Here is a 72,089-nt window from a genome sequence, read left to right as displayed (position 1 = left end):
AGGGCAGCTCATGACTGGAGGGCAGCCTCATGACTGGAGGGCAGCTCATGACTGGAGGGCAGCTCAGGCTGCTCATGGCTGGCTGAAGGCTCTGGCTGCTCATGGCTGGCTGAAGGCTCTGGCTGCTCATGGCTGGCTGAAGGCTTGCTTGCTGGCGAAGGCTCTGGCTGCTCTGTCTGGCGGAAGGCTCTGGCGGCTGCTGTCTGGCGGAAGGCTCTGGCGGCTCCTGTCTGGCGGAAGCTCTGGCGCTCCTGTCTGGCGGAAGGCTCTGGCGGCTCTGCTGGCGATGGCGGTCTCTGGCGGACGGCTCTGGGCTCCTGTCTGGCGGACGGCTCTAGCGCTCCGTCTGGCGACGGCTCTAGCGGCTCATGACTGACGGACGCTCTGAAGGCTCAGGACAGACGGGCGGCTTTGAAGGCTCAGGACAGACGGGCGGCTTTGAAGCTCAGGACAGACGGGCGGCTTTGAAGGCTCAGGACAGACGGGCGGCTTTGAAGGCTCAGGACAGACGGGCAGTTCAGGCGCCGCTGGGCAGACGGCAGACTCTGGCCGGCTGAGGCGCACTGTAGGCCTGGTCGTGGTGCCGGAACTAGACGGTCCCGGGCTAAGGACACGCACCTTAAGGCTAGTGCGGGGAGCAGCAACAGGGCGCAGAGGACTCTGGAGACGCACAGGAGGCTTGGTGCCGGAACTGGTGGTACCGGGCTGGAGACACGCACCATAGGGCTAGTGCGTGGAGGGAGAAACAGGGCTCTGGAGACGCACAGGAAGCCTGGTGCGTGGTGTTGGCACTGGTGGTACTGGCTGGGGCGGGGAGGTGGCGCCGGATATACCGACCGTGCAGGCGTACTGGCTCCCTTGAGCACTGAGCCTGCCCAACCTTACCTGGTTGTATGCTCCCCGTAGCCCCGACCAGTGCGGGGAGGTGGAATAACCCGCACTGGCTGTGTAGGCGGACCGGGGAACACATGCGTAAGGCTGGTGCCATGTATGCCGGCCCGAGGAGACGCACTGGAGACCAGACGCGTTGAGCCGGCTTCATGGCACCTGGCTCAATGCCCAATCTAGCCCTGCCAGTGGCAGGGAGGTGGAATAACCGCACCGGGCTATGCACACGTACAGGAGACACTGTGCGCTTACCGCATAACACGGTGTCTGCCGTACTCTCGCTCTCCACGGTAAGATCCACACTACCCTTTAGCCCCCCCCCCCCCCCCCCCCAAGACATTTTTGGGCTTGACCTTACAGGCTTCCTACCGCGTCGTCGTGCTGCCTCCATTCGCCGGTATCCCTCCTCACACTGCGCCAGAGAATCCCAGGCGGGCTCCGGCACTCTCCTTGGGTCGATCGCCGCCCTGTCGATCTCCTCCCAGGTAGTATAGCCCAGATCCTTCTCCTGCTTCCGTGCTAGCTCCTCAAAACGCCGCCTCTCTGCTTTCGCTGCCTCCAGCTCAGCTTTTGGGGGGGCGATATTCTCCTGGTTTTCGCTGTCCAGAATTTCCTCCCAATTCCTGTAATCCTGCGTTTGCTGCTGCTGCCTTGAATACGCTGCTTGGTCCTGTTGTGGTGGGTAATTCTGTCAGGATCATCTTGATGAGAAGAGTGGACCAAGGCGCAGCGTGAGAGAAATACTTCTTCTTTAATGAAGAAAACAAAAAACACTTACAAACGAACAAAACACAAAACGATCGTGAAGCTAAACAAACTTACGTGCAACAATGCAACATAGACATAGACAATTACCCACAAATCCCCAACACAAAACAAGCCACCTATATATGATTCTCATTTAGGGACAACGATAGACAGCTGCCTCTGATTGAGAACCATATTAGGCTGAACATAGAAACAGACAAACTAGACACACAACCATGAATTCCACCCAGTTCACGTCCTGACCAACACGAAACAAGCAAACACACAAGAACTATGGTCAGGACGTGACATAGGTTCAGAAATGTTGTGGCTTGCGAAAGTATTCACCCCTTCGCATTTTTCTATTATGTTGCCTTACAACCTGGAATTAAAATAGATTTTTTTGTGGGGTTTGAATCATTTGATTTACACAACATGCCTACCACTTTGAAGATGCAAATATTTTTCATTGTGAAACAGACAAGAAAAAAAAAGAGACTTGAGCATGCATAACTATTCACCACCCCCAAAGTTAATACTTTGTAGAGACACCCTTTGCAGCAATGCAATTTTATCCTTGATGTCCTTACACAGCTCTCTGGTCTTGGCCATTGTGGAGAGGTTGGAGTCTGTTTGATTGAGTGTGTGGACAGGTGTCTTTTATACAGGTAACGAGTTCAAACAGGTGCAGTTAATACAGGTAATGAGTGGAGAACAGGAGGGCTTCTTAAAGAAAAACTAACAGGTCTGTGAGAGCCGGAATTCTTACTGGTTGGTAGGTGATCAAATACTTATGTCTTGCAATAAAATGCTAATTAATTACTTAAAAATCATACAATGTGATTTTCTGGATTTTTGTTTTAGATTCCGTCTCTCACAGTTGAAGTGTACCTATGATAAAAAATTACAGAATTCTACATGCTTTGTAAGTAGGAAAACCTGCAAAATCGGCAGTGTATCAAATACTTGTTCTCCCACTGTATCTATCTATCTCTTAACACCATACATTTTGGATTTTTATTTGCTATATATTTTTCAACTGTGCTGTGATGCTTCACAAAAGTACTGAACCTTTCTATTCTCATAGCTTCTACAGATTATAAATTAAAGATAAACGTTTTTGCTAAAATAATTATTATATTAATGATCAATTGACTATGACTTTTCAAATCACCCAGTATTGCTATCTGCAGCGTTAGTTCTAGGTAAATGTTGCAATTCTTCAGCCATTCCTAAACCTGTGACCAAAAACAAGCTACATATGGACAGAACCAAAATAAATGATCTAATGACTCTGCCCCCTCGCAGCAAAATCTGCACAGTTGGGAAGATATATATATATATATATATATAACATTCTATCGGTTGCAGGAATTTTGTATAATAATTTAAATTGAAAAATTATACGTTTTGAATCCGGCGTCGTTTTGCATGTCAATTAATAAACCATGTGCCATGGAATCGGTACATCAAATCTCTTCCCAACTATTTTGCAATTTAAATGTCAATTTTTTGGTCCTTAAATGAAATTGGTATATATTTTCTTTAACCATTTTTGGTCTTGGGCCGACAGACAAGTTCCTTACTTTTTCCCCCTTTCCACTTTCCTTTTCCATTTTTGTGGTAATGCTGCAATTAGTTGGTTATAATTTTGGGTAGAGCAGACATTTGCATATGTCTGTGTTAGCTGCATGTGTGACATAACTCCACCAGTCCTATTTACGATATAATTTACGGAGATTATACCTTCTTTTTAATTGAAAAATACTTTWAAAAAATTWAAAATAATTGTATATTTGAGTTTAACCACAATATTTGTTGTATTATATGTTCTGTCTTTTCAGGTGGATTAAACTGAAATTGCAACCAACTTTCTAAGGCTTGTTTAAAAAATAACGATATTTTGGAAGTTATTTAGTTTTCAAATAACTGAAAGTAAGCAGTTGTATTCTGAATAAAGGGAAAAAGGCCATTTTTGAACTTGGGGTGAGACATTCTTACTAATTTACTAGAGAACCATTTCAGACTTAAGTATAACTTTTGTATGACTGGTGCATTTAGTGAGAGGTCTCATGCTTTAATATTTAATAATTTCTGCCCTCAGAATTCATATTCATTATAGAAATAGGCCCTTTTAATTTTGTCTGGCTTGCCATTCCCAAAAAATAATGTTTTTTTGTTCATATAATTTAAAAACAGGTCACTAGGTGTTAATCAGGGTGATTTTTCCACAGATAGACAGGTATTTTCTTTTCCATGGTAGCAAGATCTTATCTATTTTTGCTAACTTTCTATAAAAATGTATTGGAGTGAGATCATTTCTTTCTTTTGGGATATGGATCCCGAGTATGTCCACATTCCCGTCAGACCATTTTTTTGGTAAACTTCACGGTAATGTAAAAGTTGAATTTTTTTGTGATCCAATACGTAATATAGTACACTTATCATAATTTGGTTTTAATCCAGAGAGGTTAGAAAAAGTATCTAGATTCTCTATGAGGCTGTGGTGGGATTCTAATTGTGGTTTAAAAAGAAAACATGACTTATCAGCGTACAATGACACCTTTGATTTTAAGCCACGGATTTCTAATCCCTTAATTTTATTGTTGGATCTAATTTTAAAAGCTAACATTTTGATGGCAATAATAAATAGATTTGNCTTTGATTTTAAGCCACGGATTTCTAATCCCTTAATTTTATTGTTGGATCTAATTTTAAAAGCTAACATTTTGATGGCAATAATAAATAGATTTGCCGATAGTGGACCAACCTTGTTTTACTCCTCTTGACAGTTTAAAACTTTTTGAGATGTAGCCATTATTTACTATTTTACACCTAGGGTTACTATACATAACTTGAACCCATTTTATAAGAGATTCTCCAAAATTGAAATATTCCAGGCATTTATATATAAACTCCAGTTGCCTTTTCAAAATCAGCTATGAAAACCAGGCCTGGTTTCCCCGATATTTCATAGTATTCTATTGTTTCCAGTACTTGTCTTATATTATCTCCAATGTATCGTCCATGTAAAAAACTTGTCTGATTCGAATGAATAATATCTGACAATACCTTTTTAATTCTATGTGCCAAGCATTTAGCTGGAATTTCTGCATTACAACATTGAATTGTGAGGCCTCCATTTTTTTTATGGACTGGATCTTTATATATACACACCACTTGGATCCTGTTTCAGTAATAATGAAATCAGACCTTCTTGTTGCGTGTCCAATAATCTACCATTGATATAGCAGTGGTTAAACATGCTAATAATGGTCCTCTGAGTATATGAAAACAAGTTTTGTATACTTCCACTGGTATGCCACTCAGCCCTGGAGTTTTCCCGGACTTAAAGGCTTTAATTGCATCAAGAAGTTCCTCCTCTGTAATTTGGCCTTCACATGAGTCTTTCTGCACAGATGTTAATTTTACATTATTAATCGGAAAAAAATCCATACAATTAGTTTCGGTTAGTGGAGATGGAGGAGACTGAAACAAAAACATATGCTTGAAGCACTTTACTTCCTCCTTAAAAATATTGTTCGGTGAATCATGCCTGACTCCATCATTTGTAACAAGTTTCAATACATTTTTTTGGTAGCATTTCTATGTTGAACATTGAAAAATAATTTGGTGCATTTTTCCCAATATTCCGTCCAGTTCGCTTTATTTTTTATAATATATTACACTGGATCTTTCTTGAATAAGTTCCTCCATTTCTTTTTGTTTTTCCTCTAACTTATTCTGTGCCTCTATGGTACAGTTTTTATTGTTATCTAACTGTACTGTTAGTCCTTCAATTTCCTTTGTTAATATGGACTCTTTTGACCTACATTTCTTTTGTTTTATAGATGAATACTGAATTGCATGGCCTCTAAAGGCACATGTAAAAGTGTCGTATGCAATAAGGGGATCTGCTGTACCTATGTTATGTCGGAAAAAGTATGTAACTAGGACAGAATAATTTATAAACAAGTTATCATCCAGTTGGCTTTGATTAACTTTCCAATATCCTCGCCCACGTGGAAATTCTGTAAGAGTAATATATATTCCAATTATGTGATGATCCGACCGCATTCTGTCCCCTATCAACACTTTTTGTGCCAGAGAGAATGACATAAGAAAGTAATCAAGATGACTAGCTTGATTAAGCCTCTGCCATGTATATCTCACTAGGTCAGGGTATTATATATCCACTAATTCCAATATATCCATGACATTCATGATTTCCTTAAAACTTCTTATGGCTGAAGGGGCAGTATTGAGTAGCTTGGATGAAAGGTGCCCATTTCAAACGGCCTGCTCCTCAGTCATAGTTCCTAATATTTGCATAMTATTATTAGTATTGGATAGAAAACACTCCAAAGTTTCTAAAACTGTTTGAATGATGTCTGTGAGATTAACAGAACTCATATTGGCAGGCAAAATTCTGAGTTGAAATCAAAACAGGAAGTCAGAAATCTGAGCTTGTCTGTATTCACCAGAGTCCCTTAAGAAATCCAATTGAGTTAGGAATGATGTTGCACTGCCTAGGGGRTCCACTAGATGTCAGCAATCAATAGAAATTCCAATGAGACTTCTATGATGTTGTGGGAGAGAATGAGAGCAGAATCAGTCAGGTGTCCATCAAGCAGCCATGCCCTGATCATGCCTTTTCTTCATGCAAGGCACTGACTTTCATCTGCTCTCGCAGACAAAAAGAATACTCCGGTTGGAACTTTATTGAAGCTATATGTTAAAAACATCCTAATGATTGATTCAGTACTTAGTTTGAAATGTTTCTTCTACCGCGTAGTATCACATTTGAAGTTTTTGTCCGATATAACGCTGACCAGAATTAGCATTTGGATATGTAAACCAGACGCGCTAACAAAAGAAGGTATTTGGACATAAATAACGGATTTTTTCGAACAAAACAAACATTTATTGTGGACCTGGGATTCCTGGTGTGCTTTCTGATCTAGATCACAAAGGTAATGGAATATTTATCATGTATTTTATTGTTATAGGGACGCCATCTTTGCAGCTGTGGTATGCTACTATTGAGCGCCGTCTCAGATTATAGCGTGCAATATTTTTCCGTAAAGGTTTTTTGAAATCTGACATAGCGGTTGCATTAAGGAGAGGTATATCTATAATTACATGTGTATAACTTATTATCATCTATATTTATGATGAGTATTTCTGTTGAAACGATGTGGCTATGCAAAGTCTTGATGTTTTTGCAACAGTGAATCTAGTCGTCTCAATGTAAACTCTGATTTTTTGATATAAATATGAATTTAATCAAACAAAACATGCAGTATTGTGTAACATGAAGTCCTATGAGTGTCATCTGATGAAAATAATCGAAGGGTAGTGATTCATTTTATCTCTATTCTTTTTGTGAAGCTATATTTAGCTGGAAAATAGGCTATGATTATTTTGGGTTTGTGGTGACCTAACATAATCGTTTGTAGTGCTTTCGCTGAAAAGCCATTTTGAAATCGGACACTTTGGTGGATTAACAACAAGATTACCTTTAAAATGATATGACACATGAATGTCTGAGGAATTTTAATTATGAGATTTCTGGTTTTTGAATTTGGCGCCCTGCACTTGGACTGGCTGTTGTCATATCAGTCCCGATATCGGACTGCAGCATAAGATTTTTAAGGTGCCTTCGAGGTGATAGTTTGTAGTGAGATTTCCTTCACTGTCCATAGAGGTATTTAAAACCGTATTAAAATCCCCCACCATAATAATAGTCTAGTGTTGCTTGTAGTGCTGATAAATTCTTATATATTTTTTCAAAGCTTCGATCATCATTATTTGGACCATATAAGCCATATCTGTTTATTGTCCAATAACGTATTTAAAATAATCCATCTACTTTGATGATCTGTTTGGACAATTTGCACATTTGGATCAAAATTACTGTTAATTAAGATCATCACCCCTTTTGAATGCCTTTGCCCATGGGAGAAATAGTTATTTTTCCACATAACTTCATCTAAAATTGTTGAATGAGTTTCCTGTTCCTTCTCTTTTAGCCAGGTAAATACGGATCGTCTTTTCTTATTATCTGCTAAGCCATTATAATTATAACTGGCTATACTTATTTCACCAATTATCATAATGAGACAAGTTTCAATTCTATTTATCATAATATATGTTTGTAAATGTATAATTAAAAAGTAACATGATGATTGAGTGTCTATATAGCTGTACCATGATATTTGCATTGCTACTAAGTAAACCTCCATTTGGTCCCTACTATTCCACCCGCTAAAACCCCTCCTCATCCCGAGTTGGGTTGTCATTCTAATGCCTGGCAGACCACCCCTGACCCCCCGGATCCCATGGCCCCGAAATTATCGCAGATTTGACCTTTAGCTCAATTCAGGTAAACATTATTTGCCCGTTGTTCATATTGTGTGTGTGTGCGTAAATTGCTTCTGTGTGTGTTTGTCTGTTCAGAACACTCCATATTGCTACGGCACTGATACTCTCCCGTCTCTGTAATAATATAGGAGATCCAGGAAACCAGAACCTAACATCAAGGAAGAGAGGGGAGCTGTCAGGACAGAGCGAGTACGTAGAGAGAGGGGAGGCCCACACAAGACAAATATCGCATATTCCTCTCAAGCCAGAGGAAGTAGTCCTTGGTAAACATTACCTCTCAAAAAAAGAATGACGCCACTTCTGACATGTCCTGTGTGTATAAATTGTTAGACCCTGATATGTTCACATCACTGAAGGCAATCATACAGGCCACACTGACAATCCCAGTTACCAGATCTTCAGTGCATTAAGACATCTACATACCTGGTTTAGGAGCCCAATGACCCAAGACAGAATGCATCATGACAATTGACAAAGATATACATACTAACACGCTTGGGAAAGAGTGAAGTCATAAACAAGTTTGCACCTACATTTTAATTTTGTTTAATTACTCATCTTTATGGACGGACTAACATCCTAGTTGTGTGTAATATAACTCGCAAACATTGTGAATATTTATCAAAAAGAAAGGAGGACCAAGGCACTCTTCATATAATTAACTAAAATGCCTTTATTTGTATGGCATGTTCAATAGAAACAAGGTTATAAAAATCCGACGCATTTCGGCTGCATGGTCTTCGTCAGAGGGTACAAAGAAATAATACAATGTCCTCTTTTGAACAGCTTTTCCAGTTAGCCCTAATTTGAAGAGGGAGTGGTTACAAAATTGATTGGACACACCTAGTAAGCAATACTATACACATTAAAAAGTGAAATACTGTAGCTATGTTATCATAAAAATACAACTCCAAGCTAGAAGTATCAGAACACTTAGAAAGGTAGTTCTAACCTTAAATATGACTGGGAGAAGTGTCAAGAATAAGAAAGCAATATATTCCATAGTACACTAGAACACAGCCAAACATGAACAACAACAGTCTAAACATAGCTGAGGGCAATTGAGCAAAATGCCCACTAGATGACAGCAAATGGACCTATCACAACCCTACAGGAAGAGTGAAAAATCCATATCTTCATTTAAACCAGGGTATTTAGTGGCCTGTAGTTTGTAAATCCAAAAACGTTCCCTTTGGTTTAACTGTTTAAGACGGTCCCTTTTTCTAATAGAGGCCGGAATATGATCAATACCCATAGCTTGTAGGGACGCAGGGTTGCCATGGAGTTGCCATGCCACATTCCAATCTATAGATGACATGAGTGGTTTTGCAGTTAATGAAATGCTTGACGTAATACTCCATTTTGGAAGCTGTGTCAACAAAATACTTTTTCTGTGCAATATTTCTGCAATGGTTGCACTGGTTACATTTAAAAGAGCCCTTGGGTTTGTGGTCAAGCCAAGTTTTTTGAGAGTCACCCGGAAGGTAACTGTGGACTAATTTGTCATTTAGGGTAGGACATCTCTTAAAGCTTATGACTTGTGGCTCAGGAAAYACTTGGTGTAGTAGCCTATCACTTTGGATGATTCCCCAATTATTTTTAATGATTCTTTTAATGTTCAGTGCTGTATTTTGTAACAAAATACACTCTGATGTATCACGAGGCACTCCCCTTCGCAACAAGTTCTCTCTGTCAAGTAATCCAGTCCTTATACCTGCATCTTTCAGGACCTGAACGCTGTAGCCCCGATTCAAGAAGCGATTCTCCAATTCAGCAGATATTTTCTCATGCAAAACATTAATTTGGCGTTTAGGATGCCACCATTTGGATTATTTTGGAACTGCACAGTGCGTGCAGCATGACTATCTTATATTGGTTATCAGTAATGTGACCAACATCAACAAGAGGCTTTTTTTGGGCGGGGGGGTAAACATTGCAATACGGAACATTTCAAGAAATTTGAAAGTCTCTTCAAGTGCAAAAACCATCAAGCAATATGATAAAAATGGCTCTCATATGGACCGCCACAGGAAAGGAAGACCCAGAGTTACCTCTGCTGCAGAGGATACGTTCATTAGAGTTACCAGCCTCAGAAATTGCAGCCCAAATAAATGCTTCACAGAGTTCAAGTAACAGACACATCTCAACATCAACTGTTCAGAGGATACTTTTTTTGGTTACTACATGATTCTTTGTGTTATTTCATAGTTTTGATGTCTTAACTATTATTCTACAATGTAGAAAATAGTAAAAATAAAGAAAAACCCATTGAATGAGTAGGTGTTCTAAAACTTTTGACCGGTAGTGTACATGTAGGTAGACGTAAAGTGACTATGATAAATGCATAGCATAAGAGTTTATATGATATTGTGACCAACTGTTTGAGATTTTTTTTAAATATGTAAATATGGTCACTGCAGCCAACGTGAGTAAAACATTTAAACGTGTTATCCCTCGCAAGGCGGCAGGCCCAGACGGCATCCCCAGCCGCGTCCTCAGAGCATGCGCAGATCAGCTGGCTGGTGTGTTTACCGACATWTTCAATCAATCCTTATCCCAGTCTGCTGTTCCCACATGCTTCAAGAGGGCCACCATTGTTCTTGTTCCCAAGAAAGCTAATGTAACTGAGCTAAATGACTACCGCCCCGTAGCACTCACTTCTGTCATCATGAAGTGCTTTGAGAGACTAGTCAAGGACCATATCACCTCCACCCTACCTGACACCCTAGACCCACTCCAATTTGCTTACCGCCCCAATAGGTCCACAGACGACGCAATCGCAATCACACTGCCCTAACCCATCTGGACTAGAGGAATACCTATGTAAGAATGCTGTTCATCAACTACAGCTCAGCATTTAACACCATAGTACCCTCCAAACTCGTCATTTAACTCGAGACCCTGGGTCTCGACCCCGCCCTGTGCAACTGGGTCCTGGACTTCCTGACGGGCCGCCCCCAGGTGGTGAGGGTAGGTAACAACATCTCCAACCCGCTGATCCTCAACACTGGGGCCCCACAAGGGTGCGTTCTCAGCCCTCTCCTGTACTCCCTGTTCACCCATGACTGCGTGGCCATGCACGCCTCCAACTCAATCATCAAGTTTGCAGACGACACTACAGTGGTAGGCTTGATTACCAACAACGACGAGCCAGCCTACAGGGAGGAGGTGAGGGCCCTCGGAGTGTGGTGTCAGGAAAATAACCTCACACTCAATGTCAACAAAACAAAGGAGATGATGGTGGACTTCAGGAAACAGCAGAGGGAGCAGCCCCCTATCCACATCGACGGGACAGTAGTGGGGTGGGTGGAAAGTTCTAAGTTCCTCGGCGTACACATCACAGACAAACTGAAATGGTCCACCCACACAGACAGTGTGGTGAAGAAGGTGCAGCAGCACCACTTCATCTCAGGAGGCTGAAGAAATTCGGCTTGTAACCAAAAACACTTACAAACTTTTACAGATGCACAATCGAGAGCATCCTGTCAGGCTGTATCACCCACAACCGTAAGGCTCTCCAGAGGGTAGTGAGATCTGCACAACGCATCACCGGGGGCAAACTACCTGCCCTCCAGGACACCTACACCACCCGATGTCACAGGAAGGCCAAAAAGATCATCAAGGACAACAACCACCCGAGCCACTGCCTGTTCACCCCGCTATCATCCAGAAGGCGAGGTCAGTACAGGTACATCAAAGCGGGAACTGAGAGACTGAAAAACAGCCTCTATCTCAAGGCCATCAGACTGTTAAACAGCCATCACTAACATTGAGTGGCTGCTGCCAACATACTGACTCAACTCTAGCCACTTTAATAATGGAAAAATGTATGTAATAAATGTATCACTAGCCACTTTAAACAATGCCACTTTATATAATGTTTACATACCCTACATTACTCATCTCATATGTATATACTTTACATTAAATGTATTTCAGTCATGTCTCTGTTTGAGCTGTCTTTTATATTGCCTCTTATCTTTTGATAATACAAATGGATTGTGTGTCTATAAAGAAGTTTTGCCTCTGGGAGTGTTCTTATAGTCTCCAGAAATGACCTCATTGGACAGAAAGGGGGACTCCTCCTCAGCAAAATAAATGTATTTCAAATGTCATTTATATAAATAATAGTACAAATAAAATAGTTGGTTTCATTAGGATGTTAGATAAATGACTTCAAATCAAGTCCTTTTAGTAAAAATTATGAAATAAATAGAGGCACCGGCAAATAATATTCTCGTTCATGTTTTAGCGCATCGATTCACTCTGTGTTCTTTGCGATCTGGGCTCTGCTCATGTGACTGTCTGTTTCCTAAACTGGGAAACAGTAGACGGATAGCTAGCACAACGAATTAGCGCCATGCAAGAAATTATGTTGAAATAGCTTTTCCAGAGGATATGAATGTAATCAATCGCAAGTATAATAAGATTGTTATTTGTCAATCATATTGGTAAATGCATGAATGTGTCAAAGCGAAGTGTAGCCAGTACTCCCCGTACATTTTTGCTTGCTAGCGAATCAGCTAGCTTTAGTTGGTCCGCCTACGATGACAAATTTCAACAGAAATACAATAAATAAAGGTAGGCCATGGCCTCTGTAGACTTTTAGCAGATTGTTTGTTAAGTCTCATATATATGTTTAAATGCTTGTATAGCTAGGTAGTTATGCTAATATCCGGGACTGGCACTTAGGATTGCTAGCTACCCCTCCTAGCTAACTTTAGCTAGGTAGCTAACTAGCAGCTTTTTTTGTATTGGCTATTTACCAAGTTTAGCGGGTTAACATTGCTAGTTAGCCGTTTTTCCTGGGTAGCTAGAGTCTGACAAATTAGCTAACGGAAGCTATGAAAAAAACATTTGCAATTCGCTGGGCTTCTGGTTGCTAGCTATCGTTTTGAAAGGATTGGTTGTCTGTTTGTCCACRGAATATGACACGTAGTTGAGTTTTTTATCTAGTTAATGTTTGCTTACTATATTTGTTTTTGACTACCTGGTTGATTAGCTGACCATTTTCTAGCTCGTTGGTTAGCACTAGTTGTTTCATAACCATGTCTTGAGTTAGCTAACATTAGCAAGCTGACCGCAGCGGTTTTTACTTTCGATATTTGGAGTACGGTCGTCAATACCTCTCTGACGGAAGGTCCTAGGATGACGGTAGAGAGTTTATTTGTATATATTTTTTACCGATGGTCCCACTCTTTCCGAGCCAGCAAGGATGACATATGCTACTTTCTGGCGCTCCCGTTGGTTAGGGACCATCGTAAAAGTGCAATACCGGTGATTGCGTGTAAGCACTTTTTGTTTGTTGTTGCAAACATTTCTCTTCAGTGGGGTTTAAACAAAAGTTGGCATCCAATGTTTGTGGTGCATTACCGCCACCAACTGTCCAAGGGTAAACAAACAAACTCCATACAGTGATTGGGGGTGTAATCCAGACAGTTTTGTAAAAAGTGTGTCTCCCATTTCTTCAATAGCTCCCTCCCCAGGCTCTTGGGCATGAGAGGGTAACACTGCTTGCGACAGCATTGATAACTCCTTCCTTGAGAAATCCATTAGTCCCAGGAACCGCTCGGCCACATCCACAATAATGTAAATCTTCCCTCCACTTTAGTCATGCCGTTGATCACCATTGCCATAAAAATCACAAATTCCACCTTCTTTACACGTAATATCTCTGGCTCCCGATCCAACTCCATGGAGTCCTCAGAAGAATCATTCATTCCCTCAACCATTTTGATCATCTCTGCATATGAAATGCTCAGAACGGTACATGTCCAAACATTCTACATTCTACAGTACACCATTTACACTGCAAAGGCCTGGAAATAAAAGCTCTTACCAGGTTAACTCGGGTCGGGAGGGACTCCCCAAAAAAACACAAGAATAGACAAACTATTTTCTTTCTTGCCATCAACTCAAAAATGTATCCTACATGCATCAACCGCTCCATGAATACTCTTCAGCACTTTGATGCCTACTTCCTCCAAGACACCGGAAATGAATGRCTTGACAGGTGCTCTTCTCTGTAGCTCAAAGCATGACACAGCACAGTCATCCATTCGCCCGAGATTCCAAAACAAGCTTCTTCTGTTCAGCAGAAACACAAAAAATCAAGGCCAACCCAATCCTCCTGACCGCCTTTATTTCCACTTCTCTCCACCATCTTGGATACTTCCAACAAATTCGCCAATTTGGGCCCCAACCCTCRCAGAAACCAGACTCCCAACAGATATGAGGTATTCTCAACACTAGGTGTCTTCTTTCCCACCCCAACTTTGTTCCTTTTCCCATTCTTCCTCATTTCCACCTCCTTCTGATTCATGTTCCACATCCTCCTTCATCCTTGTCTGTGCMCTCGTCTTCTCCCCACGTGCTATTGGTTTCAGACATGTTCCTAACTTTTCCATCGGCCATGCTTCTTTTAGAGTTCYCTACTTTCCCTGCATTCCATTCTTGAGGTTTAGCCCTATATGAAGATTATACACACTACATAGGGCCCCCAGTCGCTGAAGGGCCCAGCATTTTTATTAGTTACCGCTAACTACTAAGGGTGATATATTTGAACCATTTACAAGGATACTGTTCAAAAGCTTCCTATCAAGGTGAACTAGAGATGTAAAACCACAATGTGAAGTAACAATAATTTCTCTGGATACAATGATACATGATACGAATATCTCTGAAAGAAATAGAGACCCACACACTGTCGAAAAAAGGAATATATCCAAAATTGAGGCTTGAATGCAAAATAAGGATGTTCYTTGAAACATGGTGCCCKAAAAAACACATTGTTTTCACTTTTTATTTATGCACCTTCTTGCACTATGATACATTTTTTGGGGTACCATGTTTCAATGAACATCCTTATTTTGCATTCAAGCCTCAATTTTGGATCTATTCTTTTTTTAGACAGTGTGTGGGTCTCTCTTTCTTCCAGTATTCTTATTTTGACTCCTACGCATCTGGAACATACACTTTTCAGTAGATCATACAAGACTATTCCTGGAAAATTTGGGGTAGGTGCAACATAAGACAAAAAAATGACAAGGGTTTGAGTGAGAGGACTATCTGGTGTCTCCAAGTGGCCACACACCAAGTGTGCCCAGTTCCCAATTCATTTCAATGCACTTTTATGACTCAAAGAAGAGTCTTCAACTATAAGGTGCTTTTATTTGTAATTTTAATTCTTTTTTTGTTCTCCTAGCTGTGCCACTGAGGAACTAGAGCAAGCACACTTGTAGTTTTGTTTGGAACACAAACCTGCATCCCCGCAATCACACAATTACTGTTGTTGTTAACGTAATCCAACGGCCTATTATAAATCACAATCTGGGTCAGGTGGGCATCATTTGAAATCTTGTTCTATTGCCAACATGACTATCTAAATGATAGAATATGATCTTAGTATTGGGCTTTCACAAGGCAATTCAGAGAAACAGATTGTAACTTTGGTGCGTGTAGAAAGGAGTCATGAATGGGTTCAGGAGCGTGTTCCGCTACAAATGTTCTTAACAATAGACAAACAGGCTCATTCTGTTCAGAACAACTCAGGGTATGACGCCATGTCATCTTGTTACGAATCATCAAACATAGTGACCATAAATGTTCACACCGTGTATGACATGTTTTATGATATGGGAATGTGAAGTGCACATTTGGGTTCCCAGGTGTTTGGCTTGCTGGTATGACATCAAAGCGGTATTTATTATAATCATCAACATCTCATCTTTCAAAATACATAGAGTCCTCTTCATTTACAGTATTTCCCTCACTTAGACAACAAAACKTTTGCAAAATGTGCCCAATTTGCGGGATGGGGGCAACTTCTTGTCTCGTGCAGTGCTTAAGTTTGGAACGGCTGTCAGTCAAAACCCATACAGCGCTGTGAAGCCTGAGCTCTGACGTTAATGTTACTGTATAGCCATTGCGTTGCATTATAGGTGCTTATCAGTGCCATTTTCAACCCCTTTATGGGTACAAGTGTAAAGGGTTAATTCACYTACWGATCAKATTTTAAATAGCTTCCAGTACAATTGACATATACACCTAAAACCACTTGATGTTGGGTCACTGACCTTCCCTGCCCATAGCCCATTAGAAATGCAATTTTTTATTTAACTGATTTTGCATGAATATATCCTGTGATGGGTCTAATATTCAATAACTCACGATCCATATAAGCTACAGATCAACTTGATCTCTTATCAAAGTACATGTTTTTATTTTATTTTATCCTCCCGTTTGAATCGCCAGAAATATTTTTCATAWTAGTGTTTTGGTTACTAATGCACATGCAGATCTTATTTTCTATAGTTAATATCCAGATGGTTTTGAAATCCAACACTGAACATACTTTCCAATATTGCACATATTTATCATGTACAGTCACCTCAAATTTTTGCCACCCTTGATAAAAAGGAGTAAAAAATACTATAACATTAATCATTTAAATACGGAACTATATTGTATGTTAAAAGAAATTGGTGACGTTATACTAAACAAAAACATAAACGCAACAATTTCAAGATTTTGCTGAGTTACAGTTAATGTAAAGAAATCGGTCAGTTGAAATAAATTCATTAGGCCCTAATCTATGGATTTCACKTGACTGGGCAGGGGTGAAGCCATGGGTGGGCCTGGGAGAGCATAGGCCCACCCACTTGGGAGCCAAGCCCAGCCAAAAAAGGGATTTATTACAGACWGAAATACTCCCTCCCTCTGACGATCCCACAGGTGAAGAAGCCGGATGTAGAGGTCCTGGGTTGGCGTGGTCTGCGGTTGTGAGGCTGGTTGGACGTACTGCCAAATWCTCTAAAAATAAGTTTGAGGTGTCTTATGGTAGAGAAATTTACATTCAATTCTTTGGGAACTTCTCTGGTGGAAATTACTGCAGTCAGCATGTCAATTGCATGCCCCCTCAACTTGAGACATCTGTGGCATTGTGTTGCGTGACAAAACTGCACATTTTAGTGGCCTTTTATTTTTCCCCAGCACAAGATGCACCTGTGTAATGATCATGCTGTTTAATCAGCTTCTTGATATGCCACACCTATCAGGTGGATTTATTATCTTGACAAACTTGTGCACAACATTTTGAGAGATATAAGCTTTTTGTGCGTATGAAAAATCTCTGTGATCTTTTACTTCAACTCATAAAACATGGAACCAGCACTTTACATATTGCGTTTATATTTTTGTTCAGTGTATATTGTTTTAAACTAGATAAAATGTCTAAATATAATTGTTGTGAGAAAAATATAACCTTGGTTTAAGATCTCTAGATCATTTAATTGAGACAAAATGTAGGTTTTCAGTAAATGCCAGGTTAAGACAGGCCCTTAGCCATGGGTGCATAATATTCCCCCATTGAAACCAATGTAAAGTCACTTTTTTAAGACTGAATGGAATGGTGTGAAAAAACGCTGTAGCTATGTTGATCTCTGTCATCTGATTATACATGTATCACTCTATTCATCCTAGCTAAGATCTTCTTTCGAAGAGGTATTGAGAGAAAACTCTGAATGTCAAACCAATATCCAAATTGAAAACAAATTTACGGCGGTACCATGCTGTTTTCTTAAATATTTGCTAGATAGCTAGCTAGCTAGCTAATTTCTTGTTTGTTGTTAATAAGCTAGATATATTCATCATTTTACCAATACTTCTTATTTGAAGTTAGCCTAGCTACATGGTTAACAATGTAAGCTAAAGCTGACCTCCCAAGGTAGTCGGCTACTATTTTGAAAATATACTGTAGGTGCTTGTTTAGACCTTTTACAGTGGTTTAATATTTTGTTTGTTAGTTGAGCATTTCAGTAATCAGAATGATCATTCTTATGTGATTTGAAATGTAGTATTTCACCTGTTTTCATCTGTTTTCTCGACAACCATGAACTATTTGACAGCTTGAGAGCAGACATTTTCCTTGAAAACCCGCAGTTGTCTATTTAATAACGACATGTACCTAGGCACCAGGCCTATGTTTAGTCAGTGTCAGTACAGATGAAATATCAGCATTCCTTGAATACGGACATATAGACTAAGTGTTTAGTATCAGCTTGTAAAGGTTTGTATCATCTTGATAAAAATGCCTTAGGGTTTCGACCCTAAGGTCGATGTCCACGCCCACCCGGAAATCTAATTAGCATAATAATAAAATATTCCTTAAAAATTCTTCATTTTAAGCTAGAAAGATCTTTTTTTTTTTTTTGGCATTGGATGCGTCTCAATCCACTGCGTCCGCCTATGTAACACTTCTGTATTTGCAGTGACAGAGCTAGAGTGGTGTTTGTCAGACCATGAGACATCCCGAAAATCGGTCTTCTCACAAAATCGTCTTTAGCGTCCGAATAGTTTGGCCTACAAAACTATGACCCTTCTATGGAAAGATGACTCTCACAAACACAGTGGTGTTCTCCGTTTTGCTCCATGACCCCACAAGCGTCTTGGGACTCGTCTGAAGTTTGTACAGCCGATCTGCCAACTTCTGTCTGTAGCGTCCGAACATTTTGGGCTACACCCTAATATGACCCCTCCGTGTTAAGGTGAGACTCTCCCGAACACGTACATGTTTTGCTCTAGGACGCTCACGGTCCTCACAAGACTCGCCTGAAGGTCCCTCGGTACCAGTTGAACAAAATGAATGGAGGTATATATGGAGACTGTTTAGTGCCCAAAATAAGGTGTTAAAAAAAAAAAAAACTTTCTTATACAGTTGAAGTCGGAAGTTTACATACACCTTAGACAAATACATTTAAACTCAGTTTTTCACAATTCCTGACATTTAATTCAAGTAAAAATTCCCTGTCTTAGGTKAGTTAGGATCACCACTTTATTTTAAGAATGTGAAATGTTAGAATAATAGTAGGAAGAATGAGCTTTTATTTCTTTCACCACATTCCCAGTAGGTCATACGTTTACATACACTCAATTAGTACTTGGTAGCATTGCCTTTAAATTGTTTAACTTGGGTAAAATGTTTTGGGTAGCCTTCCACCAGCTTCCCACAATAAGTTGGGTGAATTTTGGCCCATTCCCTCTGACAGAGCTGGTGTAACTGAGTCAGGTTTGTAGGTCTCCTTGCTCGCACACGCCTTTTCAGTTCTGCCCACACATTTTCCATAGGATTGAGGTCAAGGCTTTGTGATGGCCACTCCAATACCTTGACTTTGTTGTCCTTAAGCCGTTTTGCCACAACTTTGAAGTATGCTTGGGGTCATTGTCCTTTTGGAAGACCCATTTGCGACCAAGCTTTAACTTCCTGACTGATGTCTTGAGATGTTGCTTCAATATATCCACATAATTTTCCTCTCTCATGATGCCATGTATTTTGTGAAGTGCACCAGTCCCTCCTGCAGCAAAGTACCCCCACAACATGATGCTGCCACCCCCGTGCTTCACGGTTGGGATGCAACAGCTTGCAAGCCTCCCCCTTTTTCCTCCAAACATAACGATGGTCATTATGGCCAAACAGTTATATTTTTCTTTCATCAGACCAGAGGACATTTCTCCAAAAAGTACAATCTTTGTCGCCATGTGCAGTTGCAAACCGTAGTCTGGCTTTTTTATGGCGGTTTTGGAGCAGTGGCTTCTTCCTTGCTGAGCGGCCTTTCAGGATATGTTGATATAGGACTTGTTTTACTGTGGATATAGATACTTTTGTCCCTGTTTCCTCCAGCATCTTCACAAGGTCCTTTGCTGTTGTTCTGGGATTGATTTGCACTTTTCGCACCAAAGTACGTTCATCTCTAGGAGACAGAACACGTCTCCTTCCTGAGCGGTATGACGACTGCGTGGTCCCATGGTGTTTATACTTGCGTGCTATTGTTTGTACAGATGCTCCCTTGGATGAACCAGACTTGTGGACGTCTACAAWTTTTTTTCTCAGGTCTTGGCTAATTCTTTTGATTTTCCCTTGATGTCAAGCAAAGAGGCACGGAGTTTGAAGGTAGGCCTTGAAATACATCCACAGGTACACCTCCAATTGACTCAAATGATGTCAATTAGGCTATCAGAAGATTCTAAAGCCATGACATCATTTTCTGGAATTTTCCAAGCTGTTTAAAGGCATAGTCAACTTGGTGTATGTACACTTCTGACCCACTGGAATTGTGATACAGTGAATTATAAGTGAAATAATCTGTTTACAAATGTTTGTAAAAATGATTTGTGTCATGCACAAAGTAGATATTCTAACCAACTTGCCAAAACTATAGTTTGTTCACAAGAAATTTGTGGAGTGGTTGAAAAACGAGTTTTAATGACTCCAACCTCAGTGTATGTAAACTTCCGACTTCAATTGTATCTCTCAGATATAGGATAAACACTTCAGAACAAACTTCCTTTGTATTTTTATTTTGGGACTATGTTGTTCCATGTAGTGATTATGTTATTCAATTCGTTTGAATGGGCAAACAGCGGTAAGGCCCAAATAATTATTCATCAAATATTTTTTCATGTTTTTTTGATACTTCAAAAAGTCTTAAAATTCAAAAAGCAAGATTATCCTTGCTGTGACATTCCTAAAACAGTTCCGTATAGCTTAGTAGCACCCCATCCCCCGGCTTAGACTCTTATGTGTTAAGGGAGTGCTAAAGCGGTACTGTTTTGCATTGGCTGTGGTGTTTTGCCAATTTGGAACCAAAATATGACAAAATTCTAAAACAGTTTAGGCAACTGTTTAGGCAACCTTCCAGATGTGAGGTTTTAGCTTTGGCTGCATGTGTATGCTAGCCAGAGAGCTGCAAACTTGCATGTTTTTATTTAAGGACACAGAATATCTTAGTACTGATCTCCTAAATAGTTCCATAGCACTCATTGGGGAATGCTGCCTCTAGCTGTCAGTTTACATAATCGGCTATCTTCGCCAGTCATGCTACTAATAAAGTTCAGGCCTAGAACTGCCCCCTCACATCACACAGCACACACCCTTATGATCTACAATGTGGTCCTCTGTCAAACTCTCGTTTTCTGTTACTTCAATAAAGTCATCTACTAGGCAACCCTCTTTTTTCCCTTCCCTTTCCCTGTGCAAAACCTATGCCTACCCCACCGCAACAACTAACTACSATCTCCTTCTTGGCCCTCTCTTCCCTCCCCAGCCTCTGCATGGCGAGCTAGCAGCAGCAGAAGTGACTCTCCCTAGAGCAGGCAGAGAGCAGTGGTGTGGCCCCGGCCTGTACAGGAGGAGAACCATGGCCTCTCGTCATCAAAGGAACTCTGTGCGGATCCTGTCCACCCGGGAGCGCGGCTCGCAGGCCTTTGGTTCCCAGCGCCTCCTGCAGCAGATGGTGGAGGAGAAGGTCCGCTGGATGAAATGGCAGAGTCAGGTAACAGCCAAAGACGACCCACTATCCCAGTGAAGAGATTAGTCAAAACTGCTTTGGTTTCAACTAGGGCTGGGCGATATGGCCAAAATATTATATCACAGTATTTAAAAAATAAATAAATTGGATGGTATGATGGTATTTTTAGTTTTTGAATAATAAAAGTTCTACATTTGCTTTATGAGTAGTGAGTGATCCTAGGGTGGCAAAACACACATTCTAAGTGATTTCAATGAGTCTTTCTCCATTCTGATTGTTTTATACTGTTCAATTCAACTTCAACCAAAACAATTTCTGCCTTTCCTGCACTCAATTACAGTGGTGGAAAAAGTACCCAATTGTCATACTTGAGTAAAAGTAAAGATATGTGAATATAAAATTCCTCAAGTAAAAGTGAAAGTCACCCAGTAAAATACTACTTGAGTAAAAGTCTGAAAGTATTTGGTTTTAAATATACTTAAGTATCAAAAGTAAATGTAATTGGTAAAATGTACTTAAGTATCAAAAGTAAAAATATAAATAATTTCAAATTCCTTATATTAAGCAAACCAGATGACACCATTTTCTTGTTTTTTATTTATTTATGGATAGCCAGGGGCACACTCCAACACTCCCAACATAATTTACAAACAAAGCATTTGTGTTTAGTGAGTCCTCCAGATCAGAGGCAGTAGATGACCAGGGATGTTCTCTTTACAAGTGAGCGAATTGGAGCAATTTCCTGTCCTGCTAAGCATTCAAAATGTAAAGAGTACTTTTAGGTGTCAGGGAAAATGTATGGAGTAAAAGGTACAGTATTTTCTTTAGGAATGTAGTGAAGTAAATGTTGTCAAATATTAAAGTAAAGTACAGATACCAAAAACAATTACTTAAGTAAAATTACTTTCAAGTACTACTTAAGTACTTTACACAACTGCTCATTTCAGATCATTTCCACACTGCCACGTAAGGCTGCACGATATGAGCAAATAATCTAGGACTTATTTTTAACCAAATGTTGCAATTGTGATTTGACTTGCGGATTAGAGCAAAACTGTTGTAATCATGGAAATAGAATGACTATTCTAATTCTATATTTAGAAAATAATAGTGGTCACTTTGAATACAGTGTTGTTTGAGATGACAACTAAAAAAAATGCCAGGGAGGAGTTATTGTGACAGGGTAGGAACAAAGTGTTGATAAGTGTTTCCTCGGGGACCCTATAAGCGTTGACTATGTTTTCTCTTAGCTACTTATGTAGCTAACATATTCTTGCTTTGCATATTCCTCTTTGACTTAGAAGATACTGTTGCACAAACAACATGCTGATTTAGGTCTACACCATCACTGGTGTTAATCAMGCTGTATTAGCTAGCTAGCTATTAGCATTAGCATCTAACAATTAGCGTCTCACAAGATTCAGGGCAACTTGCTAAGAAATGACAAACTAGCTGTTTGCTGATGTAAGAAACACAAACTAATAGAGTCATTCTAGAACACTAGTAGAGTTATATTAAGAAGCAAAGTGAAAACAGCATTGTTGTCATCAACGTTGTTGCATGTGCTGCGTTGACCATGCAGACTGAACGCAAGTGTCTCGTGGTTGAGGAACATCAAATGCGCCCCTTGAGTGACAGGGGGCGTGGCTAGGTCTGTGTGGAAAGTGGCACGGAGAGAAAGAGCGGAGAGAGACGACTCAAGTAGAGAAGTAAACTATAAAAATGGACATTACACATGGCGTATCACATTTAACAAACCAAACATTCAAATACCGGTACAGAAAAACCCAAATCGGTCCCTGCATCAATACCGGTATATCATAAAATACGGTATACCGCCCAGCCCTAGTTTCAACAGATATGGAATAGTAATAGGCGATCCATCTCTTGCTGCCCACTTGCTGCAGTAGGCGTTTTGATCTGGAGTGCAGTATACCATTGATGTAACTCGTCTCCATGGAAACAATGCCCTGTGCTTATCTTTATYATCTTCAGTCTTTTTGGGAGCTGTTCTTCAAAATCCCTAAGTTAATGCATCACAATTCGACTTGAATCAAGTCATAAGTTTAAAACACCTGTCTATTCTGTGTTTGTCATTTTGTGCTTTTAATAATCAATGTGCTACCTCCATGTAAGGCTCTGGCGTTAAGTGATGTTTGTTGCCTCACACAGAAAGTAGAGCTGCCAGATAGCCCTCGCTCCACGTTCCTGTTGGCCTTCAGCCCAGACCGGTAAGGAACTCAACTGACCCAGCCGCATGAATCGATTCATGAGAGCATTTGAGACGCAGGGCTTCCTTTAGCATTATAACAGCAGCAGTACCATTCACTCCGTGCACCTGTTTTCTCTCTCTCCCCCTCTTCTATCTACTCTGATAGGACCCTCATGGCTTCCACTCACGTCAACCACAACATCTACATCACGGAGGTGAAGACTGGAAAGTGCCTGCATTCACTGGTGGGCCACCGCCGCACACCCTGGTGTGTGACCTTTCACCCCACCATCCCCGGCCTGGTGGCCTCCGGGTGCCTTGACGGAGAGGTCCGCATCTGGGACCTGCATGTAAGTGGTGCCTTTTCTAAAACACAGACAGACCCCTATTAAGATGAATAGGACAAGTTTCAGGTCCCCGCTTGCTAAGTTGTATTGGTATATTTTATTGTTATGTTAGGTTGTAAGACTCCCATACACAGCACAGTCTCGACAGAAGTAAATGTTGAGGTGTACCCCAGGGAACTCGCCTTTGTCCGACTGGTTTGTTGCGGCTCCAGGCGTCATAAGGAAACTTTTCCATCTTCAATGTGTTGCTATTGGTTGCCTAGTTGATAAACCCTGATCACAGCAGTCCGCATTCCGTAAACATCAGGCAAATGTTTTCTATCCAGTATTGCCGTACCGTTCTTGTGTCTTTCTCTATTAAACCCCCTTCTTGTGTTTGTTTCTGCAGGGGGGCAGTGAGAGCTGGTTCACAGAGAGCAACGTTGCCATTGCCTCGCTTACCTTCCACCCCACCGCCCAGCTCCTCCTCATCGCCACCAACAATGAGCTACACTTCTGGGACTGGAGTCGGCCCGAGCCCTTCGCCGTGGTGAAAACCGGCAGCGAGACTGAAAGAGTCAGGTCGGACACCATTTAGGCACAATTATATTGTGTTCTATTTCATTCTGTGTGACACATATTTCGGAAGATGGATTTTAAACATGTACAAAATGTCTTAACATTTATGTTCCATTCACATGCAACAACCCCCAGTGTAGTGAACATGTTGTATGGTTTGCTATGATTAGGATATCTTTGAGTTTATGAAAATCTCAGCTCCATCTCTGTCAGGTTGGTGAGGTTTGATCCTTTGGGGCACAATCTTCTGACGGCTATTGTGAACCCCTCCAACCAGCAGGTGAGTCATTCGTCGCTTAGTGCCCGAACGTTATGCTGAGTTGGGAATAAGGCACATTGTTTTCTGTCTAGAAATGAAAGAATCTTCTCAAAGCCTTAAAAACATGGCTGTACCCTAATACCCTTAAACATTCAACATGACTGTACCCTAATATGTTCTGTAGAATGATGATGACTCCGAGGTCCCCATGGACAGTGTGGAGATGCCCCACTTCCGCCAGCGCTCCTTCCTGCCCTCCCAGCCTGTACGCCGCACGCCAATCCTCCACAACTTCCTGCACATCCTGTCATCGCGCTCGTCCGGTGCGCAGGCTGGGGGTGATGTGTCCCGCCCTGGCGGGGAGGGCAGCGGCGAGCCCCCCAGCATGCCTTTGGGCCAGTACCCAGCCTCGCAGGACCGTGGACTGCCCTACCCAGGTTGCACCCAGCACCTGGGCATGGTGTGCCTCTGCAGCCGCTGCATGGCCAACCGCAGCCCCTCTCTGGGGGAGAGTCCCTCCACCTCCAGGCCTGTTGTCCACCCCGAGCTTCCCCAGGTGGCCTCTCAGCCAGCCCCCCACGCCTCCACCTTTTCGGCCCGTACGGAGCCCCGGCAGCCTTCAGAGCCCACTGGAGCCCAGCAGCGGCCCTCGGCCTTCACCACAGTCTACTACAGTGCCGGCAGCTCCCTGCACCGCGCCGTGCCTACCACCCACGTGGCCAGCCAGCCCCTGAGCCAGCAGCTGTTGCCCCCGCCCACCATCCACCAACACCAACCCCCATCCCGCCCTCTGCCCGGACCTGACTGGACACGCAGCCTGCTAAACATGAGAAGCTCAGAGAGCGGGGCCGGAAGTGGGGGGAGCAGTGGAGGGGGTATGGGTGGTGTTGGGGGTGGGATGCTGCCCCCCCGGACCAGCTCGTCCTCTGTCAGCCTGCTGTCAGTGCTGCGGCAGCAAGACGGCTCCTCCCAGTCCCCCGTCTACACCTCCGCCACCGAGGGACGAGGCTTCCCCCCGCAGCCGGGCGCCGAACTTGGCTCCAGCCCTGTGGCCAATCAGAGAGGAGGAAGTGGTGGTGGAGGAGGAGGGGTGGGCTCCAGCAGTGGGCACCACCCTTTCTGGGATGGCACGCGCAGCAACCCGGCCTCGTTCCGCAATGTGCTCCAGTGCAATCTTAGCCGCTACTTCATGGAGTTCGACCGCATGCAGGACCTGGAGTTGCCGCTGGGGGCCGCCAGCGTGGATGTCGGGGGAGGGGAGGGCGGCCAGGAGCAGATGCAGGAGCTGCTCAACAACAACATAGACCCAGAGAGACCCGGGCCCTCCGTGTCCTCCCACTACCAGCCCCAGCCACCCCCACCTGCCCCTACTGAGAACAACCCCCCTCCCTTCTCTAGCGCCGCCCACTCCTCCCGAGGCCACCTGAACCGCTGCCGGGCCTGCCACAACCTGCTCACCTTCAACCACGACTCCCAACGCTGGGAGCGCACCAGCCCAGCCTCCTCCACCTCCGCTGTCTCCACGCAGGAGGGCTCCAGCTCTCCCTGGCGGCAGCCCCCCAGCCCTGCCTATGAGGAGCCCCATGCATCATCACGGAGCCGGGATCCACACCCCCATCCCCAAGAGAGGGAGAGGAGGGTAGCCCAACCCCCTGAGCCCAGCGAGCTACAGCCCTCCCCAGGCCCTCACGTTGCGGCCATGCCCTTCCCCACCATTGCGTCGTCCTCTGCCCAGCCCGGGGAGCAGACAGTGGGCCTGGTGTTCAACCAGGAGACAGGCCAGTGGGAGCGCGTCTATCGCCAGGCCACCTCCAGCCGCTCCGCCGACGCACCGCCAGAGGCCTTAAGCCAGGAAATGCCTGTGGATAACCCGGATGAGGATTCTCTGAGAAGGTAGAGTAATGAGAAAGGCCTTGGTAGTCTCTGCGGTGTTGTTTTTTTGCTCAGCCTCAGTGTCCTGTTTAGTAGGGCACACCGCAGCAAAATATTTTGAAACGGAAAATGAAAATGAGCATTTCTTATTGAATGAGCTCAGATAGTACCACTCTGTTTCGGACTGTTTTCTTCAGTTTGGTATCTACTGAACASCACTTGTCTCACTTTATCTAGTGATCCACTCTGGCATGATAACATTACAGCAAGTGACGACTGGTCTGCTTTACGCAGTATTTCCGTGATAGACTTATATTGTCCAAATAGTTGGATTTGTATAAAACAAATAGACTCCCTTTGCAGAGGAGATGAATTGCTGATCCATTGTTTGGTGGGTTTGTTCACAGAAGGCTGTTAGAGTCCTCCCTCCTCTCTCTCTCCCGCTACGACATGGGAGGATCCCGAGAACACCCTATCTACCCAGACCCCGCCAGGTACCAATCTTAACCCCTATTAAAATGGTATCATCTTTGATAGGATAAAACCCATTGAGTAAGGTTGAAAAGATCCTTAGGTTTCCAGGTGTGTTAACGAACTMAAATTTTGGGTGAAGTTTCTGGAATTTTGCAAGCCTACTATGAACCCTACAGCTGTAATTCCCCATTGAACCCTTCTATCTGCGGTTATTTTTTCGGCAGGTTGTCCCCGGCTGCGTACTATGCCCAGAGGATGATCCAGTACCTGTCAAGGCGGGATAGTATTCGCCAGCGCTCGCTGCGCTACCAGCAGAACCGGCTGAGGACACTCTCCTCCTCGTCGGACAGCCCTGCCGGCAACCCCTCGGCCGCCATTGAGAACAGCGACGTGGACTTTGAGGAGCTAGAGTGAGTTGGCGGCAGCCCATCCTGGGTCCGGTTGCCCGATAGGGATGGAACTTAGTCTTAAATGTGTTTTAACGATGCATCTTTCCTACAACGGCCGAAGATGTAAAATGCGTTTCCCAAAACACCAAGCAGAGAGAACGTTTGCTAAGTGCGTCATTGAGGCATGTGTCGATACTGATAGGGTCGAAAGAAAGGGAGTGCTGCTCTCGGATCAGCTTTCTCCATTTAAATCTTACCTTAACATTAGAATTATTCCACAATACTGACGATGGATCAGCTCCAAGAAAAATATTATCACCTATGGCCGCAAATATTGAGGAGGCTTATTCTAAGGCTTACCCGATAATAATTCACTAAATCACAGATTTGGCACATCATTGCACACGTTAGGCTAGACATGAACTATATTGAGACAAATTACAGACAGTAACCTACAAGTATTATAATGTAACTAAATTGATTGAACATGAAATGTATTTCAATATGATTGAAATAGGTCTATGGCCTACTGTTTATCTTTTAATTCTGTCATCTCGGTTTTCATTTTGAAGGATCTTTTTATACATTGGTTGTTGGTAGAAATTGCAACTTTGTATTTGTAGTCAACTTTGTTCCGAAGTAATCGGCGGTCTCAGAGAGAAGGATGAACCGTGTGTTTCCATGTTTAGCAGAGATCTTCTGTGTAGAAAGTAACGCGGAAGGGCAAAACAGTATCTAACGACGCACTTAGCTGTTCTACGAGTGGTCTGAGGCAGGCGTTAGATAACGAGCGTTTTCAGGTGCAATGTTAATAATGATGGTTTCGGGAAACCTCTCCAGATATTTAACGATGCTCCTATGAAGTTTCTAATGATGGGAAACCGGGCCCCGGCCCCTTAAAGCTAAACAATGACAAAGTGGTCAAAGTGGTCTCTGTTTTGGTAAATAACTGAGGGATGGACCTGGAGAAATGTTACCACTTTCAAATTCATAGATAGAGATATGGATGTAAGGACAGATCGGTGGTAGGGCATGCAGGCTGTCGCCAATTTTATTAATGCACAATTTGCCTAAATGGATCATGGAAACAATAATGGAAACAGAAGTTTTAWTGTTTAGTTATAATGTCGTTACATCCAGCTGTTGTTATCGACCCAAGACTGCACCGTAGCAGGCAATTGTCGCATCTGTTTTCTATGTTTTAAATGTCGACAAAAAGTCAATGGATGAGTTCATGTTTACGAACATTGGAGTAAAACACGCTTATATTTTGGGTTCTGATGGGGTATGACAATCGAACTAAGCTCATGAGGTATTTATAAGTTATATTCTTCAATAATCAATGTATATATAATTTATATAATTAATTTATAGGTGCAAATATGGATGTAGAAAATAAAGATTCCACCTTTTTTAAAGGGATATTACGCTCTTCAATCAAAGTATGCCAGTTGTTTTCAGACCTCAACGTTGTCTTCTGTTGAAATAAGTGGAGGAGGAGATAAAATGGGGTTAAGTAGATGTCCCAGGCCATCTTGTTGGAAAAGATAAGAACCATATACTGTCCAGATTTACGTTGCTTATCTTTTCTATTAAGTTTGGTTGAGGCATATAGCTGGATCTACACAACCGATGGTGTGGCGGGGTGGACTAGTCTTGAAATCAGAGTTCAGTGATCCTACTTTGAACCCTTAGCTTCACCACAAGTCTCCCAATAGCCTCTGTTTTCCCAATAACTGTGGGTGTGTTTAACAGTGATAACGGCGACAGGACGAGGCACAGAACACCGCGCAATGCCAGGATGTCTGCTCCTTCGCTGGGGCGCTTCGTTCCCCGGCGGTTCCTGTTGCCTGAGTATCTGCCCTACGCTGGGATCTTCCACGAGAGGGGACAGCCTGGCCTTGCCACTCACTCCTCTGTCAACAGGGTCTTAGCAGGTAATAACCAAGATTCTCCCACTAAAGTGCCCTCTGCTTATAGAGCATGTGGTTTGAAGTGATCCAATTGTCCTGTACTCATGTCATCATTATTATAGTGGTCTATAAGACGAATGCACTGTAATACCCTTAAACCAATACTGTGCCAAGCTGAGCTGTATTTCACTGGCCTGATTACCCATCCTTTGTAGTTGGTGGAACCATTCTGCAAGGTGTAAAAGAGGATATCCAAGCTAGCGCAGTACAGTTTAAGTGTGCAACAACTGACTGGTTGACTGCTCTCATACATCTCAATGTTATCCATTTGATAGTGTTCATTTCTGTTGTCTGCAATAATGGTAGACAGTCCCTTTTCCTACTTCACTTCCAATGCTCTTTCCTGTCTCTCAGGTGCCTCCATCGGGGACGGCCAGTCAGCGGTGGCTAGTAACATAGCCAACACCACCTACCGGCTGCAGTGGTGGGACTTCACCAAATTCGACCTGCCTGAGATCAGCAACGGTATGTGAAATGTTCAGAACGTTGCAGGTAGAAATCGAATGAATCAAGATGCCACGATTCCATATTCTATCTGACAGGCAGTCGTATCTGTTCCATACAATGCACTTCTCTAAACATTCTGTAACGTTACATTCTCCTAAACAAGCCCCAGCTTGTTTTCTTGCCCTGATTGCGTTTACCTTGGTAGAATTATACTGTAGTATTGACATCGTGTGTGTGTGTGTGTGTGTGTGTGTGTGTGGGGGAGTTATTCTATTCTTGTAGGGACCTAAAATGTCCAGAAATCCCCACAAGAATAGTAAAACCAGGACAATTCGCCGTCGTGGGGACATTTCCCACATCCCCATGAGGACAAAAGCAATTTTCAGCTTAGCAGTTAGGTTTACGGTTAAGGTTAAAATTAGGGTCAGCATTAGGGTAAGGGGTTAGGGTTTGGGTTAGGTAAAATATGATTTTGAATGGAAATACATTTTAGGTCCCCACAAAGACAGAATTACAAAGTATGTGTGTGTGCGCAAAATTAAACTGTAGTATTGACATCCTGTGTGTTCCTGCGTGCTTGAGTGTATTCCCCACCCCTTCCAGCCTCTGTGAATGTGCTGGTGCCAAACTGTAAGATATACAACGACGCCAGTTGTGACATCTCAGCGGACGGGCAGCTCCTGGCCGTGTTCATACCCAGCAGCCAGCGGGGCTTCCCTGACGAGGGCATCCTGGCCGTGTACTCCCTGGCCCCTCACAACCTGGGGGAGATGCTCTACACCAAGAGATTTGGTAAGTCATATCACGTGGTCCTCTGTAGATTAATTGGTCGAGCGTGGTACTTGCAACGCCAGGATAGTGGGTTTGATTCCCGYTTGGTTCCCATTGGGATCAATTCATCTGTACGTAAATATTGTATGCATGCATGGATAAAAGTCACTTTGGATAAAAGAGTTTGCTYAATGGGATGTTATTGTATTATATTATTTAGAAAGTCTTGCCGTCATGGACTTGACCTCCAGGATAGAACAATAGCAGTGTTTCCCAAACCTTTTCTTCAAGTACCCCCGGCCAATCCACTTATTCCAGGTATTCCAGTGATGGCAGACCTGATTCCATTGTTCAACTAATCACCTTATTAGTTGAATCAGGTTTGCTAGTTCTGGAATTACGTCAAATGCGTGGAACGTCTGGGGGTACTTGAGGAGAGGTTTGCGACACTGAACTAGAGAATCTATACTGAACAAAAATATAAATGCAACGTGCAACAATTTCAATGATTCTCTGAGTTACAGTTCATATAAGGAAATCAGTCAATGTAAATAAGTTCATTAGGCCCTAATCTATGGACTTCACATGACTGGGAATGACTGGGAAGGGGCGCAGCCATGGGTGACCCATCCACTTGGGAGCCAGGCCCAATCAATCAGAATTTGTTTTTCCCTACAAAAGGGCTTTATTAAAGAAAGAAATACTCCTCAGTTTCATCAGCTGTCTGGGTGGCTGGTCTCAGATGATCCCGCAGGTGAAGAAGCCGGATGTGTAGGTCATGGGCTGGTGTGGTTACATGTGGTCTGTGGTTGTGAGGCCGGTTGGACCTACTACCAAATTCTCTAAAACAACATTGGAGGTGGCTTATGGTAGAGAAATGAACATTAAATTCTCTGGCAACAGTTCTGGTGGACATTCCTGCAGTCAGCATGCCAATMGCACGCTCCCTCAAAACGTGAGACATCTGTTGCATTGTGTTGTGGGACAAAACTGCACATTTTAGTGGCCTTTTATTGTCCCCAGCACAAGGTGCACCTGTGTAATGATCATGCTGTTGAATCAGCTACTTTATATGCCACACCTGTAAGGTGGATGGATTATCTTGGCAAAGGAGAAATGCTCACTAGCAGGGATGTAAACAAATGTGTGCACAAAATGTTGGAGAAATAAGCTTTTTGTGCCTATGGAACATCTTTTATTTCAGCTCATGAAACATGGAACGTTTATATTTTRGTTGAGTATAAAACATTGAATCTAATAAATTAGTGCACTAAAGAGGATATTATTTTTAGTGAACCTAAACTATACTACAATATTAACCTAGAAGAATCTTACCTAACCTTGTCAGTTTGTCTTACTTCTCCCACAGGTCCCAATGCCATCTCGGTGAGCCTGTCTCCCATGGGCTGCTACGTGATGGTGGGCTTAGCATCTCGCAGGATCCTGCTACATCCCTCCACTGACCACATGGTGGCGCAAGTGTTCCGGCTGCAGCAGCCCCACGGCGGCGAGACCTCCATCAGGGTGAGAAAGATCTTTTTGTTTCTCTTGTATTCCATAGTGAACATGACCCTGGTTACATGTTGCTGTTAACCTATGTCAGTAGTGTGTGGGTGTGGTGGTCAACAATGAGGGAGAACATAGTAGGATAAGTAGGGGGGGTTTAAGATGGTCATACCATGGATCATTTGGCGATATTGATTTTGCATTTTAGGACCCCTATAGGTGTCCAATAAAAATACAAATGTGATGAAATATTGAGTTTGGCCTTTACTACTATAGAAACACATTGAATAACACATTCATGAATGACAAAAAACACACACAAAGTGTGAATTGTCATATTTTGAAGGAGATATAAGAAGGCTCATGAAATACATGCAGTACCAGTCAAGTGTTTGGACACACCTACTCATTCAAGGGTTTTTCTTAATTTTTACTATTTTCTACATTGTATAATAATAGTGAAGACATCAAAACTATGAAATAACACATAAGGAATCATTCAGTAACCAAGTGCTGCATCAGATGACCTGGCCTCCACAATCACCTGACCTCAATCCAATTGAGATGGTTTGGGATGAGTTGGATTGCAGAGTGAAGGAAAAGCAGCCAACGAGTGCTCAACATCTGTGGGAACTGAAGCTGGTTGAGAGAATGCGTGGTTGCGAGACAATGCGAGTGTGAAACATGCTGACCACCGCTTGCGGTGTTATTCAATCATCGCGGTGTTATTCAATCATTGCACCCACACTGCTCACGCGCCTCAGCGAGCATCTGCGTGGCCAGGCGCTAAAATACAAGGTTCTATTTGTGACGCTCAATGCGCTGCAAGTCCMGCCTTTCCCTTCTCCTCATTGGTTTTTAGGAGCATATGCCCACGTGGGTGATTGAAAGTTGAACTGACGTCCACACTCCAGTCGGTTGTTGTAATGCACCGTAAAGTTGGTTGSCAACCGCCATGTAAAGTTCAAAGAAGTAAAAAAGAAGCCGGAGGAAGGAGGACAAATGACGAGAAAGGAATTCAGTTTACAGTTTTATCTGTGGATTAATTGTCGGAGTAGATGACCTTGTGCATTTCAGGTAAAATAACAACCCAACTTTTATATCCCAGGACAAATTAGCTAGCAACAGCAAGCTACCTAGCTAAATTGCCATAAATGTTTAATYCMTTTCGACTTGTTCCCAAATMAATATAATTGGTTCAGAATTTGTTTTGATATTTCAARCTGCGTGTCCTGAACGTGTCTGGTGTGGGGGTACGTCTGGTTTGGGTCAGCATGTAAAGCTGTCATCGAGGCAAAGGGTGGCTACTTTGAAGAATCTCAAATATTAAATATATTTTGATTTGTTCAACACTTTTTGGGATACTACATGATTCCATGTGTTATTTCATAGTTTTGATGTCMTCACTATTATTCTACAATGTAGAAAATAGTACAAATTAAGAAAAACCCTTGAATGAGTACGTGTGTCCAAACTTTTGACTGGTACTGTAGATCCTGAGCGATATATCGGTTCACTTATATTATTGGCCGATGTTGACCTTTTAAATTTTWTATTTGTATTGGCCGATAATTTCTCCGATATTCAATAAATAGGATGAAAAAAGGGAATCTCATGCTTATCTAAACACTTGCAGCCGTTTTCATGATGTTTCACAATGTAAGAAGTCAACATTTGAAGCATATTTCTTGGATAATTGKTGTTTTGGATGGCAATTTAGGTTTAAAGCTTATTTCAATCAATTCTACTCATTTGTGACCGACCGGCTCAAATCGGTCTTATCTAGCAACATTTTTACATTGGATAAAAGTAAAGACTCAGAGCTACAAAATGGRATATCTTACACTGCATTTGAGGAACACTGGGAAAGTAATTCTTCTTTAAAAGTTGATAAACTTGTAAACTCATTTTTGAGAAAAGTMCCTTTGAATGTTTTGGTACCTACTGGAGAGCACTCCTTTGTCAACACCCATTCAGCATTGTTCACACCCTCTTAAGCCAGCCCCTCCCATCTCTTTAAGGATTCACATGTGAGGTCATGTGCTAAACAGTGAGTAGTATAGTAAAGATTAAAAGTAGCAGCCTACATTAAGGGAAAATTCCAGGTAAACAGAAAGTGTTCAGATAAAAAATATTTWATAAATATTAGATGACGCTTACCCAGACACACTTGTCTAAATTGATTGGTCATGTGAAAGAAATGCTATAATTGCCAGCCACATCTGGTGGYAAAAGTACTACATTGTAAAGATAGAAAATGACTGAAGTAAAAATAAAAGTCACCCAGTAAAATACTACTTGAGTAAAAGTCAAAGTATTTGGTTTTAAAAATACTTAAGTGTCAAAAGTAAATGGAATTGCTAAAATGTAGTTAAGTATCAAAAGTAAAAGTATAAATCATTTCAAATTCCTTATATTAAGCAAACCAGACGGCACAATTWKATTTTTTATTGACGGATAGCCAGGGGCACACTCCAACACTCAGACAATTTACGAACAAAGCATTTGTGTTTAGTGATGCAGATCAGATGCAGTAGGGATGACCAGGGATGTTCTCTTGATAAGTGTGTGAATTGGACACTTTTCCTGTCAAAATGTAACGAGTACTTTTGGGTGTCAGGGAAAATGTATGGAGTAAAAAGTACATTATTTTATTTTGAAATGTAGTGAAGTAAAAGTTGCCAAATATATAAATAGTAAAGTACAGATACCTCCAAAAATACTTAAGTAGTAGTTGAAAGTATTTTTACTTAAGTACTTGACACAACTGGCCACATCTTGCTAAGTGGATGGGTCTTTACAGATGGTGTAAATGGTACAGCCAAATGGTTACTTGCATAGTAGCGATATCAGTAATAGATAGTGTCAATATAAATCAAATAATATACAGTATGTACAAGAACAATATCAATAACGATATCAGGGACAGATGAGGTAGTTATATGCCTACGATAAGGGGTAAAGTGGCTGAGCAGCAGGATAAAAAAAAAAATTGTGGCAGCAACGTATTAGGAGAGAGTCATTCTTCGTCGCAAAACTCCCTGATCTTCTCAAAGTAAGTTTGTCTAGCTGTGTCCAGTCCAGGTGGTGCTTATACAGGCAGACCATCTATGGGTGGAAGGATATCAGCGTTGCGCAGCAGCTGAAACCGGGTCCCGACAGTCTGAACACGCCTTGGCGACAACACCAGGCTCCAGAGCATCAAAGCTGTAAAACAGGAAAAAAACTAAAGAAATGTAGAAGACATTACGACATCAAGGGAGGAACTCTGCCTAGATGGCCAGCATCCCGGAGCCGCCTCTTCACTGTTGACGTTGAGACTGGTGTTTTGTGGGTACTATTTAATGAAGCTGCCAGTTGAGGACTTGTGAGGCGTCTGTTTCTCAAACTAGATTTTGTTACGTCATGGAGTTTTTCTAAATTTGGTGAGGAAAATGTTTAATTCAATCTACACACAATACCCCATAATGACAAAGCAAAAACTGTTTTTTAGACATTTTTGCAAATGTATTAAAAATAAAGAAACTTATTTATGTAATTATTCAGACCCTTTGCTATGAGACTTGTAATAGAGCTCAGGTGCATCCTGATTCCATTTATCATCCTTGTGATGTTTCTACAACTTGATTGATGTCCACCTATGGTAAATTCAATTGTTTGGACTTGATTTGGAAAGGCACACACCTGTCTATATAAGGTCCCACAGTTGACAGTGCATGTCAGAGCAGAAACCAAGCCATGAGGTTGAAGGAATTATCCGCAGAGCTCTGAGACAGGATTGTGTTGAGGCACAGATCTGGGGAAGGGTACCAAAACATTTCTGCAGCATTGATGGTCCCCAAGAACACATTGGCCTCCATCATTATTAAATGGAAGAAGTTTGGAACCACCAAGACTCTTCCTAGAGCTGGCCGCCCGGCCAAACTGAGCAATCGGGGGAGAAGGGCCTTGGTCAGGGAGGTAAAAGGCACATGACAGCCCACTTGGAGTTTGCAAAAAGCACCTAAAGGACTCTTAGACCATGAGCGGTACTCTGGTCTGATGAAACCAACATTGATCTCTTTGGCCTGAAGGAAACCTAGCACCATCCCTACGGTGAAGCATGGTGGTGGCAGCATCATGCTGTGGGGATGTTTTTCAGCAGCAGGGACTGGGAGACTAGTCAGGATCGAGGGAAAGATGAATGAAGCAAAGTACAGAGAGATGCTTGATGATAACCTGCTAGAAGGTTCACATTGCAACAGGAAAATGACCCTAAGCACACAGCCAAGACAATGCAGGAGTGGCTTCGGCACAAGTCTGTGAATGTCCTTGAGTGGCCCAGCCAGATCCCGATCAAACATCTCTGGAGAGACCTGAAAATAGCTGTGCAGCGACACTCCCAATCCAAACTGACAGAGCTTGAGAGGATCTGCAGAGAAGAAAGAATGGGTGAAAATCTCCAAATACAGGTGTTCCAACTATGTAGTGTCATACATAAAGCTATTGCGGTGACCGTATTACCGCCACACCGCTGGTCACGAGTCATGAAGGCAGTCAAGTTCCACGTGACCGTTCAGTCACAGTAGTTAGGCTTTTCCAAGCTCCGATGCTGCTGATGGACATTAGTAGCCTACCAAACTTGCTTACTGCCTGGTACTCAACACTCTATTGTCACGCTAATCACTCTGACATCAATGCAAATGTAATTGAAAATCTAATCAAACACTTCATGAGAGCCCATTAGCTTATGTTGCGCAACATTTCTCTAGGCTATGCAATTGCGCAAGAAAACAGAGTGATGGCCTCTACTAAAAGAGGAGGATCCCATCAGCTTTCTATTAGGCTTGGCCTATTATACTTATTTCTTAACTTTCCTAATATTAAGCACATTGCTTCTCTTTACAACAGGAGTATAGCATACCTGGCTGGGATCAAAATGAACCACAGGAAAAGCGTCCTCCATTCGCTATTTAAGTGCATAGATTACATGTTTTTRCCCCGCTAAATTAAAACAAATTTCTCACATAAACTAAATAATATATGTAAAGACAAAATTAATCAATAATAGTCTGATGGGTGAAAATATTACCCTATCACTTCTAAATGATATTTTATGAAACTGCCTTTCTTTTGAAACTTTTTTTAGTCGCACACCTCATGTAGCCTAGCCCATAGGCCTAAATGTTTTGATAAGGTTTGTATCACAACTTAAGTGGCAAAATAACTTATTAAAATGAAGCACATTCATCCGTTTTACAATGGGTTTTGAGCCTAACTGGCATACATAAGCTCTGCGTGAGTTTCAAGTTTGGGAAGATAATTTTCATCGTAGAACTGCACCTTTATAATAAAAGCATTACATGCATAATTGCATTTGCTGTCACTTTTGACAATGATATTTTCCCGCTAATGGAACATTAACGCTTATAGCCTACTGCCATGTGGGCATTGCTGTGCTTATAATGTGAAGAAATAGCCTAATCGTTTTTCAACATTTTAAGCTAAACGTTCTGATCTGTTGCGTCAGCCATATTGCATAAAAATAATTTATGCTAGTGGTTGTATTAATTGTGTATCTATTGCACCCCACAACTGTTTGGAATATGTATTTCTCGCACAGAATAGACTAGGTTAACTTAACTATGGAGGATAGTAGATTGACATAGGCTAGTGCTTTTGCTGTTTGTTAGGCCTACTCATCTTGTTGGCTGACAAAGTAAATGTGGACAGTTTTCCAGTAACTTCAATATGCACCTTGGAATTGGATAAGGACGTGCGCGGTTGCGTCTCCGATGTGTCTGTCTTCACTTGTAGCCTGTGAGAAAGACTCGATCATGTGATGGAGAGCCATGGGAGTGAGAGGTGCTTCGGAGCGTGCACCACTCAGTGAGAAGGGCACAATGCAGCACCCCTGGCCAAGAGCGCAACAGCCACTGGACGCAAAAGGCATAATTTTTTTTAGGATGCATTACGGCCACACAAAGAGGATGCCGCCGTGAAATTCAATCCATTATCAAGTGCTTGTCAAATTGTGAATGCAAGACTGATGAAGTGTGTACAGCAGAGCTCATGCCTTTCAAGATACTTTTTTCAAATTATCATTAATCGCATCTTGCAACCTTACAATGTATTAGAAATCAAAACATATAACCCAACATTTGTACAACTAAAGTTACATTAATAACTCTAAATGAAGCATATAGGAGTAACTTTTTCTTTGTTAACCGCACTCCCTCAAATAGTTTGGAGAAGTAGTTATATTTTATTCAGCTTTGTTCAATTGTATTCTTTGGACGGCAAGTAGCCTAGTGGTTAGAGCGTTGGACTAGTAACCGAAAGGTTGCAAGATCGAATCCCCGAGTTGACAAGGTAAAAATCTGTTGTTTTTGGGGGGGGGGACCCCGCGCCCCCTCTGCAGTTTGGGAACCACTGGTGTATAGAATCATTGTACCATCCAAACCGCTATGAAATATATTTTCCATTACCAAAAATATTGTATTTTCAGCTGTTTGAAGCTGGAGTACAAAATGGAAAGTAAAAGACGGCAAAACTAAACTTAAGATCGGGAAGAGAAGGAATAGCGCACATAGAACAGATCTACCCCTTCTTAGACTTGCTTTCAATGAGAGTGACAGATCTATAACTCACATTTCTATGTGAATTTGGTCAGTCCCCCAAAAAGTTACATATTGCCGCTTGAAGTACCCATTATTTCCCATAGAACTGTCTCAAATCCGACCAATAACAATCATATTCCACCTATTCACTAGTGATGGTGGAACAAATCCATACAGTTACATATCAGGATATTGTTTTGGTTGATGTTTCGTTTTGGCAATATCGCAATATTATTTTTGCTCTAGTTGGCTGTACCTGCACCAAAAGTATTTTTACTTCATATCTTGTTCTCCATCTTCTTTTTAAATAGGGAGCCAATTTTGTTTTCTCATGGCTCTCTCTTGTCCCTCTGCAGCAGACATATGGTGAGCAATATGTTTAGCCTATGGAATCGCAATACATATAGAATTGTGAGAATCGCAAAAATATCAAATCGGCACCAAAGTATTGTGATCATATCGTGAGGTCGATCCCTGGCAATTCCCAGCCCTACTATTCACTGTAGAAGCACCATAAAACTACTGATACATTTTTCAATGGCTTTTAAATGACTGTCTGTCTGGRCATTACAGACATTATAAAAGCCATTCAATTATTCGAAACCAGCATGAAAAGGTTAGATCAGATGGAGCATAGACATTTTATTTGCTTTTATTTTTTTAATTTCTCCAATGACCCCTTGCTTTCCAGTAAGACATAATCTGTTCTTGACTTGTATGCTTGTTGATGTTTGTTTGTGTTCTCTATTTGTTCCTTAGATGGTGTTTAATGTGGTGTACCCCATGGCTCCGGACCAGCGGCGGCACGTCAGCATCAATTCAGCCAGATGGCTTCCAGACCCGGGGATGGGCCTGGCCTACGGGACCAACAAAGGGGACTTGGTCATCTGCAGGCCCGTGTGAGTAGTGTTCCTGTCTGTCCATTGTAACGCTTATACCTGATAGACTGGACCCTATCGGGACAGTGCATGAGTGAATTGTTTGCTTTGTTGTCATCAATATACACTTTGTGTGCAAAGGTGTATTCCCGGTATCTTGAGTTCAGGGCAGTCGTTACCACCACCTCCAACGCTGACGTCATTTGGATTAATTTGGTCTCTGATTTTATTATTCTAATAGCCAGTAGAAACAGGAACCCTCCAGATTGGAGAGGGTCAATTATTTGTCTGTAATGAGGTCATTGTCTGTGATGATTACATTAAGGAATCTCTCCTCATTAGAGAGATCTGATTATGACGACATCGTCTGTGCCAATGAATAATGCTGTCTGTTCTCCAGGTTGTACCGGAGTGACGGAGAGAGCCCGGCCGAAGCGAGCACCGAGCCCATATTCACAGTCAACAACAGCGGTGGTGGAACCAGCAGGACCCGCGGTACAGATAGACCAGGGTGAGGAGTCTAGGACCAAAGAGATGTTGTCACCTCTTTCTCTTACATGTCCTCTCTGGCCTGCTCACTGTGTTCACTGAACTGTGTCAAATTCCAGAAACTTTCCCAAAATTCCAGAAATCCTTCYACTTAAAAAAATGTGGGATTTTGGTGAAGTTTCTGGAATTTGCAACTCTAAACTGTGTAATGAGTATCCATCCATCAGGTCATATCAATCTTCTCTGTGGTGTTTGCCCACTCCAAGGGCCCCCAGTCGCTCCAGCTGGAGACTTGACAGAGACATGGGTCTGATGAACGCCATTGGCCTCCAGCCCCGACACCCCGCCCCCTCGGTGACCTCACAGGGCACTCAGACGCACATGGTGCAGCTGCAGAACGCCGAGACGCAGACAGAGATGGACCTCTCCGGGCCCAGCACCTCCCACGCTGCTGCTTATGGTAGGAGGAGACTTCATTGTTTCCCTGTGTGAAAACAAAACACTGAGATCCAATCAGACCCATGCTCAATGATACATTGCCTTTTAATTAATATTCAGCAGTACAATTATTATTTAGTATTTTACACAGATGTTAACCATCAACACATTTCTGTCCCATCTAATTTACTGTGCAGTTTAGTGTTGCAATTTTGTTTTGTTGAGGAAATGTTAGTGTATCAATGATTTCTCTCTCACTACTAATCTCAGTAGAAGCCCGTCAAGAGGTCCCGTCTACAAGCCGTGAGACCCAGGGAGGTCTGGAGCAGCCACAAACCAGGCGGACCGAGGCCAGTGCCATGGGGGACTCTTCAACAGAAGCCGGCACCTCCACAGCCAACACCGGTAATCCTCCCAGTCCCACCTACTACTCTCCCTTTTAGAATGCCTAAAGACCCCTTTTATTGTACGTTCTTACATGGTTTTAAAGCAGTCTTTCCCCTAGTTATATCTTCAGACAGGGTGGCATCAAAAGTCAATTGAAGGGTAGGAGAAACGCTTTTACAGCAGGTATAAGTATTCGCCCCCCTTGAAATTCTGTTACATTTGAATCCCACTTTGTAAATGTATTTGTCATCAGTCTACACAAAATGTTCTGTAATGTCAAAGCGGAAGAAAAGTTTTTATTTTTGTAAAGATTTACAGTGCATTCTGAAACTATTCAGACCCTTTGACTTTTTCCACATATTTCCCACACCCCATAATGACAAAGCAAAAACAGATTTTTTWAAGACATTTTTGCAAATGTATTAAGAATAAAAACAAGGACATTCACAGACTTGTGCCGAAGCCACTCCTGCATTGTCTTGGATGTGTGCTTAGGGTTGTTATCCTGTTGGAAGGTGAACGTTCGCCCCAGTCTGAGGTCCTGAGCGCTCTGGAGCAGGTTTTAATCTAGGATCTCTCTGTACTTTGCTCCGTTCATCTTCCCCTCGATCCTGACTAGTCTCCCAGTCCCTGCCACTGAAAAAATCCCCACAGCATGATGCTGCCACCGCCTTGCTTCACCGTAGAGATAGTACCAGGTTCCCTCCAGACGTGACGTTTGGTGTCATTAGACCAGAGCATCTTGTTTCTCATGGTCTGTCCTTTAGGTGCTTTTTGGCAAACTCCAAGTGGGCTGTCGTGTGCCTTTTTACTGATTAGTGGCTTCCGTCTGGCCACTTTACCATAAAGGCCTGATTGTTGGAATGCTGCAGAGATGTTTGTCCTTCTGGAAGGTTCTCCCATCTCCACAGAGGAACTCTGGAGCTCTGTCAGAGTAACCATCGGGTTCTTGGTCAAATGAGCGTCCTAGGGAAAAATGGAGATTACCCTTATTTTCGTGAGAGTCTCAACTTTCCATAGAGGGGGTCATAGTGTGTAGCCCAAACCGTTCTGACGCTACAGAAGAAGTTGGCAGAGGAGGCTGTACCAACTACAGACGAGTCTTGTGAGGCTTGTAAGTGTGTCCTAGAGCAAAACGGAGAACAGAGCGTCTCCGCTTTCAATAGAGTTGTTTGTCGGGCAATCCGTTCGGACGCTACAGGCGTTTTCGTGAGTAGACCGAATTTAGGGATATCTCATGGTCTGACAAACAACTCTAGCTCTGCCACCTTTCATAGCAGATGTGGAAGGGCGATATTGGCGGATGCGGTGGATTGAGACGCAACCCATGCAAAAAAACATCTCTCGCTTAAACAGACTGATTTTGATGGGGATTTTTTCATGTTAATTAGATTTACGCGGGGGCGCGACCATTGTAGTCCAAGGGTTCAAGCAGATTTAAGTTAAAACTGTAACTTGGCCACTCAGGAACATTCACTGTCTTCTTGGTAAGCAACTCCAGTGGTAGATTTGGTTGTTGTCCTGCTGAAAGGTGAATTCCTCTCCCAGTGTCTGGTGTAAAGCAGACTGAAGGTTTTTCTGTGGGATTTTGCCTGTGCTTAGCTCCGTCAGTTTCTTTTTATCCTGAAAAACTTTGCCGATATCAGGCGTACCCATACCATGATGCAGCCACCACCATACTTGAAAATAAGGAGGCGGTTACTCAGTGATGTGTTGTGTTGTGTTGGATTTTCCACAAACATAAGGCTTTGCATTTAGGTCAAAAAGTGTATTCCTTTGCTGTGTTTTTTTGCAGTATTACTTTAGAATCAGTGATACATTTGAAGTAATATGTGATAATTTTGGTATAAAACATAAATGAGATTATATCAAATGTGATATCAAATGCTGCAAGTATGAAAAAGCCCTTCACAGTTTGTTTCCCTAAAGCAAGCAATGATCATGATGATGAGGATGATTTGGATAACCCCAGCCTATGGGAAGAATTTGGTGAAGAGTACAATGCTGATGTTGAAGCTATCCAAACCAACTGCAGGCAACAGATCTTACATTGCTTTGCCCATTCATTACAACTGGTGATTAGAGATGGACTAAAGGAAACAAAAATTATACACAGTATGATGGCTAAGGTAACTAAACTTTGCAGCTTACTACATACTACCTGTGGTCTGAAAGAAGCATTTGAAGCTGAGTTTGGAGTCAATAGTAGTGTCCCTGCTGCTGTGTCTACCAGATGGAATTCTATCCTCTGGCTTGTTAAAGCAGCCACCAATCGGAATCAACAAAGTCTCAATACTCTACTTGAGGCCCAAGAACACAAGGAGCTCTGCTTATCACCAAGGGAATGGTGCCAGCTATTGGACCCTTTTGTCCAGGCCATCAACCTTACTCAGGGGGAGAATGTGGTGACTCTCAGTGCTGCCCTTCCTTGTGTACTGTCACTCAACTATCATCTGCAAAGTATACTGAGCACAAGTCGTCACCTAGTAAAACCTAGTCAGTCTAGTAAAAGCATTGCAGCAGTCACTCAAACGCCGATTCCAGGGGGTGTTTGTGAATGTCAGAATGGAGCACTCGGATTAACAGGCAACAACTTCCATTTGGTGACAATGTATACATAATGGCTGCACAGCTGGACCCATCTTTCTGCCTGTTCTGGCTTGATCATGATGTCCTCATTCCACATGAAGATAAAGCTGAATTGAAGGAGAGTCTGATTGGTAGGTACAATGTCACTATGTCACTTAATAATTCAAATAATAATGATTTTTTTRCTTCATGTATAATATATACTGTTATTTTCTCGATCATATACATAATTTAATGACATTTTTTCAGACCTTGTTTTGGCTGAGGCACGGAAAGTCACCGTTACGGGGAGCAGTAGTGGAGAAGAAGAACAACAACCACCTGCCAAAACCTCCAGAATGTTCTCTGGCTACCGCAACAAGATCAGCAACAAGAAAGGAGATGTAAAATCATCTGTCAGAGCAGAGATTATTCGCTACATTCAAGTATCTTCTGTAGAAAATGAAGTTGATTGCTTGCATTTTTGCCTGCCACCAGTGTCCCAGTGGGGAGAGTTTTTAGTCATGCGCCCTCATCGTGCCGGGGTCAGTGCAAGAACGCTGACAAACTTGACCTTTCTGAAATGTAACCTGCCTGCAACAGAAATGTTCTCTGTCTTAGGGCACAGGATGTAATTTGCTACTTTTTACAGGAAATTGTATTTCTGTTAAGTGTCCAGGTCAGTAAGTATATTTTAGGGATAAAGGTAATTACTTTTAATGTATAGGACACTTTAGTAGTGCAGTTGTTGAACAGTTGTCAGTCATTTTGGTTTACATTTGTATTTGTTATTTATCTTCCCTCACCTACAGATTTTCTGTTTGTGTGACACAATGAAGTGAAATATAGACAAAATGTCTGCCACAAAATACCATGCACTTTAAAATGTTATGTTTGATTTTTTTTCATATCCGGAACAATTACTTTTATTCATGTAAACTGTCTACATTTTAAAAGGAAATGTATTTTGATTTAAATAGTGTCTGATGTGCTTTCTTTCATACAAGTATGGACTAATGACCAAGGGAGTCTCTTCAAAAATGTACACGGTTTATAGACCTAACCCACAGCAGGTAGAAAGGCATTGCCAAAAGGGACTTGAGACTTGACTTATACTTGGCCCTAAAAGACTTGACTTTACTTGGACTCTACCTCAAAGACTTGTGAACATCTCTGGACCTTACAGATGTGTGTAAGACAGGGGTAGTCATTATTTCACACAGTGAGTCTACAACTTATTATGTGATTTGTTAAGCCACGTTTTACTCCTGAACTAATTTAGGCAACAAATATATTTTAGTACATTTCTATTAATTTCTTAGAATGTGTCGAATTTTCTTTTGAGTATTTTGTCTAGATCATGATTTTTTTTTAAACGAAAGAGTAAATATATTTCTTTCCCACTTTGGAAAAATACTGTGTATGGTCATTATGACAGCAAATGGTAAAATGCTCAAGAAGGGGGGGTTTAACTGTCGGTTTCGCAGAGGAGGGAATCAGTGAAAGGTATATCCTCCGTTATATAGGTAGAAGGCTGGACTGGGTCTCCTTTCGCTAAAAGGTCCAGTCATTAACTTCCTCCCCGGGGCCAATTAAGTTGCCATTACATGGTGTGGCAAGTCGCCAGTAAAAAAATCTATCAGCAGCTTGAAAGAGTTCATTATCATCGCTCATATGATAATAAACTCCTCCCTCCTCTATCCAGGCGAGGCTCCAGAGTATGCCCCGGGAGAGGACGCCCTGGCGCGGATCCGCCGGCTCATCGCTGAGGGCGGCATGACGGCGGTGGTCCAGCGGGAGCAGAGCACAACTATGGCCTCCATGGGCGGCTTCGGCAACAACATTATCGTCAGTCATCGCATCCACCGCGGCTCCCAGACCCGGACCGGCGCCGCAGCCTGGCGGCCCAGCAACAGTGACCCCATCCTGCCCGTCCCCGGCCACTCTACAGCCTCCATTTCCACCTCCTCCGCCTGCCCCCTCACTATCACCCAGCCACAGCCTTCCCAGACCTTGCATCTCAGCCTGGAGAACTCGTCCGCTCCCACAGAACCAGGCCCGGTGTGGGGGCTGCCCTTTGTCTCCCAACCACAACCCCCCAGCCTTGCTTCAGGTGCGAGGGCCGGGCTCTCAGTGGCCATGGACATCGACAACGTGTTTGAAGTAGCCAGCCGAATGGACAATTCTGAGCCAGGCCCCTCTTCCTCCCTGATCTTCTCCTCCTCTTCCTCCTCCTCTCGCAGGTCCTACCCTCCCAGCAGTGGCACAAACGGCAACGATAACAACAGCAGCAGCAGAGATAGTTACCCAGGTGACCCTTACAGCAGGTAGAGTGTGATTTGACCATTATTGCCCAGGAGTGGGAGAGAATCCCCCAGAGCAGACAGTGGGTGACTGATGCTAGTGACGATGCTTTGGGCCGAGAGAAGGTGTATCAGGAACCCTAATGGAACTCAGTGTGGCCCTGTCTAACAGGTGCGCTTCTCCTCAAAGCCTTATCTCACAATAAATGGGTTCTCAGACTCTGCGGGGTCTCCAGCCCCGAACAGAAGGGACATGAGCCCCCCCCCCCATCAGCTTCAGTGGCATTGTGACCCCCTCTGCATTGGTGTGCACTTACATTTGCACTTAAAATGGACCTTAGCTGTATGATCATTCCATGTCAGAAAGGGCTTTTACTTGAATTGTGAGTTTTTTTCAGTCCTCTTCGCATAGGCGTGACCGATAGACAAGGTTACTCCATTCAAAGTGCCATGTAAGGGTAATTATAAAGAACAACAACAAAAAACTGTGTAGTGTTCTGGTGCCATGTGATTTAAATTGACATGAAATAGTGTGTTTGCTATATTTTGAAGCCTCTTTTTTTTGGGACCATGTTATCGGACGTGTATTTGTAATGTGATGATAATGCATAGAGGGGAAATAATCCTATCGTTGTATGAATCATGATATGATGTGTGTGGCATGACTAAAGCCATGCCTTTCAAGAGAGAATCTGCAGCTGCCTGCTTTCATTATAGATCGACTATGTCAGAGGGGTCCCCACAAAAGGATCATGGTCATATTACCCATGAGTCCCCAAGTGTACAGCATCTGATTCGATGGTACAAGACTAAGCCCCTTATTGCTTCATGTTCAAACAGGATACAGTGGATTTATACAAACTGGTGGATGTGATGTTTCAATGTCTAGTCAATCATTTCTGACTGTATTGATACTGTAGTATTGTTCTACTGCATGTTTTCAATAAGGCTGCATTGTTTCTGAAGAAGAATGGGGACGCCATCGGTACAAAAGTATTGTGAAATATGGACAAATCGGCATTGAGGGAGTGTTGGGGGGAACTAACTCACACACCTGTTTGGGGAGAGTTAGCCAGCTCTCTAGACAGGCTTGTGTCACGCTAAGAGGCAGCACCGTCATTCCTCTTCTGTTGCACTACAGTGACTGGGTTTGATGCCAAGAGGCGTGCAGTGAGGCCTGGGTCAGGACTTCTTTACCATCTGGTCCCTGGTCACCCATCCCACAAACATCCACCACCCCCCCTAAATATGTGATGAACACCAAGACCTGACCCAGAGCCCTCTGTCGCCTGCACTCACCATTGGTGCTCCGGGGACACCGTGAGAGCCGAGAAGTTACCACTAGGAGTCAGTGAAACAAACCTGACTGTTGACTTGTTACGCCCAGTGACCCTTCCCACAAAGACTCTGAGGAGGAGCGAGCAGGGGGCTAGCTGGATTGGCTCAGCTGTAGCTGTCTGTCGACAGGGGGAGGGTCTTCACTGAGCTTCTTTTCAGTTAAATCCCCAGCACAAACACACCCAGTGCTTAGGAAGCACTGAGGTGGAGCTGTCCCGTGTGTGTATGCTTGTCTCTGTGTATGCGTGTGCAGTTGTAAGTGTGTGTGTGGGGGTGGTGTATGTTTATTGGCTCCGCAAAATGTAGGCATTCTGTAGCGGAAAAACAGGAGAGCAAGTTTGCCTTTTGCCTATAACCGTGGGTGGGTGGGTGGGCCAGAAGGCTTGTATATGTAGCATCTCTTAGTCAAAGTTTCTTTGCCCTGATCGTGTGGTTTGTCACTTGGGGTACGTCGGGGTGAGAGAGCTTTTGATTATAATCTCAATCAGCTCCGTGCTGAACCAGGAAATGGATWAAAAAAAAAACTTGAATTATCGATTACCATTTAGATCGAGTTTTGTACTGTAATGTCTTCAGGGGTGTGCCTGGCCTATTGTGACAGGCAGAGTGTCCTTAGCATATCATTTCACTAAAGCCCCCCTGACCACGTCGGGTGCTTACAGACAAGAAAAATAAATGCCCTGCACAGTATAACTTTTATTTTTAAAAACCCATAATGCTTAGCTATTTACATTTGAATCGCTTTGTAGGGTTATTATATTGTTAGACCTCTGAGTAGAGAGAGAAAGAGTGAATGGAGCGAGTGCCCCGATTGGTTGTTTTTTGAGCTGTGCAGCGAGTCCTGAGTGTGACTCCAAGCAAGCTGTTTACTGCATGTGTGAAAACTGCTACAACTGTCTTGCCTGGCAGGTGAAAAAGAAACACACTGTCTTACGGATTAGAAGAAAGTCAAATTGCCTGGCAGGTGAAAAAGAAACAAACTATCTGAATGGTCCTCCTGGCTTTACTTGATGAATGACGATTTAAAAAACAGTTTTGTGGGCTGTTCATGTGTCTGCTTTGTGTGAAAGAGCTCCGTCTCCCATATGTCCCTCACCCTGAATGATACACACACTGTAGGTCCACAACAACACTTTTAACAATGCAAATCAATGGTATACAAACTCTCACCTTATATTACAAAAACTTCTATATCAAACTKTCAAGTTTGTTCACTTCTTTGGCTTTGACTTTTCTGTGATGTAATTAAAAAGAGATGTGTTGACATAAAGATGAAAAATMTAACAATTATGTTCTGTGAAGAGATGGCAATCTTATTGGTTCTTAATGGAAAGCTACAGCTACTGTAAATTGTGTACAGTTGCTATGACCTGCGGTATTGACCACCTTAAAGGCCCAAAGCAGCTGTTTTTATACCCGTTTCTAGGTAACAATTTTGTACCTTACTGTAATAGATTTCCATTAAAAAGGGCAAAAATAGCTTTATAGCAAAAAACTATTTCTCAAGCAAGAATTTTGCAAGGACTGTCTGGGAATGGTGGGAGGGGACAACTGAAAACCTGATGTTATTGGCAGAGAGGTTTGAAACTTTTTTTGTAATTGGTATATTGAAGCTGCAATATGTAACTTTTTGCGCGATCCAACTAAATTCACATAGAAATGTGAGTTATAGATCTGTCTTTCTCATTTAAAGCAAGTCTACGAAGCGGTATATCTGTTCTATGTGTTCTATTTTTATGCTTCCTGGGTCTTTTACTTTTGGTTTTGTACACCAGCTTCAAACAGATGAAAATACAATATTTCTGCTTATTGAAAATATATTTTACAGTGGTTTATATGGTACAATGATTCTCTACACTATGCATTGCTTGTTTTTTCACATACATTGATATGGCACACTGATATGYCAAACTATTCGAATTTTTGCAACCAGGAAATGGCACAGCGATTTCTGCATCTTGCACCTTTAACCAATTTACTGCATGGCGATGTCACCATTGAAAGTCGAAACCATGCAAACCTGCTCATTAGAAGGTCCTGTGTAGATTGTGTTTTCAACCAGCAACTATCAAGAAATATCACTGATACATTTTTTTTTTTAATATATACTTTTCCGGTGTTAGTTTTACTATATGATACAAAACACAGGAAAAATAGAATTTTGACGGCACTGGGCCTTAAAGTAACCAAATGTCATCTATACGGTTATTGTATGCGTTACCAGCAGTGAACAAATCCTATTCTTAAGGTGAAATGTAATTGGTTTTCTACATATATGCAAATAACAGTGGTTTGAGTTCTGGGGAATGGAAGAAATAAATGGTATTTAACATAGTGGTAGTATAAACTAATTGGATACATGACACTGCATTTAGACACTAATGTTTTGTCAAACAAATCATACTCCAGACTCCCAATATTACATAGGTGTTTTTMAATGTTTAGTATAAGTTGGGAATATTGCAGATTCATCTTAACAAGTGGAGTTGGTCCCTCTGTACTTACTTGTGTTTGGCAGGTAATTAATTTAATTAATAGAGATCCAAGAATGGATCCTTGTGGAACACCACGTTTGATCTCAAGAGGGGGGAGTTTATTCCTTTTAAAGTGACAGGTATGCGTTCTTCCTTTTCCTTTTAAGAATGCAGATAATGGTCCCCGTGTACTTATTTGGTTTTATATTATGAATGTCATGTTTTACACTCCATATTCTTTGTTACGGCACTTGRGGGGACACCTGTGGTATGCGGTATGTGTGAAACATACAGATACAACACACAGTTTTSCCCACTGATACAATATATTMTGCTTGACAGTGATCACAGCATTGTCCCAATCATGTTTAATGTCATCCTTGGTTTTTATGAATTTATATCTTTCACTACTTTGCCCCTTTAGGGCCWCCACATTTCACAGTCTCTGAGCTGTTTGTGAGCCTTATTTTGTTGTGATATTTTTTAAACCATGTGAGGCAGAGTCTTTGGCAAAATGGTTTAGTTCATTTGAGGGAGAGCGGTAGAGGTTTTGCTCAGTGCCTGTATGGTTCACACTAGTTACTGCCACTACTTATTGTAAATCTACTAAAACTCTTGGCGCTAGTATGTAGCCAAACAGTCACTTGTTGATTATACTAATCAATTACAAATGATTGGTCTTGTTGCTTCCTTTGTTAGTGTACAATAGTCTCTGGTCTAGCCTCATGCTATTCTTCCTATGTTTGGAAGGTTGATTTTCTATAGATTTGAATGTAGTGGATTTTTTGCCCAACACATTTCTGTTATAAATTACACCTGTGGTGCTTCAGTCAGCTACTTGTTCAACTGCTTTCACAGAAGACCTATGCTGCATATTAAAACGAGGAACAAACTAGGGCTGTTTGAAAAAGCAGTATCACACATGACTTCAGTATGAAACTGTCCAGGGGGCTAATGTGTAGGGTGTGTTGCTGTGTCACAATACTTTAAAAACATACTTTCCTTATCCTCTTTCATGACCACTGACCAGTGAAAGGACTCAATAGGTTTTCACTATACTGCTGTGCTCTCATCTATCGAGTCCTCGGGTCAGTAGTGGTGAAGAAAAGGATACCAGGTAAGGTATTTACAGTATGTGTATGACTTGGGATATAGTCTTGACTGCTATGTCTCTTCCCCCTAAACTGTTATCAACGGTCTCACATGTTTTAGAGTGCTGATGTGATGAATATTTTCTGTTCTTTTAAGATAAATTATATATAAACAAGTTCTATATCATTTATAGGAACACCAAAGATCCTATGTAATGTTGACGATGAAAAAAGGCAAATAAACAAGAAGAAACTTCACAAAGGTGTTGTTATTAAGGGGTTGTGATACTTGGTTTGTACCATTTCACTGATCTATAGATTGAGTTTATTAGTAATTATACAATGGGTGGGTCTAATCCTGAATGCTGATTGGTTAAAACCGCATTTCAGCCTGTGTCTATTCCACAAGTTGCCACCGGRTAAATCTAACTGACTGCAATCCACTGTCTCATCAGCCCAGCCAATTTAGAAACTTGATTTCCACTATAAAAAGCATCTAGACATTATCTAATTTATTTTAGACTAACGTTTAGTTTTCAACAGCGGAGATTTGTTTAAACCTTGCTGTCTGTGTCTCCGACATTTGCAACATTGTTTCAATATTCAAATTCGATCTCCTGCTGTCCCATGGTAATGAACGTGTCGGGACAAGAGACAGGCAGGCAACGTTTCTCAACCTGTCGAAATCATGAATCAGCTGGCATCATTTTTATGGATATATACAAAAGAATGTCAATTGAAAAAAGGTCAAACGAAACGCAGCTAATTTGCAGTCTTTTCAGCTTCAGTTTGAAGTGATTCTGTGTTGTTGGCTAGCTCCTCTGAATAACAGTGTCCTGACGAGTGAGCACATTTAGAACGAATGAATGACTGGGTCACGTCCATAGATACAGAACAAAATGACTGAACGTCTGGGTCAACCCTATGTTTGTGTTGGGACTATATCTTGTGGAAGGATGAAATAGTATGAATAAATGAATCAAAATAATGTTTTTAATGAAAATATTCAAATAATGATTGACATATGTGGGTGCCCCGTTATATAAACGTGATAATGCCCTCGAAGACGGTTTTTGGAGGATATATTTGCACGGTTTGCCGGCCCTCGAATTCATCTTGGGTCTAACAACACCCGTGCCAATATATCCTCCAAACACCGGCTTCGAGGGCATTATCACTTAAATACATGTACATCCATGATGTCATACCCATTGATGTTATTTGTAGTTCTAAACTTGATAGATTCAAGTGGTTTTCCACAAAAGTGGAGGTAATTTTATACAGTGACTGTGTTTTGTACAGAAGCTATCCACTGAAGGTGGGACTGAAATTCATATCACAGGCTGCACTTGAAGAAACCGAAAACATTTGTACAGTCACTGTACTGTAGTATTATTCAATCTGTCAAATGTAAAGCCTTTTAAATCAGCAGTTTCACAAAAAGTGTTGTTACAGTGACCTGGTCTAGACCCTCAAAAAGCAAGTAGAAGCAGAGATACAGTGACCAGGAAAAACTCCCTAGAAGGAAGAAACCTAGAAATGGCTCTGACGGGAGTCCTATCCTTTTTTAAAACATCTTTTATTTTTATTTTTTGGCCTATCCTTTTTTCATCAAAGGTCAAGAGATCTGTGACGTCACTAGTGCTTGCCAGTTTTTTACTGCGAGGAGACGTGAGTGGACCTAATTGATAACATCAGATATGGGGCATCTGGTAGACCACGTGACGTCTCAGAGAATGATGCTATTGCTTTGTTGAAATCGCTTGTGGATTGGTTATAAAGATGATTGTGGACAGAGACTGGGATGTAACTGAAGGTTGAGTGATTTTTTTTGTTTGGACTGGATATCTGCTTGAATCATGCAATATGAATGGTACAAATTACACTGAAGATTTGGAGAGGCTTCCTTCTAATTTTTGTGTTCAAGTTTATCAATTAATTCCTGTCAAATATATAACTCATGTACAGACAGTATGACAACTTCTAGAGCACAGGTTTATTTTTCCTTCTGCCAGTTCATTAGAATTCCCCTTTAGTAATGCATGTGAATAAACACATTAGCTTTTGTTATAGATTTACGTATTACCTTAGTCTAAAAATACGGTGTATATTTTATGCAATTCCTTTCCTTTCTATTAATTATTATTGATTGATGAATTAATAACAGAAGTTGTTGCTTTGTGAAAATTGTGGATGGGCTATACATGGTGTCCAAAACTGAAAAGAGGACATTGTAAACATTTATTATAAATTATTATAAACCGGGTAGTTTGAGTCCTGGATGCTTATTTGCTGAAACAGCATTCCAGCCGTGTGTATATCAGACAATATACCACAGGTATGATGCAAAAATACTTATTTCCTGTTCTATTATAATAGCATTAAGGCAGGTACCTCTGGGGTTTGTGGTATATGGCAAATATACAATGGCTAAGGGCTGTATCCAGGCACTCTGCTTTGCGTCACGCTAAGAACAGCCCATTCCCCATTCCCCGGACCACTTACCTAGTGAGATAGAGCAAGCAAGACTGCAGATGTCCAACCACACGGGATGAGAACAGCTCAGTCAAGCTCTATCCATAATGGCTTCAATAGTCAGCCCAGGTTTTCCCATTTCCCTGCTTCAGTAAGACCCAAGCAAAGAGGAGGAGACCGATAGTAGCGGAAAGTGACAAAGACTCTCCTGGCCTTCCTACAGCATCATGTCCATCATTGGCACCTACTGTTACTTCTGCAAACCCAACACAGTTTGGACCATGGGCTACTGGCTGTGTTATATCAATAGCACCATTAACCCAGCATGTTACGCACTCAAAGACCTTTAAGAATCTGCTGCGGTGTCACAAGTGTTTGACTGAGGATTTTTTAAATGTAAACTTTATTTAACTAGGAAAGTCAGTTAAGAATTCATTCTTATTTACAATGACWGCCCACCAGGGAACAGTGGGTTAACTGCCTTGTTCAGGGGGAGAACAACACATTTTTACCTTGTCAGCTCGGGGATTTGATCCAGCAACCTTTTGGTTACCGGCCCAACGCTCTAACCACTAGGCTACTACATTATAACACTTTGCAGAATATTTCATTATTTGAGGAAGACCGAAATGGACTATTGAGGTAATTGTCAATTTGTAAAATAGTATTTTATAGAACATATATTATAGAAAATCCTACAATACTAATCAAAGCGGCACATTAGTTTCAATTATGGTCCTTTTCCAAGTTATCTCATATATTGATGTGCAAACTAAGCAAATGTTTCTACTCACTGTATATTGTTGTTGTTAAAATAATGTGCCTTATTTTTCAGATAATAATTCTGTCTGCCTTCTGCTTATGTCTGTGATAATGTAATATTGTACCTACGATCAAATCAAATTTATTTATATAGCCCTTACATCAGCTGATATCTCAAAGTGCTGTACGATGTACTGTCATTTCCTAAAAAACACAAAATATATATTTTTTATTACTGACACTAGATATTTTTATGTTCACTGAAATCACTACAAAGGCCTACATTAGATCGAATGTCGATGGGACATGTTGAGAAGAAATAGGCTACAGGTAAGCTGTTGTGGTTAACACTAGAAAAGCCTGTGACGTAGAGTTCACAGTCGAAAGACCGAAATAAATGCAAGGAGGGACATCCCGACTTCAATTGGTTTCAGATTTCACATCCTACGTCACACCGTGGGGACCAGGGCTATCGTACAATTKAAGCCATTTTGATCTATGGTGTCCACAGATCGATTTATACATAAGTGAAAATGTCGGTCGGAACAGATACCAGAACCACACAGGTCCCCTAAACAGGGCACTTTTAATCAAGGTTGGGGTCAATTCAAAATGTGAAGTTTCAATAACTTTTCAATAAAGGAGCTAGGTTAAGGGTTAGTGTTCAGGTTAGATTTTCGGGTTAAGTTTAGGGTAAGGGTTAGGAGTTAGGGAGAATAGATTTTTGAATGGGACTGAATGGTGTGTCTTCTCAAGGTTAGCTATACAATACTGTGTGTGAGAGAGTGTGTGTGTGTGTAAAAAAAACACGTTTTAATTGTCCCATGCTTCGTAAACAACAGGTGTATACTAACAGTGAAATGTGTACTTATGGGCCCTTCCCAGCAGTGCAGAATACCAAAAATATAATAGAAAAAAATGTGTAACATGAGGAATAKATACTCAATGAGCAATGCTAGCTTGGCTATATACTATATATGGGGTACCAGTACCAAGTCGATGTGCAGGGGTACGAGGAAATGAAAGTAGACATGTACATATAGGTAGCGGTAAAGTGACAGGATAGATAATACACAGTAGCAGCAGCGTATGTACAGTTGAAGTCGGAGGTTTACATACACTTAGGTTGGAGTCATTAAAACTTGTTTTTCAAACACTCCACATATTTCTTGTTAACAAACTATAGTTTTGGTAAGTRGGTTAGGACATCTACTTTGTGCATGACATAAGTAATTTTTCCAACAATTGTTTACAGACAAATGACTTCACTTATAATTCACTGTATCACAATTCCAGTGGGTCAGAAGTTCACATGCACAGTTGACTGTGCCTTTAAACAGCTTGGAAAATTCCAGAAAATGTCATGGCTTTAGAAGCTTCTGATAGGCTAATTGACATCATTTGATTCAATTGGAGGTGTACCTGTGGATGTATTTCAAGGCCTACCTTTCAACTCAGTGCTTTGCTTGACATCAAGGGAAAATCAAAAGAAAGGCAATGCTACCAAATACTAATTAAGTGTATGTAAACTTCTGATGCACTGGGAATGTGATGAAAGAAATACAAGCTGAAATAATTATCTTCACTATTATTCTGACATTTCACACTCTTAAAATAAAGTGGTGATTCTAACTGACCTAAGACAGTGCATTTTTACTAAGATTAAATGTCAGGGATTGTGAAAAACTGAGTTTAAATGTATTTGGCTAAGGTGTATGGAAACTTCCGACTTCAACTGGAAGTGTGGAAGTGTGTGTGTGTGTGTGGCTAATGTGTTCCTGTGGGTATGTGTTATGTGTGAGTGTATGTGTTGCAGTGTCCGTGGAAGTATGCGTAAGTGTGTTGGTGCATAGAGTCAAATAGAGTTAGTGCAAAAAAGGGTCAATGCAAGAAGAAATATAGTTGAAGGCTTGTGTCCAAAAGTGATTGATGACCTATTTTATGTGTCACGTGGTTATGCCCATTTATGTACATCCTGTCCGGATGTTCTCACGCTATCGAGTGAGGGGTTATGTAACCTGATAGTGCAGCTGTTTTGGGTTAAGCATGTGTTTGCAATAAAGCTGTCCTGGTGATTGGTGTGTAGGGACCTTGTTGAACTGTGGGAATGTGTTTGAACATTTGAAAGAGTTGTGACATTTTCGTAGTGAACTTATGGATCTGCTGTTTGGGGAGCGTGTATATGAAACAGTAATTTCCGGGGTAGGTTTACCTCAGTATAAGTAAAAGCTGTGAACACTACGAGCGACAAGAAACCTCAAGAGAGATAAACCACATAAGACTCTAAAGAAGAAAGAAATAAAACATGGATTTGTTAAGTACTGACACGCCCGTGACGACCTTAACATCAGAAGTAGGACCACGGTTAAAACATAGAGAAAGGGATGAGTATAAAGCAGCAATATACGATGCGCCAAAAAATATTTTATACATTTGTATAGAACCCAAATACCTCTCGTAACTGTGCTGAAAGATCAAGTGTTGATGTCCAATGGACAACTATGGGGGTATATGTTTGATTACTCTGANTGCTTGACAGTGATCACAGCATTGTCCCAATCATGTTTAATGTCATCCTTGGTTTTTATGAATTTATATCTTTCACTACTTTGCCCCTTTAGGGCCTCCACATTTCACAGTCTCTGAGCTGTTTGTGAGCCTTATTTTGTTGTGATATTTTTTAAACCATGTGAGGCAGAGTCTTTGGCAAAATGGTTTAGTTCATTTGAGGGAGAGCGGTAGAGGTTTTGCTCAGTGCCTGTATGGTTCACACTAGTTACTGCCACTACTTATTGTAAATCTACTAAAACTCTTGGCGCTAGTATGTAGCCAAACAGTCACTTGTTGATTATACTAATCAATTACAAATGATTGGTCTTGTTGCTTCCTTTGTTAGTGTACAATAGTCTCTGGTCTAGCCTCATGCTATTCTTCCTATGTTTGGAAGGTTGATTTTCTATAGATTTGAATGTAGTGGATTTTTTGCCCAACACATTTCTGTTATAAATTACACCTGTGGTGCTTCAGTCAGCTACTTGTTCAACTGCTTTCACAGAAGACCTATGCTGCATATTAAAACGAGGAACAAACTAGGGCTGTTTGAAAAAGCAGTATCACACATGACTTCAGTATGAAACTGTCCAGGGGGCTAATGTGTAGGGTGTGTTGCTGTGTCACAATACTTTAAAAACATACTTTCCTTATCCTCTTTCATGACCACTGACCAGTGAAAGGACTCAATAGGTTTTCACTATACTGCTGTGCTCTCATCTATCGAGTCCTCGGGTCAGTAGTGGTGAAGAAAAGGATACCAGGTAAGGTATTTACAGTATGTGTATGACTTGGGATATAGTCTTGACTGCTATGTCTCTTCCCCCTAAACTGTTATCAACGGTCTCACATGTTTTAGAGTGCTGATGTGATGAATATTTTCTGTTCTTTTAAGATAAATTATATATAAACAAGTTCTATATCATTTATAGGAACACCAAAGATCCTATGTAATGTTGACGATGAAAAAAGGCAAATAAACAAGAAGAAACTTCACAAAGGTGTTGTTATTAAGGGGTTGTGATACTTGGTTTGTACCATTTCACTGATCTATAGATTGAGTTTATTAGTAATTATACAATGGGTGGGTCTAATCCTGAATGCTGATTGGTTAAAACCGCATTTCAGCCTGTGTCTATTCCACAAGTTGCCACCGGRTAAATCTAACTGACTGCAATCCACTGTCTCATCAGCCCAGCCAATTTAGAAACTTGATTTCCACTATAAAAAGCATCTAGACATTATCTAATTTATTTTAGACTAACGTTTAGTTTTCAACAGCGGAGATTTGTTTAAACCTTGCTGTCTGTGTCTCCGACATTTGCAACATTGTTTCAATATTCAAATTCGATCTCCTGCTGTCCCATGGTAATGAACGTGTCGGGACAAGAGACAGGCAGGCAACGTTTCTCAACCTGTCGAAATCATGAATCAGCTGGCATCATTTTTATGGATATATACAAAAGAATGTCAATTGAAAAAAGGTCAAACGAAACGCAGCTAATTTGCAGTCTTTTCAGCTTCAGTTTGAAGTGATTCTGTGTTGTTGGCTAGCTCCTCTGAATAACAGTGTCCTGACGAGTGAGCACATTTAGAACGAATGAATGACTGGGTCACGTCCATAGATACAGAACAAAATGACTGAACGTCTGGGTCAACCCTATGTTTGTGTTGGGACTATATCTTGTGGAAGGATGAAATAGTATGAATAAATGAATCAAAATAATGTTTTTAATGAAAATATTCAAATAATGATTGACATATGTGGGTGCCCCGTTATATAAACGTGATAATGCCCTCGAAGACGGTTTTTGGAGGATATATTTGCACGGTTTGCCGGCCCTCGAATTCATCTTGGGTCTAACAACACCCGTGCCAATATATCCTCCAAACACCGGCTTCGAGGGCATTATCACTTAAATACATGTACATCCATGATGTCATACCCATTGATGTTATTTGTAGTTCTAAACTTGATAGATTCAAGTGGTTTTCCACAAAAGTGGAGGTAATTTTATACAGTGACTGTGTTTTGTACAGAAGCTATCCACTGAAGGTGGGACTGAAATTCATATCACAGGCTGCACTTGAAGAAACCGAAAACATTTGTACAGTCACTGTACTGTAGTATTATTCAATCTGTCAAATGTAAAGCCTTTTAAATCAGCAGTTTCACAAAAAGTGTTGTTACAGTGACCTGGTCTAGACCCTCAAAAAGCAAGTAGAAGCAGAGATACAGTGACCAGGAAAAACTCCCTAGAAGGAAGAAACCTAGAAATGGCTCTGACGGGAGTCCTATCCTTTTTTAAAACATCTTTTATTTTTATTTTTTGGCCTATCCTTTTTTCATCAAAGGTCAAGAGATCTGTGACGTCACTAGTGCTTGCCAGTTTTTTACTGCGAGGAGACGTGAGTGGACCTAATTGATAACATCAGATATGGGGCATCTGGTAGACCACGTGACGTCTCAGAGAATGATGCTATTGCTTTGTTGAAATCGCTTGTGGATTGGTTATAAAGATGATTGTGGACAGAGACTGGGATGTAACTGAAGGTTGAGTGATTTTTTTTGTTTGGACTGGATATCTGCTTGAATCATGCAATATGAATGGTACAAATTACACTGAAGATTTGGAGAGGCTTCCTTCTAATTTTTGTGTTCAAGTTTATCAATTAATTCCTGTCAAATATATAACTCATGTACAGACAGTATGACAACTTCTAGAGCACAGGTTTATTTTTCCTTCTGCCAGTTCATTAGAATTCCCCTTTAGTAATGCATGTGAATAAACACATTAGCTTTTGTTATAGATTTACGTATTACCTTAGTCTAAAAATACGGTGTATATTTTATGCAATTCCTTTCCTTTCTATTAATTATTATTGATTGATGAATTAATAACAGAAGTTGTTGCTTTGTGAAAATTGTGGATGGGCTATACATGGTGTCCAAAACTGAAAAGAGGACATTGTAAACATTTATTATAAATTATTATAAACCGGGTAGTTTGAGTCCTGGATGCTTATTTGCTGAAACAGCATTCCAGCCGTGTGTATATCAGACAATATACCACAGGTATGATGCAAAAATACTTATTTCCTGTTCTATTATAATAGCATTAAGGCAGGTACCTCTGGGGTTTGTGGTATATGGCAAATATACAATGGCTAAGGGCTGTATCCAGGCACTCTGCTTTGCGTCACGCTAAGAACAGCCCATTCCCCATTCCCCGGACCACTTACCTAGTGAGATAGAGCAAGCAAGACTGCAGATGTCCAACCACACGGGATGAGAACAGCTCAGTCAAGCTCTATCCATAATGGCTTCAATAGTCAGCCCAGGTTTTCCCATTTCCCTGCTTCAGTAAGACCCAAGCAAAGAGGAGGAGACCGATAGTAGCGGAAAGTGACAAAGACTCTCCTGGCCTTCCTACAGCATCATGTCCATCATTGGCACCTACTGTTACTTCTGCAAACCCAACACAGTTTGGACCATGGGCTACTGGCTGTGTTATATCAATAGCACCATTAACCCAGCATGTTACGCACTCAAAGACCTTTAAGAATCTGCTGCGGTGTCACAAGTGTTTGACTGAGGATTTTTTAAATGTAAACTTTATTTAACTAGGAAAGTCAGTTAAGAATTCATTCTTATTTACAATGACWGCCCACCAGGGAACAGTGGGTTAACTGCCTTGTTCAGGGGGAGAACAACACATTTTTACCTTGTCAGCTCGGGGATTTGATCCAGCAACCTTTTGGTTACCGGCCCAACGCTCTAACCACTAGGCTACTACATTATAACACTTTGCAGAATATTTCATTATTTGAGGAAGACCGAAATGGACTATTGAGGTAATTGTCAATTTGTAAAATAGTATTTTATAGAACATATATTATAGAAAATCCTACAATACTAATCAAAGCGGCACATTAGTTTCAATTATGGTCCTTTTCCAAGTTATCTCATATATTGATGTGCAAACTAAGCAAATGTTTCTACTCACTGTATATTGTTGTTGTTAAAATAATGTGCCTTATTTTTCAGATAATAATTCTGTCTGCCTTCTGCTTATGTCTGTGATAATGTAATATTGTACCTACGATCAAATCAAATTTATTTATATAGCCCTTACATCAGCTGATATCTCAAAGTGCTGTACGATGTACTGTCATTTCCTAAAAAACACAAAATATATATTTTTTATTACTGACACTAGATATTTTTATGTTCACTGAAATCACTACAAAGGCCTACATTAGATCGAATGTCGATGGGACATGTTGAGAAGAAATAGGCTACAGGTAAGCTGTTGTGGTTAACACTAGAAAAGCCTGTGACGTAGAGTTCACAGTCGAAAGACCGAAATAAATGCAAGGAGGGACATCCCGACTTCAATTGGTTTCAGATTTCACATCCTACGTCACACCGTGGGGACCAGGGCTATCGTACAATTKAAGCCATTTTGATCTATGGTGTCCACAGATCGATTTATACATAAGTGAAAATGTCGGTCGGAACAGATACCAGAACCACACAGGTCCCCTAAACAGGGCACTTTTAATCAAGGTTGGGGTCAATTCAAAATGTGAAGTTTCAATAACTTTTCAATAAAGGAGCTAGGTTAAGGGTTAGTGTTCAGGTTAGATTTTCGGGTTAAGTTTAGGGTAAGGGTTAGGAGTTAGGGAGAATAGATTTTTGAATGGGACTGAATGGTGTGTCTTCTCAAGGTTAGCTATACAATACTGTGTGTGAGAGAGTGTGTGTGTGTGTAAAAAAAACACGTTTTAATTGTCCCATGCTTCGTAAACAACAGGTGTATACTAACAGTGAAATGTGTACTTATGGGCCCTTCCCAGCAGTGCAGAATACCAAAAATATAATAGAAAAAAATGTGTAACATGAGGAATAKATACTCAATGAGCAATGCTAGCTTGGCTATATACTATATATGGGGTACCAGTACCAAGTCGATGTGCAGGGGTACGAGGAAATGAAAGTAGACATGTACATATAGGTAGCGGTAAAGTGACAGGATAGATAATACACAGTAGCAGCAGCGTATGTACAGTTGAAGTCGGAGGTTTACATACACTTAGGTTGGAGTCATTAAAACTTGTTTTTCAAACACTCCACATATTTCTTGTTAACAAACTATAGTTTTGGTAAGTRGGTTAGGACATCTACTTTGTGCATGACATAAGTAATTTTTCCAACAATTGTTTACAGACAAATGACTTCACTTATAATTCACTGTATCACAATTCCAGTGGGTCAGAAGTTCACATGCACAGTTGACTGTGCCTTTAAACAGCTTGGAAAATTCCAGAAAATGTCATGGCTTTAGAAGCTTCTGATAGGCTAATTGACATCATTTGATTCAATTGGAGGTGTACCTGTGGATGTATTTCAAGGCCTACCTTTCAACTCAGTGCTTTGCTTGACATCAAGGGAAAATCAAAAGAAAGGCAATGCTACCAAATACTAATTAAGTGTATGTAAACTTCTGATGCACTGGGAATGTGATGAAAGAAATACAAGCTGAAATAATTATCTTCACTATTATTCTGACATTTCACACTCTTAAAATAAAGTGGTGATTCTAACTGACCTAAGACAGTGCATTTTTACTAAGATTAAATGTCAGGGATTGTGAAAAACTGAGTTTAAATGTATTTGGCTAAGGTGTATGGAAACTTCCGACTTCAACTGGAAGTGTGGAAGTGTGTGTGTGTGTGTGGCTAATGTGTTCCTGTGGGTATGTGTTATGTGTGAGTGTATGTGTTGCAGTGTCCGTGGAAGTATGCGTAAGTGTGTTGGTGCATAGAGTCAAATAGAGTTAGTGCAAAAAAGGGTCAATGCAAGAAGAAATATAGTTGAAGGCTTGTGTCCAAAAGTGATTGATGACCTATTTTATGTGTCACGTGGTTATGCCCATTTATGTACATCCTGTCCGGATGTTCTCACGCTATCGAGTGAGGGGTTATGTAACCTGATAGTGCAGCTGTTTTGGGTTAAGCATGTGTTTGCAATAAAGCTGTCCTGGTGATTGGTGTGTAGGGACCTTGTTGAACTGTGGGAATGTGTTTGAACATTTGAAAGAGTTGTGACATTTTCGTAGTGAACTTATGGATCTGCTGTTTGGGGAGCGTGTATATGAAACAGTAATTTCCGGGGTAGGTTTACCTCAGTATAAGTAAAAGCTGTGAACACTACGAGCGACAAGAAACCTCAAGAGAGATAAACCACATAAGACTCTAAAGAAGAAAGAAATAAAACATGGATTTGTTAAGTACTGACACGCCCGTGACGACCTTAACATCAGAAGTAGGACCACGGTTAAAACATAGAGAAAGGGATGAGTATAAAGCAGCAATATACGATGCGCCAAAAAATATTTTATACATTTGTATAGAACCCAAATACCTCTCGTAACTGTGCTGAAAGATCAAGTGTTGATGTCCAATGGACAACTATGGGGGTATATGTTTGATTACTCTGARTGTAGAGGGAAACTCWCTASCATAGCCGAAGGAGAYGAATATACAGACCAGACCTTAGGAGTGGACTACAGGCTTGAAGACAGGSATGTGTTTCGCAAGYTGGTGTGTCCTGAACTGAGAGTTATCWCAAAGGGGTATAGCTTGMTCACGGGCTACGAGGCCCATTGGGAAGGTGCCCCTGACTCCTCGGGAAGAATATTTCATAGTGTGAAAATACAAAGAAAGAATGGACATCCTTGTGGATGCGTGGAGTTCTATATCAGCAATGAGAYAATCCGCAATGGTAACATCCGTGATGGTGGACTGACTGGGGATTTTAGGTTTCGTATGCTTATTCCTTTTAAAAAATGGCAAATAATGGAATTGAAAATGTTTGAGTTAGTGGATGCTCTCTTTGTACAGAGCCAACGCCGGCAGAATATTGTTAAAATTGTCACGTCATCGTTGCATGAAGAAGTGGACCAAAMTGCAGCGTCGTAAGCGTTCATGATTTATTCTCAAAAAAACGACAACGAACAGTTCTGTCAGGTGCAGAAACACAAAACAGAAAATAACTACCCACAAAACACAGGTGGGAAAAGGCTACCTAAGTATGGTTCCCAATCAGAGACAACGATAGACAGCTGTCCCTGATTGAGAATCACACCCGGCCAAAACAAAGAAATACAAAACATAGAAAAATGAAGCATGAGAATGCCCACCCAAATCACACCCTGACCAAACCAAAATAGAGACATAAAAAGCTCTCTAAGGTCAGGGCATGACAAAAATAAGGAAGTGCATTATACATATGTCCTAAGGATGTTGATTCAAAGGAACACCCAGAAGGGTCATCCTGAAAAAAACATATATTGAATGTTACATTACCTACGCCCCGATCCCCAAGGATGGTTCAACAATAAGGGTGACCATAACTCTATGGTTTTATTTCAGCATATACCATGGATATTCTGGAGTCTACCTGTCCAGACCTGCTGTTTTCAACTCTCTAGAGACAGCAGGAGCGGTGAAGATACTCTTAATGATCGGCTATGAAAAGCCAACTGACATTTACTCCTGAGGTTTCTTTGCTGCACCCTCGACAACTACTGTGATTATTTATTTGACCATGCTGGTCATTTATGAACATTTAACATCTTGGCCATGTGCTGTTATAATCTCCACCCGGCACAGCCAGAGAGGACTGGCCACCCCTCATAGCCTGGTTCCTCTCTAGGTTTCTTCCTAGGTTTTGCCTTTCTAGGGAGTTTTTCTAGCCACCGTGCTTCTACACCTCATTGCTTGCTGTTTGGGGTTTTAGGCTGGGTTTCTTGTACAGCACTTTGAGATATCAGCTGATGTAAGAAGGGCTATATAAATACATTTGATTTGATTTGAATTTCATATACCATATCAGGACTCCAATATGTATGGGTACCAGACCCTAAGGACTCTATGCCTCACAGCCTCTCTTTCTACTCCCCCAGGCAAGCCCCCCGACACCCCCTACATGTACACAGCATGAGGATGTGTTTGATGGGGTGGTCAGTACTCTTTTTGTGGACACCATCAAGGCCTCTGTAGCCACACTTTTAGATGTGGTGATTGGAGTAGTATAAGAGAATGCCCCGGTTGTGAGATTTATCATCCCAGCCAGCGACGACATCCTTGTTTATATGACCCACCCAAGTACTTCTTCTGCAACCACTTTGAGGAACTGTGAAAGGACTGTGGTCCGCCTTTTTATAACATCATGGTCAGAGCCTGGAGTCTATGGGTCTTGTGCCATCTATTCCTAGGGTTTAGGTGTAACAGAGGCTTTCCTACATGAACTGAAGGAGGCGATCTTCATCCATGAGAACTCAAAGAGAAATCAGGCAAGCATTAGTGGACGACAACAAATACCAGGAAGCTTTGGTGGCTGATGTGGTGACTTTCTGGCTCAATAAACCCCAAGAAAACAAGTAACATTATWTAATGTTTTAAGTTAGATATWAAGCAATGGGTAACTATCTGCATACTATGTTAGAGAGAATAAATACATTTTGTCTTTTGAGAAAAAAGTGGACAATGTATCGCTCTACACATCCAACAATACACCTGTCAAACGGTAACGCAGGTGTCCTAAGGCGAGCTCAGGGAGGACAGAAACCTCCCGTGGAGCAGAAGGGCAAAAGCTCGCCTGATCTTGATTTTCAGTATGAATCAATATTAACAGTGTGTGTTAAAAATGGAAAAATGGAACAAATCATGAGTCGTGTAAGACATACGGGGAAGACTCTACACTGGTCACAACAGGTATCACGTCTTGTGGATGATTCTGAAGAACTAGAAACATCCTTGTCTAAGATTTTAGTTCATTTGTTTGAACCATCATTTAATTMTAACATGTATCATATMTTTTGTTMATATACTTATATAACGGATGTATGRGMTTTAAAAATTCAGAGATAWAAGRCTGTAAATYTAAACCAAGTAATACCATGTATTGCATGCATGGGTCATTGATAAAACGGYCACTAATATCTTGCTACGTATCCTGAATTGTCTGGATACTGTGGTGTACAGCAGGTCAGCCACCAGGGGGAGACTCGTCGAGGCCTGGTGACAGACGGAGTATACATCACGAGGCGATGGCTCCATCTGCTGGACGTGCCAGGTCTCGACGGGCTCTCCGGCCAGGATTAATTGGGGCTGATTGGGAGTCGGTGAGAAATCAAGGGCTGATTGCTCACCAGCTGTACAAGTCCCATAAAGCTGCCAGAAGGGCAGCACACAGGGAAGAGACTGGAGGGAAGGAAGGACTCCCGTATAGTTGAGGATGGTACCAGAGGTAACAGGAGGGAGTTCAGTTGTTGATCCCCACAGGATACAGCAAGACCTGGAGCCCAGAAGACGGTATCCTGGAGAGGGTCTCTTGGGGGAGACCTATTKTTTTKTTTTTATTTAAATAAACACCKTTGAAACTGAGCTAATCCTACTCTGTCCGTGTCTGATCTGTGTAAACGTTTCGACCCAACCCCCTGGTCTGCCACAATACGTAATACTTAAAAAGGTATGCAAAAATAAAATTCAAAAATTAAAATTAAAATGTTCTCGTTATTTGAAATGGGCTCATTAATGTTACTGTACAGCAGAGAGGCAAGAAGGATGGCGGAGCAGATGATGAAAAACATTTATTATACCCCCTCTAACCCAGGGTCTTATGGGGGGAAGGAGAGGTTCCAGAGYGCTATAGCTGAAGAAACAGGTAGCAGGTTAMGCGATGCTCAAGTGAATYAWTGGCTAGCAGAGCAGGATGCTTKCACTCTGCATAAACCTGTGCYAAAACAATTTCCTRGAAATATAGTTTTTTTCTACTCATCCCTTGTCCCAGTTTCAGGCGGATCTATGTGACATGCAGGCACTTGCTGATAAAATGATGGAAATCAATACATGCTAACGGTTATAGACATTTTCTCTAAAATAGCATTTGTAAGTGTCTTAAAAAATAAGAGCGGGGCAGAGGTGACCCGGGCCTTTGACTCTATCTTTGAGGAAGGAGGAGCACCCAAGAAAGTGCAGACTGACGGCGGTAAAGAATTTTTTAATAGTACTTTTCAGAAACTCACGAAGAAGCACAATATCATACATTTTGCTACAGTTTCGGATTTGAAAGCTTCAGTTGTTGAACGCTTGAACAGGACTTTGAAGGAGAGGATGTGGAAATACTTTACGGCTCACAACACCCATAGATATGTGGATATATTTCAAGATTTAGTAAAGGGTTATAACTACAGCTACCATAAGAGTATAGTACGTATGAAACCCTCCAAGGTCTCTTCAGAAAACTCTTTTCAAGTCTTTAAAAATATGTATGTTTTCCCCCTTCGGCGTAAGAATAAAATAGKTTTTAAATTCATAGTGGGTGACTTGGTACGTATATATCCAAGTTGAGGGGTGTTTTCGATGTGAGCAAGGTTACAGCGATGAGCTGTTCACACCTCAATTCGAGTGTACACGGGAGTGCATCATGGAGCACAGTGGATTTTACCTGACTCTCCCCAGTAAAGCGTCTGCAGATATATATAGGAATAACAAAAGTTTGAATTATACAACCAATTTTTCAAAGCCAATAGAGTTATCAGAGGCCTGGGAAGTTGAGATTTGTCTACCTCCTTCGTCATCTTCTAATGTCACAGCTAGCCAATGTTCACCAGGCATGTGTTTAGGATGGGTGTTGACAATAAACATGGCCGGTCGATCCTTCCATTTCTCAAAAGGTAGTTCATCACAAGCCCAAAAATATCTATCAAATTACCCCACATATACCCAATACACACAAATCTAAGTAGGAATGAATTAAGACTATATACATATGGACGAGCAATGTCAGAGAGGAACGGACTAAGATACCGTAGAATAGTATAGAATACAGTATATACATATGAGATGAGTAATGTAAGATATGTAAACATTATTAAAGTGACTAGTGTTCCATTCCTTAAAGTGGCCAGTAATTTCTAGTCTATGCCTTTAGGCAGCAGCCTCTAATGTTCTAGTGATGGCTGTTTAACAGTCTGATGGCCTTGAGATAGAAGCTGTTTTTCAGTCTCTCGGTCCCAGCTTTGATGCACCTGTACTGACCTCTCCTTCTGGATGATAGCGGGGTGAACAGGCAGTGGCTCGGGTGGTTGATGTCCTTGATGATCTTTTTGTCCTTCCTGTGACATTGGGTGCGGGTGATGCAGTTGCCGTACCAGGCTGTGATACAGCCTGACAGGATGCTTTCAATTGTGCATCTGTAAAAGTTTGTGAGGGTTTTAGATGACAAGCCAAATTTCTTTAGCCTCCTGAGGTTGAAGAGGCTCTGTTGCGCCTTCTTCACCACACTGTCTGTGTGGGTGGTCTATTTCAGTTTGTCAGTGATGTGTACGCTAAGGAACTTTCCACCTTCTCCACTGCGGTCCCGTCGATATAGATAGGGGGGTGCACCCTCTGCTGTTTCCTGAAGTCCACGATCATCTTCTTTGTTTTGTTGACGTTGAATGAGAGGTTGTTTTRCAGGCACCACACTCCCAGAGCCCTCACCTCCTCCGTGGCTGTCTCATCATCGTTGGTAATCAAGCCTARTACTGTTGTGTCGTCTGCAAACTTGATGATTGAGTTGGAGGCGTGCTTGGCCATGCAGTCATGGGTGAACAGGGAATACAGGTGGTTTTCCAAGAGGTGGTGAGTGTTCCTGAATGGTCCAGTCTCAGTCATGACTTAAATGTGCTTGAAAACCAGAGAAGGTTTGAATGTTGCTGTCCAATGATTCCCAACTAAATTTACTGAGCTTGAGCAATTTTGACACAAACAATGGATAAATTATTCAGCGCTGTAATGGCTGCCAAATGTGTATTAAGTTCCACCAAGTATTAATTCTGGGGTGTGAAGACATACGCAAACCAGACATGTTCGTGTTTTAAGATGTGAAGACTGTGCAAGGTGTTTGTAGACCCACTAGCGACTGTATTTAGCCTTTTCCCAGAGATGACTTCAAGTGATGCAGAGCATGAATGGCGTACAGCGCTCACTGGCATATTAAATGAGTTGGCAAAGCAAGAGTACAAAATGATGGTTAACCTTTTGAAAGAAATTCCACATGGCAAAAATACTAAAACCGTGAGTGTCACGCCCTGACCTTAGAGATCCTTTCTATGTCTCTATTTTGGTTGGTCAGGGCGTGAGTTGGGGTGGGCATTCTATGTTGTGTTCTATGTTGTCTAGTTCTATGTGTTTGGCCGGGTGTGGTTCTCAATCAGAGGCAGCTGTCTATCGTTGTCTCTGATTGAGAACCATACTTAGGTAGCCTTTTCCCACCTGTGTTTGTGGGTAGTTGTTTTCTGTTTTGTGTGTCACCTAACAGAACTGTTTCGTTTTCGTTCACTCTCGTTGTTATTTTGTTTAGTGTTCAGTTTTGAATTAAATTATAATATGAACACTTACCACGCTGCGTTTTGGTCTCCTCCATTAGACGATCGTTACAGTGAGAGTAAACTTGCCTAGAACCATCATCAACCACTTGGGAATGGATAAGTCTATTACTGTGATAGAGTGATGGGGGAGATACCAATGAATGATTCTGCTGTTCAGGGCCTCCGGCATCTCTTTGTTCAGAACTGCAAAAATTAACAGCCTAAAAAGTCAGTCAGTCAGCACCAGGTCCAGGGAAGAAAGGGAACAGCAACAAGGGTAATCCTCCTCTTCCATTTCAGCATGCCTCCAACTCCCTTGATTATGCACACCGCACATATGAAAAGCTGCGGTCAACTTGGCAATAAAGCAAGGGAAGGTAGTCAAAATAGGACGAGACAAGTTCCATTAAGGTCTCTGGAGGGAGCAGGCAAGGTGACCAATGTACGCTCCGAGTACTACGGCAGTATTTCTCTCAACTCAAATGGAATAACCAGGGTTCTTACAATTCAGGCTCCTCCATCGGAAACGGTGAAGCTGTCCATAATATTAATCCAATAGTACAGAGCCAGAGGTGGATGGAAGTATGAAATCCTTGGACAGACCAATGATATCGAACCCGACTGCGACTTTAAGACGAGTGTCCGTGCGATGTTACCACTCGTCGCAGAGGGAATATAATAAAAACCCTCCACATGTTGTAAGTTGAATCTGAATGACGTGGTTTTGTGGCTATTCAATCAATGGCTTGAAAAGTCACACAAATAGAATCCTATAATGTACTCCCTTTTAGCCTGAACTTCTCCAATATGTAATACTGATGTCTAAATGTGTAACAGATAGCTCTTTAGGAATGTGGGAAAGGGCTATTAAATATCCACAATGTGATATATGTGTTGCGCTGAAGTGGTATACTACATAACAAGATGGCATGAAGCCTTAATTTGCTCAAGAAAAGACTTCCGCCATTTCTATCTGGTTTCTACTATGTGACTGTACGGTAAACAGTTGTATTTCACAAGTGGTAATACTGTAATTGACCATGGATAATGGAGTAAAGGGTTTATATCACTGTGAGAACTGTAAGATGCAAGGCATGTAATTACACAGCTCGTAACATTTTCACCTGTTTTTTATTGTTTACAAAATATGTTTTGTTGTGGCGTGCTTTCATAGAAGTTGATTATTGTTATTTAGCAAATGATCAAAAGCTGCTAAATGACTGATGTTAATTTAGCATGTATTACTTGATATAAACGAGAACTGATCATTTGTAACTGAATTCACGTTCACTGTAATTTTCGTCCTTTTTTCCCCCATTCTACCTTTATCCTTTCAGGGAGGAGGGCTTTGCCTTTTTTCAAGTATTCTAAAGTCTTCCAAAATGAATGTCTACATGTTGTACAAATCAGGTTCGATAAAGTGTTTTCCCCTATAATTAACACAGAAGAGACCTGGCCGGGTGGTGCCAGAATAACAACCTCTCCGTCAACGTAACCAAGACTAAGGAGATGATTGTGGACTACAGGAAAAGGAGCACCTAGCACGCCCCCATTCTCATCGACGGGGCTGTAGTGGAGCAGGTTGAGAGCTTGAAGTTCCTTGGTGTCCACATCAACAACAAACTAGAATGGTCCAAACACACCAAGACAGTCATGAAGACGGCACGACAAAGCCTATTCCCCATCAGGAAACAAAAAATATTTGGCATGGGTCCTGAGATCCTCAAAAGGTTCGACAGTTGCAACTTCGAGAGCATCCTGACTGGTTGCATCACTGCCTGGTACGGCAATTGCTCGGCCTCTGACCGCAAGGCACTACAGAGGGTAGTGCGTACGGCCCAGTACATCACTGGGGCTAAGCTGCCTGCCATCCAGGACCTCTACACCAGGCGTGTCAGAGGAAGGCCCAAAAAATTGTCAAAGATCAGTCATAGACTGTTCTCTCTACTACCGTATGGCAAGCGGTACCGGAGTGCCAAGTCTAGGACAGAAAGGCTTCTCAACAGTTTTTGCCCCCAAGCCATAAGACTCCTGAACAGGTAATCAAATGGCTACCCGGACTATTTGCATTGTGTGCCCCCCCCCCCCCCCAACCCCTCTTTTTACGCTGCTGCTACTCTCTGTTTATCATATATGCATAGTCACTTTAACTATACATTCATGTACATACATGCTACCTGTATTGGGCCGACCAACCAGTGGTCCCGCACATTGGCTAACCGGGCTATCTGCATTGTGTCTCGCCACCAACCAACCCCTCTTTTACGCTACTGCTACTCTCTGTTCATCATATATGCATAGTCACTTTAACCATATCTACATGTACATACTACCTCAATCAGCTTGACTAACCGGTGTCTGTATGTAGCCTCGCTACTTTTATAGCCTCGCTACTGTATATAGCCTGTCTTTTTACTTATTTCTTTACTTACCTATAGTTCACCTAACACCTTTTTTGCACTATTGGTTAGAGCCTGTAAGTAAGCAGTTCACTGTAAGGTGACCTACACCTGTTGTATTCGGTGACAAATAAACATTGATTTGATTTGATTTGAGAAAAACAATTACTTAATATGAAAAGTATTCAGACAAAACACAACAAATTTTTGTTATACAAACAACAGTACAGTATTTTATTATTTTATACAAACCTTATGTTGCAAATCCAGTCATTTCTATAGTTCAAAAATACATTTTGCAGAGGAGTTCCATTGTTCCATAGAATTCTAATATTTGTTTCCTGGATATAGACAGTACACATATCCACTRACAAAATCTATTCCTCTAAAATCTTCTAAAATATCTATTTTTGAGCTTCTGGAACATGGTCAACGACACTCACGATCATTGAAGAAATATTATAATTTTGTTCATCGTGTTGTTTGTTTATGTTTAATTTTGTAACTATAGCTTTATTACAACTATCTATAGAAGTTGAGTTCTTTACATTTTCTGTTAAAAAACAAACATAGGATGGCCTAAAACTATGAAGACTGACTTATATGTCAAGTTGCCTACTGAGAAGAATGTCAAGATTTTTTTTGAACCCTTAAAACAAATAAAAACACATAACAAGATTGTTTTCGTGAAAAGACATGAACATGAGAGTATAGACAGAGATTGTTGGGTTGTTGTTGTTGTTGTTTTGAGAAGGACAAAGCGCTTAGCGGCAGAGACAGATACT

The 72,089-nt window shown here is 41.6% G+C and overlaps 2 protein-coding genes across 4 annotated transcripts in view; one reads left to right on the top strand and one right to left on the bottom strand.

Annotated features, from left to right (window-relative positions):
- The first annotated feature begins 12,298 nt into the window (after positions 1-12,298).
- Positions 12,299-50,438, top strand: LOC111952130 (activating molecule in BECN1-regulated autophagy protein 1B). 3 transcript variants are annotated; one of them, XR_011474235.1, is made up of 19 exons: positions 12,299-12,600; positions 21,120-21,347; positions 23,496-23,554; positions 23,702-23,885; positions 24,271-24,443; positions 24,654-24,720; positions 24,884-26,592; positions 26,979-27,065; positions 27,270-27,455; positions 29,190-29,371; positions 29,762-29,872; positions 30,458-30,646; positions 31,995-32,149; positions 39,490-39,629; positions 40,009-40,119; positions 40,364-40,557; positions 40,809-40,940; positions 45,196-48,040; positions 48,096-50,438. XR_011474235.1 is itself a non-coding variant. In XM_023970640.3 (18 exons), exons 2-18 carry the CDS (start codon positions 21,213-21,215, stop codon positions 45,819-45,821), a joined length of 4,443 nt encoding a protein of 1,480 aa, XP_023826408.1. In that variant the 5' UTR covers positions 12,299-12,600; positions 21,120-21,212; the 3' UTR covers positions 45,822-50,438. The 3 variants fall into 3 exon arrangements, 1 of the variants encoding a protein (XP_023826408.1); XR_002875687.3 differs by having other exon boundaries at positions 40,806-40,940; XM_023970640.3 differs by having other exon boundaries at positions 40,806-40,940; positions 45,196-50,438.
- Positions 50,439-71,506: 21,068 nt separating this feature from the next.
- Positions 71,507-72,089, bottom strand: part of LOC111953029 (midkine-A) — a 25,356-nt gene continuing 24,773 nt past the window's right edge. Inside the window, exon 5 of the mRNA XM_023972102.2 lies at positions 71,507-72,089. This exon is cut by the window's right edge and continues 239 nt beyond it. The gene's annotated coding sequence lies outside the window, so the exon portion shown is untranslated.

This window comes from Salvelinus sp. IW2-2015, linkage group LG26 (assembly GCF_002910315.2).
Source record: "Salvelinus sp. IW2-2015 linkage group LG26, ASM291031v2, whole genome shotgun sequence".
Classification (NCBI taxonomy): Eukaryota; Metazoa; Chordata; class Actinopteri; order Salmoniformes; family Salmonidae; genus Salvelinus; species Salvelinus sp. IW2-2015.
Note: the sequence above shows the minus strand (reverse complement) of the source record. Positions and strands in the feature narration are given on the sequence as shown.

What these genes read in the sequence shown, in the direction of transcription:
- LOC111952130 (XM_023970640.3), top strand. Translation starts at nt 21,213, where the DNA reads ATGGCCTCTCGTCATCAAAGGAACTCTGTGCGGATCCTGTCCACCCGG. An exon ending in AGCGAGACTGAAAGAGTCAG is followed by an intron (nt 24,444 to 24,653) that starts GTCGGACACCAT and finishes CATCTCTGTCAG; the next exon opens with GTTGGTGAGGTTTGATCCTT. An exon ending in TGTCAACAGGGTCTTAGCAG is followed by an intron (nt 29,372 to 29,761) that starts GTAATAACCAAG and finishes CCTGTCTCTCAG; the next exon opens with GTGCCTCCATCGGGGACGGC.